Below are 68,559 nucleotides of genomic sequence, written 5' to 3' on the forward strand. Positions count from 1 at the left end.
GATGATACTTTGGTACCACCGGATCATTTATACAGCAGGCAAAATAAAGTGTTGATTTCATTATATAGTTTAATAACCAGCCACACACAGTTAAACAAACTGCAAACCCTAAACAGTAAGAAAAAAATTAAATGGCTATCATATACTGTAAACAAAACCATTTTTAGACATATTTATATAGGCATCCCTATATAGTAAATAGTGATAGTAAATCATGGTGCACTTAAAATAAAACTGGAAGCAGTGTTTAATCTCTGTGGGTTACCAACCTTTAATCCAAGGTGGATTATTAGATTTGTATTTCAACACTGCAAAAGCTTAACTATCAATTTAAAACGTGTATGTGCATTGATTACTCGTTTGCCTCCTGCCTGTATAACACACATGATCACAATATTCCTATATATACCTAGTTCTGTAAATATTTGCGTACAGGAGTAATTTTACTCATTCGAGTAGTCCCACTGAAGTCAATATAACTACTCATGTGTTTTCAGGATTGAGCACAATTTGATCACCAGAGACAGTACAAATCTGTGACAGAATCCCTGACCCACTCTAATTTTGTGGAACTACTGTATAAATTCTCCAGAGATTTTGTTTTTATTTCTATTCTGTTTGGCCCTAGTCAAATATTTTAATGAGATACAATTCTGAGTCACAAAAGGTGACTAATTCATATAGCTTTATCAGGGCATCAAAATGAACTATTTCTGCTAGGACAATTTTTATAATATGTCTGGAAGTGTCCATTAGCAGCAGTTTATTTTATCTTCATCTCTGAGGCAACTCCGACACTATGGGTGTTACAGTGGCACAACTGTGGTACAATAGCTATGCTGCTGTAATGCCGTGGTGTAGATGCTTCCTATTGGGAGGGAAGTGTTTTTTTCTTAGCTGGAGGAATGCCATCTCTCTGAGTGACAGTAGCTAAGTTGATGGAAGCATTCTTCCATTGACCTAGCTCAGCTGTTATCAAACTATGGGTCAGGACCCCAAAGTGGGTTGTGACCCCATTTTAATGGGGTCGCCAGAGCCTGCGTTAGACTTGCTGGGGCCTTGGGTTGAAGCCGAAGCCTGAGGGCTTCAGCCTAGGGCAGCAGGGCTAGGGCTCTGACCCCTCTTCTCCCTCCCTGCTGGGGTCATATAGTAATTTTTGTTGTCAGAAGGGGGTCGCGGTGCAATGAAGTTTGAGAAATGCTGACCTAGCTGCAGAAGTTAGGTTGGAATAGCTACAACACTCAAGGGTGTGAATTTTTCATAGCTCTGAGCACTGTTACTATGTTGACCTAACTTTTATATGTAGACTAGGTTTAAGGCCTGGTCTACCTTATAATAGCTATACTGGTAAACCTTTTCTCTGAAGTGACTGACTTTTATTCCAGAATAGCATGTCTATACATGGAGCTATTCTGGACTAGCTATTGCAGAATAGTTTATTTTGCAATAGCTGTTCTGGTCAATTTTCTCATGTAGGCAAGCCTTAAAATTGATTGAATATGCAAAGGAATATCAAATAGAATAGTCTACCCTTTGCATATTTAAAGGTTGTTCCTACACAATGCTCTGCCAAATGAAAAGACTGTCAGGACATTGGAAAAGCAAGTTAACTTATTAGTGTAAGCAGTGTCAGGATGAGCTCCACCCTGACATCTGGTGGTGAGGTGTGGCAAGTTGTGGAAAAGAACTTCAGGGGCCGATCTCATTTGCATAGGCACACCCACCACGCCTAGAATGAGACCATAGCTGCCCAAATGGTCACTTTGGCTGCTGTGGGATCCCCAGTGTCTCTGTTATTGGGGCAGGAAGAATAAATTGTTATTACCCTGATTATGGGAACTGTGCTTGGAACTGTACTTGGCCTTTTTTTATGATGGAGGGATTCACCATCAACTAAGTAGCACTCGCTAGGCAAGGGTCATGGGTTCCGAAACTGTGTGAATGGAGAGAGGCTGGGGACAAGTATTAATACTTGGTGGCATGGGCCCCTTGGTGAGGGCCTTATATGCTAATTGCACTTCCTCCTCTCTCCACTGTGGAATATCAGAGCTAATTTTGATTTCATTAGAAGTCTAGTTATAGGCTGCTGAGCTCACTTTCAGTTGACAGTGCACCAGCACTGGGGCTCCCCTGCTACAAGCTGAATTCACCTAAGAGCTGAAATCACTGAGTGTTGTGTTAAGTAGTGGGGGAGCCTGAAGATATATTGTGGAGCAGTTTGCGGGACGGCTGGTGAAGCAGTTCGGTACGGAGCAGTGTGTGGATGGCAGGAGCTGCTTGTGGGCCGTGGAGCTGAGCGAAGGAGTTTGTGGGGCGGCTGGCGGAGCGGAGCGCAGCTGAGCGAAGGAGTTTGTGGGGCGGCTGGTGTAGCGGAGCGCAGCTGAGCGAAGGAGTTTGTGGGGCGGCTGGCGGAGCGGAGCGCTGCTATGGAGCGGTCAGCTTCAGATCATGTAAGGTGCCTCTTACCCCCGTCCCATTTCCACCCAGGTTGGGAGGTAAAGCTCCGCAGATAAACTTTCGAACTCTGGGGCTGCCCTGACCAGGGACAGAGACTTTGGGGGCATTGGACTTTTGGGACTTTGGGTGATTTGGGGTTGCTGGACTCAAGAACCAAAGGGAAAAGGGCATGCCCCAATTTGCCTGGGGTGGGTTTTTTTTTGCTCATGGGTTGTGTTATGAATCCTGTTGGTGGTGTTTCCCCAACATAATGCCACATTGTTTCTCTCTGTTATTAAAAGGCTTTTGCTACACTCAGACTATGTGCTTGCGAGAGGGGAAGTATTGCCTCTTGGAGGCGCCCAGCGGGGGTGGTATATATTTGTCCCAGGTCACTGGGTGGGGGCTCGAGCCGGTTTGCATTGTGTTATTGGAATGGAACCCCTAGATATTGAACCCGGCCCTTGTTGCTGCCAACTCTGACGGGCAGAAGGGTTACATTAGTTTTTAACAAGTGGATTCATCCTGAAATGGTTTATAATTTTAACCTTTAAATAGAAGTGGTAAAAATTAGCTTCTAAAAACCCAATTGAGATGAATGAGGAAGTCCACACTTCACTTATCCTGCGCTATTCAAGTCAGTCTGAGTTTTTTCATTGATTTTAATGGAAACAAGATTGAGCCCTTGAAGCCTGTCCCAAATCCCATTGGAATCCTTTCATTGATTTCAATAGGCATTGGATCAGACCCTCAAACTGAAATCCTGTACCATTACAGTCAATGTGTCTTACAGATTGACTTCAGTGGAACCAGGAATTATCTCTTTGTACTATTGTTTCAGTCTGTCTGCAGAATCAAAAGAACATTGCTGCATAAAATTATATTCTGGAAAAATATCTTGCAAAAACAGATGGTCTAGCTTTTTAAAAAAAATATGAAAACCTAACTTCTGGGGAAAACGGTAAAATCCATGGGAAGAGCTTACATCTATGGCTTTTCTTGTACGCAGATTTGTTATGTTCCAGATGATCACTGTAGTGGGGTGGACACCTGCTCAGGCCCAGAGGGGTTTAAGATAGCCCTGGGAGAGGGCTGAGGCAGGGGAAGGGCTGGGCTGATCGGCAGAGCAGCCACAGCTGCAGACCACACCCCAAACAGACCCAGCGGGCCTTACAAAAGCCAGGAGCAGAAGAGCACTCTCTAGCTCTGAGAGGGAGGGATCTGGCTGCTGAGACCTGAATAGAGGATCCAGTTGGGAGCAGGGCTAGGGAAAGGCCAAGAGAGCCCTGGCCTAGGAAAGCCCCAGGCTGTGGGCCTGGTGAGGTCTACTAGATATGGGGGTTGCAGGGGCAGCCATGGGTAGGTAGAGGCAGCAGGTCCAAACCCAACCTTGCTGGTGATGAGTGGCTCATACTGCAGTTTGCTTCAGGGCATGGGGGCTAGCTGGTGACTGGCAGGAGCCGGTGACTGGCAGGAGCCTATGACTGAGGTGAGGTAGGGATAGTGGGTGTGGGGGGGTTCCCCTGGGAGGGAAAGACCCACAACTGTGGGGTATTGCCAGGGGGCAGTACCCTGTGAAAGGGGCACTGGGGACATGGGAGCCAGCAGCAAGGCAAGACACTGGCCTGAAGAGGGTGCTCTGTAGGCTGGAACATTAAATCCCAAGGACAACCAGCAGGAGGCACTGCTGGTGAGTCTGTGCTCTGTGACAATCACCAATATAGTGAATGCAGCAATATATTGATATCTAAGAACATGTTAATAAAAGGCCTAAGAAAGAACAAAAAAACCCTCTTCCACATGCTATGAGAATGATTTTCAATAATTGTATGCATGTTATATAAAAAGTGAGTGTGACTTTTTTAAACTATTTACCCTAAAGTACCTACCCTCAAAAGTGAAAAGAATTTTCACTGCCCTAATCCAGAGTTAGGGGCATCTCTGACCCTTTTGGTGGTCTCTCTTTAACTGCATGCCCTTCCAGGCTTCAAGATTTTTTCTCCTTGGTGTGGAAACATTTGCAGACTGCGTGCTAGTATGCAGCCCCCTGTGTAACAACTGTGATTGCTCAGCACACCTGGCTGGGTTTGAGCTCTGCAAATCTTCCCTTTGGAAACTGACCAGTGTGTGAATACAGGGACTTAAAAGAATCTTTTATTATTTAATCTAACAGTAGGAAGAAAGCATAAGAATGAAGGGTTTAACACAAGTTGACACATGTATCTTATCTGACTTCCTAAAGCTGTCCTAGATAACCCCACCTCTGGGACTAGGGCACAGTCTGCACCCCTGCAGTCTCTGCCTCTCTCCCTGACATGCTTTAAGGGTTCGCTCTTTATCTATCTCTAAATTATTTGTCTTTCCCTGTGTCTCTTAAACTTGGTGACACCACATTATATGCCCCCACCAGGGGGTGAAGGATAGATTTAAAAGCAGTTGGTTTTTTGCTTTGCCCTTTAATTATCAGTAAGTGAGAAGTGTGTTCACTTTCCTTTCCACATGCAGTCTAACCTATGTCTGATCCAATCCCTTGTGTTCATGGAGCAAACAATAGAATAACAATCAAACAGATGATCATGTAATATTCATCAAATATTACAGACCTCTTCCAGTCCTTTAAAGTCCCATTCCATTATGGTTGCTTAATTGACAAACCAAAGCTGATTATTTTGACTATCCGTCTATCTTTCTGTATCTATCAATTTGTATTCTTATATGGCCTGCTTCACTGTAGTATCTGAGTGCCTCCCACATATTAAAAAGCCACACATTCAATAACAGTATATCTTGTCTGTTCCTTCCTTCCAAGTCTGTACAAGTAATAGTTTGATTAGTTTATAGGATTTGTTTTCTTTTGTTTGTCAAAGTTGGATTATGTTGTATGTGTCTGGTGTGAGTGTAAAGAAGTTACTGAAGGAAAACTATGCTGAAGGAATGACCTTTGCCTTTAGTTATGACTCCCTTGTAAAAGTAAGTTCCATTGTCTAAGTCCAGCTCCTGTGAAAGTTCTACCTGCCTCAGTCATGAGCTTCCTCTGTGGGCTGACCGTTTCGTTGTTTTGGTAGAACAGAGGTGTTATAGGAGATCATAGAAGGAGAGGCAATCATTCAGATAGTTAGGCTCTGATTATTAGTACAGGAAACTTCATTCTATATTCAGTGGGGCACCAATGCAGAGAGTGGAGGACTGGTGAAGTGCTCATAACAGCCTATGTTGCGAAGCAGATGAGCTATTGCATTTTGTTCCAGTTGAAGTGTTCTCAAGGGTTTAGTTTCCAGACATAGTGAATTACAATAATCATGTGTCTTAAAGAATGGGCATAGTCATCTGGATAGTTGCAGGTTGAAGAGGAGGTTTTTGCTGCTATGGCTACTTGGAATAGAGTTCAAAAGGACCCCAAGGCTGAGGAACCTCAGTAGTAGCCCTTGACAGTGAGGGATGTTAGTGAGGGGGCAAGTTCATTCAAGTGTTTCCCTCTGCCTATTACTATCACCCCTGTTTTGTCTAGGTCCAGCTTTTGCCAGCTGGGCTGCTTTTATCCAAGTGCTGATCATGATAGGCATAGAGAAATCTGGGAGATAATGGTGTTCATGTTTAATATGAAGGAGAGGGAATGGTGTTCTCAGCATATTGCTGACACTTCAGCCCATGTTGTCTCACCAACTCTCCCAGTGACTTCATGTAGATATCTAAGAATATTGGGGAAAGGATTGAGTCTTGTGGGACTCACTGAGACATTTGAAGGTAGAGGAACACTTACCCATAACTCCTCTCTGGGCTCAGCCTGAGGCGAAGGATCTGAGACATTTCTTTGTGGGGTGAGAAAGGAAGAATGAGTCCTTGTGGCACCTTAGAGACTAACTCATTTATTTGGGCATAAGCTTTCTTGGGCTAAAACCCACTTCATCAGATGCATGGAGTGGAAAACATAGTGGGGCGGTATAAATACACAGCATATGAAAAGATGAGTTCCCTTACTAAGTGGGTGGTCACTGCTAATGAGCCAATTCAATTAAGGTGCAAGTGGGCTAGTCTCAACAGTTGACAAGAAGGGGGAGAGAAGTATTCAGAAATCAATATGCTCAAGTGCTGCTGAAAGTTCTAGCAGTATAAGTATGGATATATATTTAACTTGTCACAGGATGGGAGGAAGTTATCCAGCAGGGCTGTTTCTGTACCATACCCTCACCAGAAGCCTGACTGAGAGGGAACTGGAATTCTGACACCTTACAGGTGGCACTGTAGTGTTTTTTCTAGCTTCTAGTTAACTTGCTTAAAAAAGATTATCTAATCCCCATGAAATAAGTGCCATTGATGCTCTTCTGTGTCTTATCCTTCGTTGCATTTGCACAATGAGAATGGTGGGGGAACCTCAAGCTTATTTAGCTCTTGATCCTTCCATTTTGGGTTACGACTAAACACAGAGGCCATTTGTGAATGCCTAAAGTAAAGCAGCAATCAGCCATGTGGTTATGGAGAAATTAAGGGCTTGGTCTGAGAGCCCAGTGGAAAGCAAAGCTTCTCCCACCTCTCAAGATCACTGTTATGCTCTGGTTGGGGAGGGGGAGAAATATCTTCTCATCCCAAGTTTGACAACCAGTTTACCCCTGAGCACGTGACCAAACTTTGTCATGGTTAAACCTCTAATCCCACTTATGCTCTGAGATACTATTGGTAACTAAGTAATTGTTCATTTCCATGCCCTGCCCTAAACTCCTAGAAGGTAGATTTTTGACAGTATATCTGGAGACAGAGGATTCCAAATGTTTGGACTTTGAGAATAAAAACTCTTTACTTATGGTACTTATTTATTGAAATTGATTGGTTCCACATATCAGATCTCTCAGAGCTGGAACCCAAACTATTTCAAGTGAGCTGGGTTCTAATTTGGATTGCAAATCATCAACAGAATCGTTAAGTAGGTGACGTTAGATTACAGAGCCAAATTCTATCCTCTGTTACACCTGACAAAAGGAAAAAGCAATGAGGTTTCAATAATGTAACTAATGGCACAATTTGGCCTGTAGACTATTAATTACAAGTGGTGATGCATGAGCCCAAAAGAACCCAGCTTGACCTTCAGATCCTAGATTGAGTTTGCAGAATTGGCAGCTAGAAACACATCCATTTACTTGTGAACTGAGCTTTATGTCTCACTGAGACAACAAACATGGCATTTCCATGATGCCTATGTTAGAGTCCTTTTTCCATAGCAGACTGGTTCTTTAAGCACTTGAGCCTATTGTCATAAAGGCCCCAACTCAGGAAAGCATCTGATATGCTCTCCTCAGGGCACCCAGAAGCATAAGCCCCTGTGCGCTCTCTCTCTGCCTCAGCAAGAATGAGCTTTGCTGGGGCTTAAACTGTGTGTCAGCTCTCTGCCACACCAGTCTGCCTCCCTCAACAGCTAATTCCTTGAGACACCACTCATCTAAACCTGGCCTTATAGGTAACAATCAGTGAACCCTTCTGCCTGAGTTCCCCAGAGACATCTCTCTGTATTGTCCAGTCCCTCTCACCGGACACTCACAAAATTATGTTCACTGACTCCAAAGAGACAATATTCGCACCATCCTGTTGGTCTAGCTGAGGACTCACCCTTTACTTCAAAGTTACAGCACTGAGATACTCTTCATAGTAAAACTAAGTTTATTAATAAAGAGCATAGATTTAAGTGACACTAAGCAAAGGAAAAGACAGGATTACAAACCATGTTTTCTAGTGTCTAAGACTCACTTTATCAAACTACAATCTTTGCCTAAACAGCTTTCTCATTTATGTCAAGTTACCAGCATTTCTAGCCCTTCTGTCAGGAGGATCCAGTGCTCTGAGAACTAGAGGGTGCTGTCTTCTTTATCCCCTGAGATATGGATAACTTAACTTTTTGCTCCGCTTATATTTGCTAGAGTCCATTGCCTTTGCTTAAAGAGCTAGGAAAACCTCCTGAGGGTTCAGACTCTGGTATGTCTCTCAGTGTGCTCACTGAGTTGTTACCTCTGCTGCTTGTTAACTTGTTGCTTTGCTTGCCTTATACATAAATGTACTTTCATTGTCTGACTTATAAACCTTGACCCAGACAGGTTAATCCACATTCCTTTGCCCAAGACAGGCTTATTTATCAACTCTCTCCACAACGTATTTTAGGAACATATTTCCAGCACACATACATAAATAACTCTTTATACACAACCCATAAACACACCAAGCAAGGATATTCTTGACTAGCGTGTCACCAGTTCTTATACCCTATAAGACACTGTTTGACTAAATATTCTGACAGTGTGTTGAGCGTGCCCTTTGCCAGCTGGCATAAAGGGACTTTTAGGGTTACAGCATCCCAGGTCAGGACATAAGTATGTGCTTAAGGCCTAATAGGGCTTAAGCACATGTTTAAAGATTTCCCAGAATGGAACCCAGAGTAGGCAAAGGCCATTTGCTAAGTTTAGTGGCTCCTTTCTATGCTTTCCTAGAATTTGTAAATTAATATGAATGTAAGGTATTTATGCTCAGTGTAGTATTACTAGAGGGGATTCACCATGACCTTGTACAACTGTATAATTTGTCTTGTTTATAATTTAATGCAGGCCCCTATCATACCATTATTGGCCTTTGCTGCAATTGAACAGTGTTCCCACCTTCCATGTTACTGCTAACCAGAATCCCTAAATCCATTTCATAGTTAGTAATTTCCAATATTTTATCCAGCAGTGTAGAGGTTGCCTTTTTATTTGTAGATGCAGAATAAATACAATTGTTAATGTTAAAATTAACCATCCATTTCATAGATCCTAAAGCTGTCAATTAAGGTATAACTATTTCCAAAATTTATGCCATGAACAGCTTTCTCCATACTGTGGCTACACCATAATTAATGGAGAAGGAGAATGGAAAGAGCATGGAGAAGGGTGCCAGAAATGCAGTGAGTGAACTAAGCCAATGGTAGTTATACTTAATTTCTCCTGCTGAGATATTCCCTGTTCACATGGATTATTCTGAAGGGTAGCAGTGAATCTTTTAGTCTGAAACAGCATAAAATGGTTTTATAATCCCATTTTGTGTATTTCCTCCTCACAAGGCCAGCCTTTCTCAATGGACCTGGATCCACAAGATCTTTTCCCCTTCAACTATTAAGACTCAAGCTGTTTCCTTCCCAAATCTGTGTGATCACTAACTTGTCTTCTAGGAATGAAGAATGTCGTACAAACTCCCTAGTTTGTTTTGGTTTTTAGGAGGTACAGTAGGTGTAAACTCAAACATTTAAAGACAATACACATTTAAAAACACATATCAGCCGTCTAATGTGTGTCTGGCTTAATTGAGGTAAGCCAGTTCTGCACAGAATATAGGTATTTAATTTTATTATTGCCTCTAGTAGTGGTTACTAATTCACTTTCTCCATGAGGGAGAATGCATAGATTTTTTTTCTTGCCCTTACCTGTGTGGATTTTTTAAAATTGTAATTGTTCCAACAGAGGGAGGTTCCAGAGTCAACGTCTTCTATGACAATTATTCAGAACGAAGTTTTTGTGCTTAAATACAGCAGCCATTCTATTGTATAGAGGTTTTTATACTATGCTTGTCACCATTGCAACTGAGTGCCTTCTAGTAGGCCATTAAGCAATGTGAATAACTGTCACATATTGGTGGTTCTCTCCTTCTCTTCCTTGGGGAAAGAGAACATGCAGTGGAGTGTTATTTTAGTAAGGTGGCTTTTTTTTTTTTTTTAATGTTGCTGTCTATTTGTTATAGAAGGCAAGGTCAAAGAAATGTACTTTGCACTTGGAGTGGAAAGTGATGAGGTTTGTGATGGTCATTAGTTCCTCCGGGAGATCATTCACCATATTCTTGGATTGGCCCCCGCAAAAGTTTCATCTCCTGCACAGATGAGTTTTAGCCTTGTTATGGAGCACTCCATTGTGCCAGAGGAGCAAAACTGTGGACCATGATCTTCATCTTGGACCTTTTAGACAGTAGTTTAGGCCATGGAGCACTTTGAAAAGTGGCTGAGACCTTGAACATGATAGTCTACTGGAAGCCAGTGTAGAGACCAGAAGACAGGTTTGATGTGCTTGTGGTAGCCATTATTAAGAACCTCTGCAGCATTCTGTACTATTTGGAATATCCTAAGTGCTGAGGGCTTATATATTAGTGCGCCAGAAAGGTGACAAAGGCATGAATAACTGAGGGCAGATCATCATCCACTAGGATGAGACAGACTTAGCCAAAAGTTATCTAAAATGCTACTCACGGAGGTTGCCATATGGGGGTGTAGCATCAGTGAGGAATCTACAAGGCCACAGAAGGTATGTCTACTCTGCAATAAAAGACCTGTGGCACAGCTGTGGCTGGCCTGGACTGCAGGACTATAAAATTGCAGTGTAGATGTTTGGGCTTGGGGTGGAGCCCAGCCTCTGGGACCCTTTCCCCTTGCAGAACTCAGCTCCAGCTCCTAGCACAAACATCTTCACTGCAATTTTATAGCCCCACAGCTGGAGCTCCATGAGCTCATGTCAGGTGACCTGAGCCAGCCACAGTCTTATATGGCAGTGCAGACATACCCAGAGAGTCTGTACTTCAGACTACTAAATACCGCTAGGAACATATCTACTTAACATTTTGTTCAGCATTCAAAATATAGTACTAGAGTCTGTACGGAAAGTACCACCCAGGGTATGTATAATAGGGGACCCTGGAATGTGGGAGCCTCTGAGGGTTGTTTGTGATGCAATCTCTGGGCACAAATGCATAGAGTTAAGAGTAACACCAATAACTTTAGTGGATTCAGTTCTTATATCAACAATGTTAGCTTCTTCCATTGCTGTCCCTTCCATTATTTCCCTACATTTGACACCATTTTTTCCTTTTAAAAAAGCTTAAGGGTACATTCTTTTCAGAACTCTTCAAAATCTTGTGTGTAGCAGCTGACATTCCAAGCTGTTCAATTAGTTGCTCCAGGTTTCCTTTAGCATTTGTCTGTGCCAAAACATGATTAGTAATTTCAACCCACTCATACTCTTGAGTGAGATGTTTGTGCATTAAGTTTAAAAGGGACAGTGTCATAGTTTAGGTCGAACTCTTGATCACTATAATCGTTACAATTTTTCTACATGTCATTTTTCAAGGCGTATTGCCAGGAAACTAAAAAAAAAAAAAAAAAAAAAAAAAATCAAATCCCTGTTTTAAGAGACATCCAGCACTGTGTTCTGCTCTTGTAGTTAGCCAAGAGATTGAAGCCTTGAACATTCAGGAGAAAAACAGGTGCTGAATGTTCAAGGCTTCAATCTCTTGGCTAACTACAAGAGCAGAACACCAACTCCTTCCTGGAGCCCAAACCCCCTGCCACAGCCCTAAGCCTGCTCCTGCACTTCAAACCCCATGGCCCCAGGCCAGAGCCTACTCCCCAACCTCCTCATTTCTGGCTCCACCCTAGAGCCTAGGGGAAGCCCTGAGCCTCCATGTCACACCCATGGGACTGTATGTGACCCCCCCCCCCCACAACTGATTCTGTTTACAAGTCAATGGCCCTGATAGGGAAAAAAGGCTCTCCAACCCTGTGCTAGGTCAATGTGATAAGCACTCTGGAGCTTCTGAATTCAGGACAGTATCTGTAAGTCTTTTATTGAATTAGGCAACCAGAGGAGAAAATGCCAGGGAAAGAGGAGTAACAGAAAAAGTGAAATTGCAGAGCTGGGTATAGGGAAAGAAGGCAATGGAAAAGTCCCTATGTTAGTTTTGAAATGATTTCTCACCATTTCTTAGTTTCAAGCATAACTGCTTGCAATGGGGTGCACTCACCTCTCAAGCTGCACCTGGTCAAGTGTGTGCAGGCCTGCACTTTCTCTCTCTGTACCCTCCTTGGGCTTAGGTCCTTAATTAGTCCCATAGCCTATCACTGGTCTCAGCACCATACTTCCTGGCCCTCTCTGTGTGTTTCAGGCCCCAGCTCTCCTGCTGGGACACTAAAAAGTTCAGTTCCCCTTCTGGGGTGCATCAAAATCCAGGCTACTTCCCCCAGTGAGTAATGGGGTGAGGGGGACCCAGGCCCACCCTCTACTTCAGGTCCCAGGCCAGGGACCCTGTAGATAGCAGCCATCTACCATGTCCCTTCATCTAAGTCACACCACTACTCTAATTCCCTGAACCACTTCCCCATGGCCCACCATCTTCACCCTTACCTCAGGGCCTTGTCCTTATGGAGTCCAAGCAACCAGCCCAGAACTTTTTTTTTTTTTTTTTTTTTTTTTTCTCTCTCTCTCTCTCTCTCTCTTGCCCGCCCTGTCCAAGGTCCTGCAATTTTCACTCACTCAATGCTCTTCCAGCTCCAGCAAGGAACTGATCTCATACTGGCCCTACAGCTACTCTTATACTAGCCTGCTCAGCTGTGATTGGCTGTGTCCCACACAGCTGCTCTAGGCAGTTTGGAGGACTTCTCTTCTGCCCTTTTCTGGGGTGGGGTGTGACAGGGCTGTGAGCCCTCCAGCAGGGGGCCTCCAAACCTAGTCTACCCCATCATGCAGCTCCACTGCAGAAACCCTCCTAGTCATTTTCCCAGTGTGAATTGAGAGCTCTATTTTGGTGGGGAGGTGGGACCACTAATAGTTAAGGCAGAGGTAAACTTTGACTGATTTCAGAGTGCTATGTTTGGGATTCTTCCTCCTTCTCCTGTCCAAAGAGTCCCTTTTTTCCTCTGTCCTGCCACCCTCCTCAAAGCACCTCCCCCAGAGCTTTCATCAACTTCAGCTGGAATGGGCTCACACTCCTAATGAGGTCAATTTATTTTTTAGTAATATTTAATTCCGTGCACTGGTAGCATAGATCAGACAGACCACAACATCTCCTGCTGCATTACGGAGGCTGTGGATGAACTCCTAGGGAAACAGATCCTAAAGACAAAACCTTGGATCTCTTGACGCTGGCAGACCAAGTGCCAGCTCATGCCAAGACCCCAGGCCTCATTGAACACTGACCAATGCATAGCTGGAAACCAGTCTGGCTTACCAGAGTGTTTTTAGTATAGCTAAAATAGGTATTCTACTTTATGAAATGCTTATAAATTGCTGCAAGCATTAATCTCACTTATGGTATCTGTAACCCATATTATAAGGCAATACTTAAGTGTCTATTTTGTAACTGTAAAAAAATGTTTGCTCTGGAACTGTAAATCCAGTCAGGAAAGAAACATCACCAAGTGTGAAATACTGGTTTGCACCCATGAAGATGGGTTATCTCCAGCCCATCTGGAAGGCCTATTGAATCCAAATGGGCCATTGTAAGCTATCAAAGAACAAGGACCTTGTTTATTACTCCCAGCACACCCATGAAGGGGGATGTCCAGAAGCACTCATCCCATGAGCTTGGACTCTAGGGAGATGGGGATAAAAATCTCTGACCAGAAGGAATTTAAGTCTTTTTATGCTGTTTGGATTCCAAGGGGCAAAGATTCCTAAACATAAACAAGAGATCCCCAGGATTAACCTGGATTAGCCCGAAAGGATTTATAGAGCTGGCTTACTTCAGCAGCTCTATTGCCATCTGAAACCTAAGACTGCAGCTCATTTGTGTGTGTGTGTGTGTTTGCCTGTTTTAACCTTGTAGTCAATCCTATAGTAAACCAAGTATTAACTAAGAAAAATAAATGAGTGTTTGTTTTTGATGTGAGATCTAAGGTACAAATTGACCTGGGGCATGTGACTGGTCCTTTGGGGACTGGGAGTAACCTGAATATTTTGTGATCTTTGGTGTAGAGTGACCATCTATCACAGTTAAGCTTGCCTGGGTGGCAAGATAGATCAGAATGCCCAAGGGTACTGTCTGTGAATCCATGTTAAGGCTTTTGTGATGCCATATAAAAAGGGAGATGACTGTCTGCACTAATATAATACCACTGTTACAAAATTGCAATAAATCTTATACAAAGTGTGCCTTGTAAGGTATCACTGGAAAAGTTGTGATCTGTTGAACAATACTGTCTTGTTGAAATGCATGTATTATCACTGGGTATGAAGTCATGAAACTTTGCTATGTGTTTGTCTCAAATATGTTGTGTTCCTGGATAACACCCACAAAACAGATTTACATTGAGACTAGCCAGCCATGTGGTGATGGGTCATTAAGAAGAATCAACTCTTCCAGTGGTCCCCTCCTGAAGACGCCTCAAAGAGCACAGACAATGGATGCCTCCTGACTCAGCAAGGCACTAGAACACGTGATTCACGACTCCATGTTTGAGACAGTATTTTTCCAGGTACATGGAGGTATAAATTGGAGACTCTGACATCACCTCTTTGCCTCATTCCTGCCTCTCATCTCTGGCCTGTGATTTCTAACAAAGGCAGCCTGACAATTGTATTGTGCCTAAGGAGTTTACACTTGTTTGGTGAAATCTACATACAGAACTCACAATAAGTCTGGGGTTTGTGCCCTTCTTAACAGTCTGCCCTGTTGGTATTCTTGCTTGTGAGCCACTCCAGACAAAGACACACATGGAGAATATTATCAAATTGTCTGATCAATGAAGGAAGCTAAGAGAACAAAAGAAGATGGATGAAACTGCAAGGGAGCAATATTCTCATATGACATGAGAAATAGATGCACTGATTAAAGTGCCAAAAGAAGATTGACTTGGACAACAGTGGATTGATATACAGAATCCTTTGCAGCAAATGCCATTAGGAAAATCTTCCAAACCCTCAAAACTCTTTTGAAAGGTTTCCCTAGCAGGGAAAATACCATTTCACTCAACATTTGGGGTAAGTATTGCTGATAACTGTATAATATGATCAAAATGAACTTTAAGTTGGAAGTGAGAGGCAGAGGGGATCTACTTGAGAAGCTTGACTTATCCTGACTCCTCCTCCAATCTACAAAGTTGAAGATGTGATGTGGACACTGAAAAGCAATAAGGCCCCTGGAGTGGATAACATACAAGCAGAACTAATTCAAAGTGGTGGAAAGGCATTCATCTTGGTATATCATAAGCTTGTCAATGTGATTTGGGAGTCTGAAAAATGGTCCAAGACTTGGACACAATCCCTGATGGTCCCTAGTCCTACAAAGGGGGACAAAGCTATCTCATTATTGACATATCCGAGCAAAATATTATTGCACATCATCCTGAAGAGAATTGTGCCCAAGATAAAGAACTTTCTGGCTAAAGAACAAGCTGGGTTTGGACCTAAGAGGTACAATGGAGCAAATATTCAATCGGTATGTGCTGTGTGGAAAAAGTGATGGAGATGGGCAGGTGGCCCATGCCTCTGGATTTTGCTAAGGCATTTGACAGCATATGGCACAAATCTCTTCAGGCTATCCTGGGGCTGAGTAGAGTTGGTGAAAATGTAATAAGGCTGATACAATATTTCTATGGAAATGCAATGGCTTCAGTATTTATGGGGTGTGAGCAAAGTAGTTGGTTTGACTTGAGGATAGGTGTCAGACAGGGCTGTGTGCTATCACTGACCCTCTTCAACTGTTATCTTGAAGAAATTTTAAGAAGATGCCCTGATGGAAACCTACAGAATGGTGTATCTGTTGGTGGATTGAAAAATTAGTCATCTGTGCTTCACTGACATTCACAGGATGGGATCATGGCAAGAAGAGGTGCCAGAACTGCTAGAGAGTAGTGGTGGAAAGAGAAATTAGGTCTTAAAATATCACACACAAAGACAATGGTGGCAGTTAAGTCTGCTGAAAAGGCAAAAATATTCCTACCCAAATCTGAGGAGGCCTTGAAGTGCATTGAGCACTTCACAAAGGTAGTGTGACAACGAGGGATGGTAAACATCACTTAGAGATCTGACACAGAACTGGAATCACAACTGTTGCTCTAGCAACACAGCCACATTTGGAGAAGCAAAGGAATTACCATGAAGTGTAAAATGAAATTTGCTGCCATCTCATCTGTAGCAAGATGCTGAATGCTTGTGAGATATGGATGCTTAGGCTATGTTTACACTACCACTTCTGTAGGTATAACTATGTTGATCAGGGTTGTGGGGGAAAAAACCACACAGGAGCAACATAAGTTACACCAATAGAAGCACTAGTACAGACACTGCTATGACGGCAGGAGAGCGTCTCCTGCCAACATAGCTACTGCCGCTCATTGGGGGCGGTTGGTTTATGTTGTTGGAAGAGCTCTCTCTCCCATTGGAATAGAGCGGCTACATGAAAGATCTCAGTGGTGCAGCTGTATTGGTACACCTGTGCCGCTGTTAGCTCTGGTGTAGACATGACCTTAGGAAACAGGACCCTGAAGGCAGAAAGTCTCTTAAATTGAAATTCTACAGACAATTGCTGTACATTAGCTATACCATGTACCCCTGACTAATGAGGAGGTAATTGCCCAAATTTACAGCATACCTGAAGCGATACCTGATATCATCAAGATGATCAAAGAAAATTTGAGTTTGCAGGACATGTGGGTGGGATGAGCAGAGGAAGATTGCTGAAACAAGTTTGCAGGGACTGATGCCCGGTGCCAGTGGCAGGAGAGTGCTCATGGCAAACATGGTTCGATGTGGCTAACTGGATGGGATGCATCATGGCATTTTTCTCAAGGCTGTGTGAAGACCAGGAACTGTGGAGGAAGATTGCTGGCCAAAGACTTCCATCTGTTGTGTTTACTTTTAATTGTGATGTGACTCTGTGGTGCTTTGCACTAAGAGAGACTGTATGCATGTATGTAATATTTAGAGTAATTTGCCCTAATGTTTCCAATCCATTCATAACCATTCAAAAGCATCTATTTTATTCAGAGAACATAAAAATGTTGTCCCAGTAGGCTAATTATATGTTGTCTTAGGACTCTTATCATGCCCATTTCTTAAATTTTACATTATGCTTGAGTAAAAGGAAAGACAAAAATAACTGATGCAAGGGGTACATGGTGTGGTCATTTCAGCAAATAACATGTTACAGTATTAGAAAAACATTTCTTTTATCAAGCAAAGAGGTCTGGCTTCTGTTCAATTTTATAGCTGAACTGGCTGTTCAAGTTTCAATTATTTTGCATGAACTCTGAACACACAATAGCTGTATGTTTAGGAAAAAATCACCTATCTCTGCTTTTGCTGTACTTCTACATTAGAAAAAGAAGCAGTGAGGGCAAGGACCAGGGTCTAGTTCTGGGGCTTTTATAATGAATGTGCTTGCTGTGAAATCCTACATGAATACTATAGATGCATCTCAGTGCATCCTTAACTTAAGATTATTTAGGGATATTAATGTTTTTTTCCTCACTTTAAAAAAAATAATACTCCAAAATAACAAGACACACCACTCTCAGTGCAGCTTAATTAACCAGGCCCATGGCCTTTTCTTCTGATCATCAGTGGTGCAGATTCTGCTTTTAAATCAGCATAATTTGTAAAGAATGTATGAGGGTTAACATATATTTACCAGTATACCAATAGCAACACTAAACATAAATAAACAAAATTCCACAAATAAAATTCAGTATTTGGGTGTAGCCAGCAGTTTGAAACTTTTACACAAAAGATAGTGTTCTGCCTTCTCTATTGGCCTATACTCTCCTGAAGAAGATAAAACACAGTGGTCAGATTCTAAGGAATCCCCATTTTAAAATATTTTATTTGTTTTTATATTGTTTGATTGTAGTTGCAGTGTTTGTGAAGAGTCATAAGCATTGGGGCTAGGGAGAAACGCAGGGAAGCAAGTTTATTTATTATTGTTCAAATTAATGGGAGCTGTGGTTTTCAGTGGTTACTAAATTAGACCTAAAAGGAGATTCCTCCAGGGCTGCTGCATAGACATGAAACCATTTGCACTGCAACATAAACAACAGTGACCTATTTTGGCTTTGCAGTGTATGTGGACCTTTAACTGCACCCCAAAACTGTGCTGAAAGTTTGTATGATGGGTTAAGGCAGTGGCTCTCAACCTTTCCAGACAACTGTACCCCTTTCAGGAGTCTGATTTGTCTTGCGTACCCCCAAGTTTCACCTCACTCAATAACTATTTGCTTATAAAATGAGACATAAAAATTCAGAAGTGTCACAGCACACTAGTACTGAAAACTTGCTTACTTTCTCATTTTTACCCTATATTTATAAATCAATTGGAAACATAAATACTGGCCTTACATTTCAGTGTATAGTATATAGAGCAGTATAAACAAATCATTGTCTGGGTGAAAATTTAGTTTGTACTGGCTTCACTAGGCCGTTTGCTGTAGCCAGGCGTAAAACTCGATAAATATCTAGATGAGTTAATGTACCCCCAGAAGACCTCTGGGTACCCCCAGGGCTACATGGACCCCTGCTTGAGAACCACTGGATGGACAGTCAGGTGCCCTGGGGGTCCCTGCAGCTCTGTGACCTCGAACAAGTCACTTCCCCGCCCTTGGCCTGGTCCCCGCGCCGCTCTGCAAAGGCAGGGGCTGCGCTCAGCGAGCGGACCCGGAGATGGCTGCAGCCGGCCCCAGCGCGGGGCAGCGGCGCCCCGGGGGCCAGGGTCTTGTCAGCAGCGGGCCCACGACGGTGCCTCCGCGTCCGCCCCTCAGGCCCAGAGCTGACGGGAGGAGGGGGCGCTGCCAGGCGCCGGGCCGGGGTCGCTGCGCAGGCACCGGGCCGAGGTTTGGCGGGAGCTGGGAGCGCGCGGGCGCGGCCGGGTTGGCAGGAGCCGCCGGCGCCCCGCGTTGCCATGGTTACGGCTGGGGGCCGACATGGCGGAGGAGAAGGAGGGAGCCGCCGCGGGTAAGAAACCGCAGGAGCAGAGAGCGGCCCCGGCAGCCGCTCAGCCCTCCCCCCGCCCCATGCACGAGAAACACCCCCGGTCCCCGGGCTCCTCGAAAGCCCAGAGACCCCGCCTGAGCCGGGCCGGGGGCCTGGTGACAGGGTGGGGCGGGGGCGGGATAAAGATACTGCCGGGGGGGGGGGGGGGGGAGCACGCTGGGAGATGGGGCAGGGCAGGGAGATGGTGCACAGGGACGCTGGGAGAAGATGCACAGGGACGCTGGGAGATGGTGTAAGGCAGGAAGACCAAACCTGCCCAGACCAACACGTGGAAGGAGCATCCTGGTAGGTTTGTTTCTTCACAGTCTTTGCTGGGGTCAAGAGGGTCCCGTCCCCCCCATGTTATCCGGCCACTGTGCTTTTGTTTCCAGTCACGACGCATCACCTTACAGTTATCATTACTAACTTCAGGGAGTTCACAGTCCAGAATTAAAAGCCAATATCAGCTCACATGTGAACCAAGGATGAAATTTGCCTTTATAGTTTTAATTTTTGGATTTATGGTCTTGCTCAGTTTGTCATTGTGAAACTCCTGGTTTGCTAAATAAAAACAACCTTGCCCTTTGCAGGGCTTTGTTACCATAATAAATATTATATATATCACCTTAATTCATAAAATGATTTAACAAACTATATACAGTACCATACATGATGAAAATAATTCATCTACCACTGAAGTGTTTTTGTCTGAGATGAAGGGGATTGCATTTGGACAAGTACTCTAGGGCAAACCTTACAAAAAGTGTCATGGGATTGTTAATGACCGTGGAGAGTAGACAGTGGTTTTGTTTTACCACAGTAGAAAGGCACTCATAGTAAACTGTATGCAACTCAATTTATCTGTGTTGGATGAACAAACAACCAATCTCCTCTTGGGATCTGACTTTGTGTTTCCAGAGGATTTAAGTAGTTAGAATCAGATGTTTCAACCAGTCAGCTGTTCCCTCTGCCTGAACAATTTGTTATATTTCATTTTCAAATATAGCTAGTAACCACTGCCAAGAAAAAGTCACCAGTGTGATATCCTTAAATGAAGTGATAATGCTCATGGTATTTCAGTATAGGAGGCATTAACAGAGGCTATGTTTAATGGACCATAAGTATGATTTATAACCAGAATATTCAAACATCATGAATGCTAACCTCATTATATCCCAAGATAAAAGAACAATAACATTTGATTTCCCATAATTCTCAATATTTTTATTTATTTTAACCCTTATTTTTCCTTTCACGCCCTACTAATATTAGTTGTTATTCATAATTTGCAAACTTTAAACATTGTATTTGAAATAATCAAATTTCAGTAGTAAAAATGTAATGTTTGTTGTTAATTATGAAAAACAGTATGATCAATAGAGCAGTTCTACAGAAATATTTGTTGTTAATAGTTGTGATGAGACGTTGGAAATTATTGTTATATGTATTTCTAAAGAACCCATCACTGTCGTATGTAGGCACCATACATAAATTAAGAAAAAACATCAACCTTCCTTCAGAATAAAGAACTGATTTTTTTTCTCCCTCCATTCAGTGTTATGGGGCTAATAAATGAGTAGTTAAATCTATATAGTTCACTTGGTCCTGTAGTCAGGGCCACTTTATGCATAAATCTTAGGGGAATGCCTACCAAAAGGGAGAAGTCTTGCATCATGACCTGAAAGTAGTAAGACTTGGTCTTATCCTGATTTCTGCTCATAACAGATTCCACAGCTAAGAGCCTTCTACTTACTGAGCATTCACCAGCAAATTAGACTCTGGGTTGTATCAACCAGTGTTCATGTTGAAGCAGCTACAATGGTGAGTTGAAGAGGGTCTTTGAAGTAGCTTGACCCTCATTTAGACACATAGGACTTTAAAGATAAGGACCAGGACTTTTAATAATAACTGGAATTTGCCAGTGTAGCACGCAGAGTATTGTGATGTACTTTCATTGGTCTGCCCAGCGGACTAGCTACTGCATCTTGAAGCATGTGTAGTTTGTGGGTAGACCTCTGGCTCCTGCAATTTGGTAGATTGAGTTGCATTAATTCAGTCTCAAAATAATTACAGTGGCTAGTTCCACATCTTCTCATATAACAATACTTAGTTCTTATGTAGTGGTTTTTATCCATACTTAGCCTTTTCTGTAAAAGCACTTTGAGTTGTATGATTATTATTCCTGTTTTACAGGTAAGGAAATTGAGGCACAGAACAGCTAAGCAGCTTTGCCCAAAGTGACACAGCATATCATTGGCAGAACTGGGAACAGAACTTAGGGTACACGACTAAAAATCAGGAAGTCTAGCTACTGACCCATAATACCACTTAGAAAAAGTTGAGTGGAAAAGTTCTAGCTAGTGTTCTGGCCAACTAAAAGTAACAGGACATTTTTGGCTCCATATCTTTCTGGCCATCATTATTAGGATATTGGGTTTTTGCACCATTTTGGCAATATAAGACCAGACAGAGGAGATGGTCAGAGTTCCTGGTGGATTGTGTAGCTAATGTTATTAATGCTCATTCTGCACAGTTTTCACAATGAGAATATTTTTTCTGAAGACAAATCAATATGATATTGAAGAAATCCAGAACCTTTTGTTCAGTTTTGTTTTCTCAAGTTTTGAACATTGTCCAGAACATTATTTCTAATAGGCCTAGTTAAGAATAATAATATCTCCTTTGAGAAAGATAGTCCAATGGTTAAGGGCACTAGCTTGGGACTTGGAAGATGTAGGTGCAGTTCCCTGCATTTCTAAACTTCATTTGAGATCTTGGGCAAGCCACTTAGTCACTCTGTGCCTCAGTTCCCCATCTGTGAAATGGAGATAATACTTTCCTACTTCAGAGGGTTGTGAGAATCAATACACTGAAGATTTTGAGGTGCCCAGATAATACAGTAATGGGGCCCATCTAAGTAGAGAGATTTTCAGCCATTCAGGGGGATTTTCTAATGTATCTAAGTGAGTCAGGTGCCTAACTCTCATTGAAAATCAATAGGAGATAGGCACCTAACTTGCTTTTTTAGCATTTGTGAAAATCTTGCTGTGATGGAGCTTAACCCCCATCACCTCCAAGACAAGGGAAAGAACTTAGTCCTGCTCTGCGCCTGGGGGGTAATTAAATAATTGCCTCCTGGCCAGAGGAGGTGGAGCTAGGCCTTATAAGTAGACTGAGGGAGCACAGTTGTGTAGAAGAAAGCAGTCTCTGGTATGGAGAATTTTTGGAGTGGGGCATAACAGGAAATGATAGTACATACACACTACAGAAGCAAGATAGCTCTTGCAAGTGAAGCCTTGAGATAGGGCTAACAAGGGAACTACCATGAGGCCTCAGGGGGTAGAAGGGCTGTTATTTTGATTTGTTTGGACTTATTTGTGCTACCCTTGAAGGGGTATAGACTTTTATGTGACTTGGCTGGAGGGCCAAACCACAGAACACCTAGCAGCGGAGACAGGAGAAGATACAGGCTCAAAGGCTATTGCAGACCCAAGGGAGAGCCCCAGTAGGTGGTACTAGAGCTAAAAACTCCATGCAATGCTGTGATCTGAGATGAGGGGAGGCCCATGAAGTGAGGATGTGCTGCTGTGCATTTGCTGTTCCTCATAATGCTCTTGTGAGGTAGTATTATTTCCTTTTTACCAATGATGAGCTGAAACAGTATGGTGAAGTGACTTGCCTCATTAGTCTTCAGAATTAATCCTATGCTGAGATGAATGGGAATGGTTTGCTTCTCTTTCAGGTGAAATGTTTCTGCAGACTCTAGGTAGGAATCAATTAGGGCTCTCAGAATTGAGGCATCTAAAATCACTAGTTGCTAGAGCTGGATAGAAATCTTACAATGAAGCTACATTTTGTCAGAAAATGCTGACTTGCTGAAGTGAAGGCTTGCCAAATCTGTTACAGATTTGACAACACGTTTGCTGAAACACTAGGAAGCCCACATGGCAGGGCTGCCACAGACCCTGGGAGTGAGTCATAGGACTCCCAGGTCCATGACAGGGACCATAGCAAAGCTGAAAGTCTTGGCTCCCTGCCAAGAAGCAGCTGAATGAAATTGACATTTTTGTCAGTTTCACAACTGCTATTCATTCAATAACAGCAATAAAACTGACAAGAATATTGATGTCCTATTTTGTTTTAGAAATGCCATATTTTGGTGTCTTCAGAACAAAACTTCCAGATTGGTACAAAAGCAAATTTGTTAAGCAAAACTCCTGAGTTTTGGCCAGTTATACTAGTCACTTTTGAAAATCTTGTCCCTAGTTTTTCACCAATTAAGCAGTGCTCTGCACTATAAAATAGAAATTACAGTGTGTATATTGTGGTTCAAAGAGCACAGTAACATTAATTGCATTGCCAAATTAGCCTTTGGGGTATTCCCAGAAATTCTTAGTTGTAGGCTTCTACTAGTTTTCATGGTTAGTGCTTCCCTTGGGGCCTATTATTTTTAACTTTTTTCCTTCATCTGAGTTTAAGTTCCTGATTCTGTGTTTTATGGATGTACACAGCAAGAGACAGTATAGGACCAAATTCTGCCAATTCTTGTGCACATGCTGAACTTTATTTGCACAAGTCATCCTGTTAACTTAAATAATTATTCACAAGAATAGTCTCACTGAAGTTAATGGGACTACTTGTGTGAGCAAAGTTATGCATGTGCCTAAATGTTTGCGGGATCAGGACCATAGTGTCCATGCCTATTCTCATTATCTTTTGTTTCTTTATTGTACAGCTACTTTTTTCCTAATGGTATTCTGAAAATGTATTTTATACTCAACTGATTCTACTATTGCACTTTTTTGCTCTCTACTGTTTCTGTTATATGTATTTTCCCTTCTTTCGTTCTGTTTTCTTTCCCTTTTCATAATGCTTAATTCAATGTTTTCTTTTTTGTGTGCTGATGGCTTCCTTACACTTTGACATAACATGTCAATACTCCCAAGCTTTAACATCTCATTACTGCTATTGCAAGAACCTGAAAGCAAGATGTCAGATGGTGCCCTACTAGAGCCTAATGTAGAATTAGTGAAAATAGGTCTCTTTTCTTCCAGTAATCATATAAAAGGCAAGGGTTGAACATCCTTATATCTTCATAGGAATGTCATGTAATTGATCAGTCTTTCTGATATAATAAAGATGGTCTTGGGTGTGGGGGAGAGGGAAGTGAAGTTAAGATTCATAGATATTAAGGCCAGAAAGGACCAATAGATAGATCATCTAATCTGATCATTTGCGTAACAGAAGCCATAGATTTTCACCAAGTAACAACTTGTATTGAGCCCAGTAACTTTGGGTTTGACTAAAGCATATCTTCCAGAAAGGCATTCAGTCTTGATTTGAAGATTTCAGGAAATAGAGAATCTACCACTTCCCTTAGTAGCTTGTTCCAGTGGTTATCAATTGCTTTTGTTGGTAGTTTGATTACTGTTTGAAATATGTAATCACCCTTGATAACTTCATTCCCCTACCTGTATTTTGCAATTTAACATTTCATATATAGGATTACATTACATTTAAAATCAAATACAGAATATTGCCAACACAGACATTCAGAAACCATGAGTGAGACCCCATCCCAAAATCATGAGATTTTTTTTTTTAAATCACAATTTTTAAGCCAAAAATAACCCAGGGTGGTGGTTCTTTGCTTCTGGATTTTGACCCTGTAGGTTACTCTTACATCCATTTCCCAGCTTTTCTTTGTAACATTAAAGGCTAGAAATGTACTACTTTTTTCAATCAGCGATACAAGGTAAGTGAGGTAATATCTTTTATTTGACCAACCTCTGTTAGTGGAAGTGACGCTCTTTCAAGCTTTACAGAGCTCTTCAGGTCTGGGGTAGGTTACCAGAGTGTCTAAGATGAAATCTGAATTTCTGTTTTAATGCCATGATTCCAGAAAATCGGGCTTTAAGAAAAGCACTAAATATTGCAAAACTCACAATAAAATCACAAAAGCTGGCAATACTGATTACAGGTAGCCTGAATTAGTGTGATACATACCTTCTTCTGACTCCTTCCACATGTGTGTTACCTATGACTACACTAGAGACCTTACAGCAGCACATCTGTACTGATGCAGTTGCGCTGCTATAAGATCTCTTGTGTAGCCATGGGAGAGACAGCAGAGAGCTCTCTTGTCAACATAATTAAACCATCCCCAACAAACAGTGGTAGCTATGTTGGCAGGAGAAGCATTCCAACCAACATATGCCAGCTAAACTTATGTTGCTCGGGTGTGTTGTTTTTTCCCTCATAAAATCCACACCCCCGAGTGACAAAGTTATACCAATATAAGTTTGTAGTGTAGACCAGAACTCAGTTAGCAATACACAGGTTCCTGGCTGCTATTGAAATTTTAAGCACTGTGGCCCAGAACTTCAGAGGTATTTAGGTTCCCAAATTTTATTGAAATCAATGGGAATTAAGTCCCTAAATATCTGAGGATCTAATTCTGTGTCCTTTAGGTCTTCTCAGGGCATGTAGAATCAATACACTGCTTAGGCCCTGATGCAGCAAACCACTTAAGCACATGTGTAACTTCAAGTAATACCACTGAATGGGAGTACTAATGCACTTTAAGTTACACATGTACTTAAGTGCTATCCTGCATCACAGCTTTAAAATAGATTATGCAGTTTTCTGCATGTTTTCTAATTTTGATAATTTTTGCACATTACAGCCACTCAATTTCCCCCGCTCTCACAAGCCTTGGGAGGCAGGCCAATACTCGCTTACAGACAGCCCCTGCCAACCTGAAGCAAATACTCACCAGCCACTACACACCACACCACAGAAACACTAACCCAGGAACCAATCCCTGTAACAAACCTCGCTGCCTTCTGTGTCCCCATATCTACACTAGCAACACCATCATAGGACCCAGCCATGCCATCAGGGGCTCATTCACATGCACATCTACTAATGTGATATTTGCTATCATGTGCCAGCAATGCCCCCTACCCTGTACATTGGCCAAACTGGACAGTCTCTATGTAAAAGGATAAATGGACACAAATCAGACATCAGGAATGGTAACATACAAAAGTCAGTAGGAGAACACTTCAATCTCCCTGGACAGTCAATAACAGATTTAAAAGTAGCCATCCTTCAACAAAAAACAGACTTCAAAGAGAAAACTGCAGAGCTACAATTCATTTGCAAACTGAACACCATCAATTTGGGCTTGAATAGGGACTGGGAGTGGCTGGCTCACTACAAAAGCAATTTTCCCTCTCTTGGTATTGACACTTCCTCATCAATTATTGGGAGAGGACCACATCCACCCTGACTGAATTAGCCTTCAACATTGGTTCTCCACTAGTAAGGTAACTCCCTTCTCTTCATGTGCTAATATATATTTATTCCTGTGTCTGTAATTTTCACTCCATGCATCTGAAGAAGTGGATTTTTTTACCCAGGAAAGCTTATGCCCAAATAAGTCTGTTAGACTTTAAGGTGCCACCGGACTTCTCATTGTTTTTTTGGATACAGACTATCATGGCTACCCCTCTGATACTTGATTATGGACTGTATACATGCAAACTTTCAAGCATAAAGGTTCAGCTTAAATTTGAGACTGAAGTAGACAACAAAATGCAGTCATTTTTATAGACAAAGCCATGGCTGACTTTTAAGGCAATTGTGGATTTTTTTGCAGAGAGAGATTTTCCTATTTCCATAGTGCATACAAGTGTAGAAATTTTGCAGATTAACTCTACCTCTAGCTCACTAATTCAACAAGAAATTAGCAGGTTTGTAGAAAGCTGTCAATAATATTTTGTCTTCTGAACAATGCCAAGTATCAGATTCACAATGCTAAAGGGGATTTGCAGTGCTCATACAAATGATCTTTTCTCCAACTGTAGTTAATATGCTGTTCAGAAGAATTTGGGTTTTCATTCCATATCTGTGTGCTAATTTTTTCACATCCTAGATTTTCTCCAGTTTAGAAGTACTTTTATGTTGTGGGAACAAATATATAATCAATGACATTTGCAATAAAATTTGGCAAAATGGAGTGCAGGTGATGAGCTTGATCTACTGGTTAGCATAGCACTACAATGGACCTGCTGTGTGAAAAGTTCATTATTTAAAAGTGGCTTCTAATTCTGGATGCCCAGCCTTAGAAATCTAGGGTTGGATTTTTTTTCCCCCCCCAGAAACTGTGAACACCCACAATTCAAAATGAAGTAAGTGGTAATGGTGGGTGCTCAGAACCTCTGAAATAATAAGGCCACTTACTTAGGGACTCTAGTATAGATTTAGATGCTGTAGTGGGGTGGTAACCCTGCTCTTGCCGGAAGGGGATAAAGCAGCCCCGGAGAAGGCTGCAGTGAGGAAAGCTGCGCTAATTGGGAAAGCAGTCACAGCTGTAGCCAGTGCAATCATGGCCCAGCTGACCCTTATAAGAGGGTGGTGGGCCAGAAGGATTCAGACTCTCTATCTGTAGAGAGAGAGAGAGAGAAGGACTTGGCTGTCTGGGAGCTGAGCAGGGGAGCTGAGTGGAGCAGAGCTGAGGAAAGCTAGAGGAGCTGGGGAGCTCCAGCCTAGCAAAACCCCAGGCTGTAGGCCTAGTTAAAGGCCTATGAAAAGGTACTGGGCCTGCAAAGGGGCAGCCCAGAGATAGGCAGAGGCAGCTGGTCCAGCCCCCCTTGCTGTTGATGAGTGGTTCATAGACTGCAGTCTGCTCCAGGGAGCGGGGGCTAGATGATGACTGGCAGTAGTCACTGAGGTAAGGGAGGGATAGGGGGTTGGGGGTTCCCCTGGGAAGGGAGACCCAGACTGAGGGGGTACAGCCAGGGGGCCGAACCCTAATCTAGAAGGGCACTGGGGTCTGGGAGGGACATGGGTGCCAGTGGCAGGCAAGACACCGGCCTGCAGAGGGCGTTCCTGGCTGGAAGAGCTAATTTGCAGGACGACCGACAGGAAGCACTGCACTGGTGAGTCGTTGCCCCGTGACAGATGCCTAACTTCTAGCACTCGTATGAAATTTTGACTTAGGTAGCTAAAGTACAGCACCCAAAGTTAGAGGCTACTTTTGAAATTATTCCTTGTAGTGTCTGTCCCTCTGCTTCCGTATCTGTAAAACAACCAATTCATTTGGCTTTTATGAGGATTAATTAACTGATAAATGTACTGCATTGAATATGTCAGTTGAGGGATGTTGTACAAGTGCAGAGTAATGTTCCATTATAGGCATATAGAAAACTCAGGTGCCATGTAGCACATGGGCTTCTAGTAGCCAGTCTTAATAAATGATGATACATAAGCAATAACACATGATGAGCTTTGTGTGTTAGCCAATAAATGGACACTCTATCTGTGGTGTGATGCTCGCATGCTGTAGTAGTATAGACCATAGATGGCCCTAGATAAAAGCTGAACATACCAAAAGTTGACATTCATTGCCTGACACAGGCATGTGCAGAAGATGTGCTATTGTATATACAAATTATTTTAAGACCAATTTTTAAAATTCTTAAATCCTTTTGCTGTTTTTTTCCGCTTTACATTGATTTCCTCAAAGGGGCCAAAACCAGTACTTCAGAGAGGTCAATCTGAGATTGTACACTAGGCAGACCATGTGTGTTTTACCATAGACCAACTCTTGTCAGCAGAACTCTAGTAGTTAAGATACATATGTATACAAAAGTCATACTTCTAAAAACTTTGTTTCTTATAAAGTAATTGCATGAAATCCAATGTAGTCTTCTGGCTTCTAATCCAATGTAGTCTTCTGGATTTTAAGGATTTAAAGAATATTTTTTTGCAATCTATTGTGTCCTTCATCCCAAATGACTTTACAAAGTGCAGTATTCTAGCACAATGGGATCTCTTTATAGTTAAGGTTGAGAGTTGCTTATTGTTTAAAGGATGACTATTCTAAAAGCGCCAAAACATGCTATGCCTCATGGGCCTGTGGGGTAGGGTTATGGGTGTGGGGATTAGAGTTGTGCGGGTTTTACACAGGGCTCTGCTCCTGGCCCCACGCCCGGGGTCCCAGCTGCCAGCCCCATTGTAAGGGGGGGCACAAGGTAAAAAAACTTTGGGATCCCTGCTTTACAGTTTCACTGGCTTTCAGTACCCCCACTATAAAAAGTGTTCCAGCGCCACTGGGTAGGGCTTGTGCTCCAAATTTGGGATCATTTGAGCAAGGGATTCTTGTGATACACTCTCCCTAAAATCAGCTGTTTTCAAAATCGCTTGGTTCTTCTAACTTCTTTTATGCTCACCTGGGGCTCAGACTATGCTTTAAATCCTCCCCAAACTGATCTCAGCTTCTTAAGCTTTATCTCAGCCAGGGTGGGGCAGTTGCCCAGGGTGCAAAGCCACAGGGGTAGCTTGGGCTGGTGATGCCAGGCAGGCCAGCCCTATGCGGGGGAGGGCATGGGGAGGACCCCCCCAACTCACCTCAGCGTGCCACCCAGCCTGTCTGGGTTGATGGAGTACAACCAAAAAATCTAGGGGGGCACATGACTCCCGTGCATCGCCTCTGGTATGAGGTGCAGATATGCTTGCTTGCCCTGGATGCTAAAGTGCCTAGTTACAGCTTTGATGTATATCTGTGGAACACAACACAAACAATGCACTTTCTCTTAGTCTTTTCTTATGTCTACTTATTATGCCACCCACTTACTGAACCATTCCCAATAGCTATTGTTGGCTCCAGGGGGAGGAGTTAAGGGTGAACTGTGGGGATGGTCTGTACCTTAACTCTGTATTGACTGGGTTTCAGAAGTTTGTTTGTATTGCCTTAACTCTTCAATTCCTGATTTTCTAAGATTTCAGTGTTGATGAACTCACCATGCTGGAAGGGTAAGGCTCCACTGGGTAACTTTAATTCTGTATTAACAAAATGGGGGTTAAAAGACCTCTAGGTACCAGTGGCAACCACAGCTTCTCTCACATTGCTTTCACATACTCTGAATGTTTCATAAACCAAATTGCCAGGATACAGAAATATGTTTGTCTCTAATAATCTCTAATAAACAGACTGTAAATAGAAAATACAAATTATGTCAAGAACTGGAAAAATATAATACTTTGGGTATAACTATGAGGAGGAGATGGAGTAACTCTTTACATATGGACAAAGTGACAATGAACTATTGATTAGATCTTCTAAATTGCTATTCATGTTGTTGCTCTCTAGAGGCATGAGGCCCTTTTAATTCTCTGCAGGTTACTCAAAGTGGAATTAGTAGGTGAGATATAGGGAAATTGCTTTACAATTATGAATTTACATTATACTTGTGACTTTATTAGGTTAATTGTTAATATAGATACACATCTGAATAATTTATATCCTATTTTCCCAATTCATGTATGTGAATAACCAGCGTAAGAAGTTAATATATTGCATTTTAAGCAAATAAAGAAATTAATTCTGTGAGTTTCAAGGGTGCTGAGCAACCTGCATCACCCAGTACACTGCGGACACTCAGTGATTCTGAAAATCCGGCCATAATTTAACATTTTGTATGTGGGGCAAGAACACTTCAGAAGGTAACATTGTATAACAAATTCATCAGGCTGTTTGAGACTGGACCTTTTCTTGTGAGCGTCTACCGCTACCTAGCATTTTAGGGGGCTGTTTCATCTTGGTCCAACCTGCCTGCCTGTCGTCCTGATGCCGTTTCTTCAAACTGTGACTTTTCAGTTCTGCAAAAGGAATGACAGGCTTTGAAACTGCCATGGCTCCATTGCATAGACTGTCAGAGCAACTGACCTTGAAAAAAGGAAGGAAGAAAAAGCTTATGTCTAATGATAAAATATAGTGATTTTTTTTTAAGAGCCACTTTTTAAAGTTCTCATTATTCTGATGGTGGCAGAGCCACATCTGTTTGTTTTTTCTTCTCTTCCCTGCCCTGACTGCAGCAATAATTCTTTGAAGAAATAATGTCACGAACAGGACAGATATGCTGCTAAGGGGTGGGCTTAAACAGCTTCGTCATTGTAGAGAACAGCATGGATCCTCTAAAGAGGAAAAATCCAGATTGAGAGCAGCCAGGAAAATTAATTTGGGAATCTCTTCCCACCATTCTCAAAAAGTGGGAGTGTCTGGAGCTTTGTGTAGCTCTCATAGGAATAAGTTTAAAAATCCTAAAATATTGGGAAATCTGGCAAAGATAATAAATGAGGGGAAATTGGTCTGCAAATAGCTTTTATATTTAACATTTGATGAATGAATTTTAAGGCATCTTCTTTCCCAGTTGCTCAAGTGTTTTTAAAACTAATTGAACCTGAGAAAATGGAAAAAATTGAGAAGTATGTGAAGCATTTTAGTGATATAACAGATAATGTCTCTTTTTTTCTATGTGTGACTTTGCTGGGAATTAGTTGCATGCAATGGAATTTTCATATACCCTATAGATCCTAGGTTTCATTCAAGCCATAAAAAAAACTATTTTGTGCCATTACTACCCAGTGCTTTTACACATTGTGCCTTTTCCAGTTTATATATTCACATTATAATTCTGAATACATATTCCTCAAAATAAAGTCCTTGGTGTTCTACTTGGGCACCTGTTATGTATATCATTTTTTAAAAAAATATTTAAATACAGAGGACTAGCTCATAGCTCTTCTAATCTGCACCTAGTAAGGCTCCTCCATATACACACAAATTTGCATACATTAGAGGAGTAGTATAGCGTTTAAAGGCCTGACCCTGAGAAGAGCTGAACACCTAGTGAGGTTATTTCTACACTTAAACCACTATGGCGGCACAGCTGCAGCCATTTAGTGTAGCCACTCTCTCTACTGATGGGACGAGTTCTCCTGTTGCTGTAGTTAATCCACCTCCTTGAGAGCCAGTAGCTAGGTCGACAGAAGAAGTCTTCGATTGACCTAGTGCTGTCTACACCCAGTGTTAGGTAGGCTTAACTATGTTGCTCAGTGACATAGGCACTGACTCCATGGATGCTCTGGAGCACCCACAGGAAAAAAAAATAGTGGGTACTCGGGAACCAACCAGTGGCCTGGCTGATCAGCTTCTGTCCCTTCCCCAGCACCTCCCACCCACCACTGGGCCCTGCTGATCAGCTCCTCCATCACCCTCCCAGCTCCTCATGCTAGCAGAGGATCAGCTGTTCAGTGGCGTCCAGGAGGTTCTGTGAGGAGGGCCAGGAAGAGGCAGAGTAAGGGCAGGATGTGCTCAGGGGAGGGGGTGGGAAGGGGTGGGGTGGGGGTGGAGCGGGCACAGGAAGAGGTGGGGTGGGGACTTGGGGGAAGAAGTGGAGTGAGGGCTGGGCCTGGGGTGGCATGGGGGGGTCGAGCGCCCCTGGGAAAATTAGAAAGTTGGTGCCTCTACTCAGGGGTGTGAAAAAATCCATACCCCTGAGTGATGTAACTGCGTTGATATAACTTGTTAGTGTAGACCTGGCCTTAGTTCGGTGGGAATTACAGGTGCTCAGTAGGGGCCTGATCCAGGAGCCATTGAAGTCGGTGGAAAGACTTCCATTAACTTCAGTAGGCTGAGGATCAGACTTTAAGTGCTTGGCACCACTTAGGATTAGGTCCACCTAGGTTTTAACCACAGCTGAAAGCAATGATGAAAACACTTTAGTTTTAAGTGGATACAAGTACAAACCACATTCATGGTTTTAGCTAGTTTTTGAAAAGGTGCTGCTACGTGGTCTAGTTTTGTAGGGTAGAGAAGGTGTAAGACACCAAATGCAAAGTAATGCATTTGGAGCCAGATACAAACCTATTTCTCTGAATGGGAGTCTTTCCATTGTGTTTAGTGTACTCTTGATCAGACCTGTAGGCTCTAACTGAAGACTAGACTATACACTGATGAAGAATTGTAATGTAGTGACAATGGAAGAAGCCAAATTGGTAATAAGTTACAGTAAAGACAAATAAGATGTTGGTGCCTGATCCTCTCCTGCCTTTTATAGCCATTTACACTTGTGTAGAACAGTGGCTCTCAACCTTTACAGACTACTAGACCCCTTCAGGAGTCTGATTTGCCTTGCCTGCCCCCAAGTTTCATGTCCCTTAACTATTTGCTTACAAAATCAGATATAAAAATATAAATTTCACAGCACACTATTGCTGAAAAATTGCTTGCTTCATTCTATGGTAAAAATAAAATCAATTGGAATATAACTTTTCATTATGTAAATTTCAGAGCAGTATAAACAAGTTACTGTCTTGAAATTTTTGTTTATACTGACTTCACAAGTGCTTTTTATGTAGCCTGTTGTAAAACTAGGCAAATACCTCGATGAGTTTTTGTACCCTCTGGAAGACCTCTGCATATCCCGAGGGGTACGTGTACCTTGGATGAGAACCAAGTAAAATATATATAAATTCTACCGAATCACAAGTCTCTACTCTCAGACACTTGTGATAGCATTTTATACCTATTTTCACAGATATAAATTAATGCACAAGGAGCAAGACAGAGGAGAATTAGGCCAGTAAGTTGTATCAAAAAACATTTAATATACACAAAGAAATAAAGTATTTTACCTATGTACAATACCATCATGAAGACCCAGTAGAGTTATTGCATCCATTTTGGGGAATTGTGCATCTGTGTGAACAGACACATTCTGGAGAGGGTCCAGAGAGAAGTTACCAAATTGATCAAAGTGGGGGAACAAAAAAATCAAAACAAAAAACGCCTCATAAGTAGATTCAGGAACAAAAAAAATTATGAAAGAGAGAGACAAATTAAAAGGGAAGGAGACAGAGATATGGAAGAGAAATAAATTGCAGGAGGGAGGAGGAAAAAGATGGACAACAGGAGGAACAGCTACTCTGCTGAGAGCAATGCAAAGAGGGCACTAAAGGGATAGATGCATTACCCTCAACAGATGGAGGGATTGTTGCTATGATGTGGGCCCTTTGAACAGAGGAAGAAAGTAGAAGGAGAAAGAGGAGTCCTTTCATCTCTCCCTTCCCAAAAAAGAAAGGGATCCTCAAACAAAGAGGGATAAGATTAAAGAGGCAAAGAGTAAGATGCTTAAAGAAATAAAGGAGTGGAAAGAGACAGACATAAGACCTGGTGGTAGAATGGAATGTGTGAAACCTAAAGCTAGGGTGAATAGGGGGAAATTCAGAGAAGTGAATCGTTCCATTTTAGGGTAGAGACTGTATTTGAGTCTTTCTTCAGATGATACTTAAATTAGAGATAAAATTCATTGGAATAGCTTGGTGAAACTTTTTTTTGGTTTTGTGTCTTGCAGAAGCTGTAATAGCAGACATTCAGAAAAAGATTACAGATGCTTTTGAAGTATTTGACCATGAATGCAATAAAACTGTGGATGTCAGGTTTGAAAATCTTTTCTCAGAGAAATATTATGACTTTTTTTGCAGAGCAAAACACTGCCCTAAATCCTAAACCACTTTAACAAGAAACAAAATTGAAATAATGCACCATGACCTTGATTCTGTAAACATTTATGCACATGCTTAACTGGACTAGTGTGCGTAGTCCCACTGATTTAAGACTGATACTGGATTAGGAGGCAGTGGGCTGGCAGGGCAAAGAGGAGCTGGAGTTGGGGAGAAACTGGGATTGATTGGGCAAGGAGATTGGGATGAGGAGCCCAGGGAGGGGAATACTGAGATTAGATGACAAGCTGGGTGGAGAGAGGGAGGGCCAGACTGGAACAATGTCAGGCTTGGGTGGAAGAGGGGCAGAAGGGTTTATAGCCACCGAAGCACACACCCCTCCAGAACCTGAAATGGAACCCAAGAATGACGTTCTGCGGTGCAGTCCAGACCAGTGAGGGGCTGTGTCACCCCAGGTTGCAGGGCAAGGGTATCTCACAATGCTTTGCTACTGTAGCTCCTACCTGAGCTGCACACAAACCGCCTGCCAGCATGCAGGTCACACCCTGAGTGTCTGTATAGCCAGAGCCCTGGTCTGCCAGTTCTGACCCCAGCAGCCTGTCAGCAAACACCAGATACACTCTAGCTTCTAGTAGCCTTAGTTACTATTTACAGGGTTACCCCAACACACTCCCAGTCTTAAAGTTTCCTTCAAATACATGTGTTCTGCACTGTCCAGCCCTCTCCTGCATAGTTCAGATATATTAGGTCCATTGCCCCTCTAAGGGGATCAATATATGATCGTTTACTCTCCCAAATGGCATTACTCACACAGTTCACAACACTGGATTAGTTTTGATTACATAAAAAAACAAGCTTGTTTAACTAAAAAGAGATGGGTGTTATGTGAGTGCAACTACAAGGCATTAAAACCAGAAATGGTTACGAGAGAAATAAAGATAAAATGATTTACAGTCCTAAAACTTAAACTAATATTAGTTCAAGATAAAATTCTTACCACATGCTCCCAGCAACAAGGCTGACCAAATGACCAGGATCTCTCCCAAAGTCAAATGGGCTGGTTTCTTTTGTCATTTTAGGGGAAACAGCAAGAGATGGATGGGGGAGGGAGCTTGGGGTGTTTTTGCCCCTCACTTTTATAGTTCAGTCACACTCTGAAATGCATTTTCATGAGGGTTACCCCTAGATAAAATTCATACTTACTGTGAGAATGGAGACAAGGACAAAAATGATTAGGGGTCTGGAACACATGAGTTATGAGGAGAGGCTGAGGGAACTGGGATTGTTTAGTCTGCGGAAGAGAAGAATGAGGGGGGATTTGATAGCTGCTTTCAACTACCTGAGAGGTAGTTCCAGAGAGGATGGTTCTAGACTATTCTCAGTGGTGGAAGAGGACAGGACAAGGAGTAATGGTCTCAAGTTGCAATGGGGGAGGTTTAGGTTGGATATTAGGAAAAACTTTTTCATTAGGAGGGTGGTGAAACACTGGAATGCGTTGCCTAGGGAGGTGGTGGAATCTCCTTCCTTAGACGTTTTTAAGGTCAGGCTTGACAAAGCCCTGGCTGGGATGATTTAATTGGAGATGGGTCCTGCTTTTGAGCAGGGGGTTGGACTAGATGACCTCCTGAGGTCCCTTCCAACCCTGATAGTCTATGACTCTGGTGGTGAAAGAGGTTCCATGCTGCTGTTTGCTAAAATGCAGCTAGATCTCTTCATACATCCCTTGTTGCCAAAGAATGGCTACTTGATAGGTGATTAACTATCACCTTTGATGATGCCTGACTAGAGGGGTCAGTTTATCCCTTGTCTTTGAGAAACAGATTTATCCACTCCCCAGACTTGTCTGGTGAACACCCTTCAGTCATGATGTCAGGTTATATTCATAACTTTACATATAATGACAGGTTTCAGAGTAACAGCTGTGTTAGAGTCTGTATTCGCAAAAAGAAAAGGAGTACTTGTAGCACCTTAGAGACTAACCAATTTATTTGAGCATGAGCTTTCGTGAGCTACAGCTCACTTCATCAGACGAAAGCTCATGCTCAAATAAATTGGTTAGTCTCTAAGGTGCTACAAGTACTCCTTTTCTTTTTACATATAATGTTACTACATAAATCTCACCATGATATTATTGACCAGCAAGTTATTAGTTTTCCAATGATATCTTACAAGGGATATTTGGTACAAAGATTGTTACAATGGTGTGTAGGGTGTGAATACAAGGGTGTCTTTGGTCACACCGGGGTTGCCAAGTCTCAGTATTCCTGCTGTCAGTAAATATCTATAAAATCCACTTGCATGGTATGGTTCCTCCTCCTCTAATGCTGGTCCATGTAGAGGGTGACAACTTACTCTTGTAATTAGTTTCTCCAGTAGCTCAAGTGGCAGAGGTCTGCACTGTGGATCTAAAGGTCCAACCTTGATGATGATCCATTTAGATGTCAACATGAAGCCACAGATGGAACGTCAATTTTTTAATTTGCTTTTTTAAAAACCTAGGAAGTTACACACACGCACAAGTGTTAAAAGAACACTAAGATTGTAAATGAAGCAGTTAAAAGTTAGGAAATACCAGAATTAAGGTTGCCTGTGCAACCCAAACTTGGTTCCCTTGTGTGTATGCATTATGCTATAGTCTTGTATTATATGTTCACACACTATTTTTCCCACAGGACCTGTGCTTCATTCACTGTACAGGATGGACCTGGTTTGGGGATGTATGACGTCCTGAGGCACAATTTGGACTGTGGAATTACTGCGTCTCCTTAATTCTCTCACTAACGGTGCCTTTTACTCGGCTCTGCTAGCAGCCCCTTTAGGCTTTGCTCTCTGGAGGCATGCCCAAAGTTATATGAATGCACTCTCAAGCCACTCATGAGGTGAATACAGGGAGACCACAGAAAATTGCCCCAGCCTTGCACCCAGAAATGTGTTCGTGCTGTCAAAGGGTAGTCAACATGCACCAGCCTCTAAGCTGAGCAGATCCCCCAAGCACTTGAGACAAACTTATTGGTTTCGATTAAACATCAAAATAAGTTTAACAACTAGAGAGATTTTTTTTTTAAGTGATAGGCATAAAGATCGGAGTTGGTTACATAACCAATAAAAGTAAACACGCATACTAAACCCTAAACTTTATCAGGCTAAGCAAGATTTGAATCTGTTTTTCTCACCCTGCTGGACATTGCAGCCCGTTTTCAGTTCACACTAACTAGAAAGCCTTCTACTTAGGACCATCCCTTCCCTCCAATTCAAGGAGACTTCTTTGTCTTCCAAATGAACTTACTTCCAGATGTTGAGATGGGGGAGGAGAGAGGTGAACTGATGATGTCACTGTCCCTTATTTTATATTCGCCTCCAGGTGTTGGAAAAATCCATGCTGTCATGGGGGTTAGGCTACCTCCATTGTGTACATGAGCTGCTGACCATCCTTCATGCTCGTGAATGGCCAGTGATGGTTACTTAACACCTGGCTGGGTGTTGGTCACTCTTTTGTTGCTACTGAAGAGCTAGTCAGTGGGAGTTTCCCAGACTCTTAACATGTTTCAGTAACAAGCATATAACAAAGTCTTTTAACTTCATATATAATGATATACACATTTAAACAGGATAATGAGGTTCATTAAATTAAGACTTTTCAAATGATACTTCACAAGGTATACTTTGTACAAAACATATTATAATCATATGATAATAGTGGATATGTGGGTACAGAAGGTATCATGGGGTACAGTAAAAGAAAAGGAGTACTTGTGGCACCTTAGAGACTAACCAATTTATTTGAGCATACGCTTTCGTGAGCTACAGCTCTCACAAAAGCTTATGCTCAAATAAATTTGTTAGTCTCTAAGGTGCCACAAGTACTCCTTTTCTTTTTGCAAATACAGACTAACACAGTTGCTACTCTGAAACCTATTAATATATGTGAACCACTCAGATATTACAGTGATAAGCACCATTGAAAAGTCCATGAGGAAATAAATCCTTCTGTCTTCAGAGCTTTGCAACCTTTCATTCTTTTAACGTATATATTTTTATATAATAAACAGAGGATCGAGTTTCAGAGAAGAGACTTCAGAGATAGGCCATTATCATTAACATTTACTTTCAGTCGTGTTTTCATTATTCTTTTTATATTTTCACTAGTGTGGATGCACTGAACAATTTTTTTTTTCTTCACTAGTGGAATGTCATCAATTCAATTACCAGGAGTTCAGTTCTCCAGTGTAAATATAGCTTAGGGTGACTGGAGAGCTAAAGAAATTGATATCAGAAGAGACTGGAGGCTGAAAGACTGAAATTGATAGTGGAAGAGATTTTTATTGCAGACTTTTTAAAACCCTTTTTTCCCACCCCTATTTAATGTCAATGTCCAATAAACACTAGAGAGAGAGGATTTTTTTTTTTTTTTTTAAGATTCAGCACCCCAGCCTCTCCAGTTGAGGGATGAGGGCTCACAGTACACATTTCTGAAGAATCACCCCTCAAGAAGCCTTATAGCAAAACTAGGAGGGAGAAGACTTGACATTCCTGATATTTGTAAAGTAAAACCAGAGAAAAATCCTTTTAAAAAATGTTCCAGCCTTCTTTTATACAACCTAAAGAAAGGAAAAAAAATGGGGGGACATGAACCCAATTAAAAAAAAAAATCTGTGAAGAGTACTTGAAAATAATCTCTCCTGAATCCAAGGGTGTCTATTTTAATACTTTATTTTGAAAGAAACATGCCCTTATGCTGAAACACTTTCATACATGCTTATCTTTAAGTGAGTATTTTCCATTACTTTCACATACCACCTACTTTAAGCATGTTTGTAGGGTCAGGGGCAATAACGAGAAATTGGATTTTTTTTCCACGCGTTTACCCAATATTTATTGGATATAACCATCTAAAAATGATTTAGTTAGTATTACTCATTGATCTAGAGCCAGGGAAAAAGTTATGTAATTAAGTCATCTATTTATATTGTCTGCACAGTCTTTGTTAAATTTCTTAATATTCTGGTGACCTAAATCAGTAATTTTTCAGCAATTTTTCAGCAATACACATTTACTGTAAATTCTGTAGAGTAGCCATAGCCTTTGTAGCTACTCCTGCTTCTGTAGAAGTATTTGAGAAAAGTGTGCTCTTTCATTTTGAATACCAATGAGGAAATCAGCTTACACCTTGCTGTCTTTCCTGGCCTGGGTAGGAAAGAGCTTTTACATTAGTCGTCCTTTTCCTTTTGATATTTCTATCTACTAGGTGCTCATTTTAACTGTTATTTGGTTCTGTATATTCTGCTATATTGTTTGTATTACTTTAGTGCCCAGGAGCCCTGACCCCATTGTGACAGGCATTGCACATGTGCATGCACACACAAAAAATTACCCGTCCCTCTCCAAAGTTGCTTAAAGCTAAGTATAAGACGAGACAACAGATTAGATACGGACAGGCAGGGGAGTACAAGGAAACAATGAGACAATGTTAGTCAGTATGACCAATGGACAGTGGTCAAAGCATGCTGCCAGCCATGAAGTTTGCTAAAATCTTCATTTTTTTTAATTGTATGTTGGATGTGTATTTTGAGGGAAACGCTGGGACAATGAAATGATATGAATAAACTTTTCCTTGACAGTTTCTTTCTTGAGATGATAAACCGTAAAATACAAAAGGGGAGGTCAGAAAGTCTATTAAATGTAACAAACTCACTACTTCATGTCAAAATTATTACCCTATAAAAATCATTAACAGTATTTCTTCACGCATCCTTCCTGATTCATAAATGCAATTTGTTTTATCTCCCTGTTTTATCACATTCAGAATAGTAGGTGATTATGTTGTGTCAGAGGGTGGCAGTACTGCACAATTCTTAACCATGGTCATAAAAGTATTATGAATATTCTCTCTTGGAACATCAGGTACGCTTGAAGAGAAGGTGAGATTTTAACCTATTTGCAGAAAGCCAATACCAATATACTGCCTGACCTTTTAAGCATGCACGTACGAGACTAAAAAGAAACAAGCTTTGCATTGGAAGATGTTCTGCTCTTCTTCTCACAATATAAATTACAAAGAGGTTTTTTTTGTGATTACTGCAAAGTTTGTCCTGCAAAATATTACTTTTTATTTGATAAATATGATATTTAGGATTATATTTCATCTGCAGTATAAACTCAGATTAAGTAGATGAGCATTAAACTGTGATTCACTAACTCCGATGCATCAAGTAGGTGAGCATTTTGCTTAGATTCACCATCACTTCTGTGTGCTAGAAACTATGCTAGCAGAAGCCAAAGATGGTGCACCAAGTGGAGGGGGGAGGCTGGCAGGGAAAGATAGTGATTCAGCTGGGGTCTCTAAAGCTTCTTTACTCTATGCCACCACTAGAACCTGGTATTTAGCTTCCTTTAATCCTGGACACCAAAAACAACCGACATGGCCTTATTTTTACAACCCTGGTCCACCCATTCTACTATTCCCATCTGCTGCTGTTACTTTTCATCGTGTGTGCAATTTGAATGTAAGCTCTTCAAATCAGGGACTGTCTTCCTCTACATCCTTATGGTGCCTAACACATTTTGGGTGTTACTGTAATAATGTGATTGTTTTGTAAGTGTTTGATTTTTATCTATACAACTTCCACTAGAAAACTCTAATTGTCTGTTAGATGCACTGGCAGTGATGGATGAAACTCAAAAGTTTAAGAATCCTATAGCATGGATGTTTATGCAAGGTTAACTGAACTTCTTTGCTCTGGAATTGGACTAGAAAAATTTCAAGAAACACACACGAGTTCCTGTGTTTCTTGATTTACATCACACCAGAAATATGAAAAAACCGCACCCCTTAGTTGACATAGATTTGCAAGCCAAACCCCAAATACAGACGCAGTTATGCTAACAAAGGCACTCTTCTATCGCTATAGCTAACGTTGTTCATGGAGGAAGTGTTAATATGCTGACAGAAAAACGCTCTGTGTTAGCACTTACACTGTGGGGATTTGTGTCAGTATAGCAATGCCAGTATCGCTATACTGGCAAAAAGAAAAGGAGGACTTGTGGCACCTTAGAGACTAACCCATTTATTTCAGCACAAGCTTTCGTGAGCTACAGCTCAATGCATTGGATGCATTGAGCTGTAGCTCACGAAAGCTTATGCTCAAATAAATGGGTTAGTCTCTAAGGTGCCACAAGTCCTCCTTTTCTTTTTGCGAATACAGACTAACACGGCTGTTACTCTGAAACCTGTCATTATACTGGCAAAGCATTTATAATATAGACAAGGCCTAAGATGCAACTGGGAAGTGCAAAGATGGATGGATTCATTTTTTTTAAATTCACAATTTCAAAATGGGAAAAATTAAGTTTGAGGTGGTTCAGGTCTGTCTTTTTTTTTTTTTTTTTTTTAATCAGTTGAAACCAGTTTGCTCATCTTTGACCTCTAGAAACCTCAGGTGAATTCATATGTACACTGTGACACCCTTCTAAATTTCTCAGATAGCATCTCTTGATATTTAATTTTTTGTTTCTATTTGAGGCATCACTAGTTTGGTCCTAAATTTTATTTGGAACTTCATAACAAGTGCGCTAGATTTGTTAGTAAGGTCTTCCACTCATGAGCCACTAATGTGTGCATGCAACATAGAGCCAGGCTGGTAATCTTGACCATGTAGTGGTGTTTTCAACTTTGAAGCTCACTCAACAATGCTGCACCCGCCTTCGATCTCTAGTAACGTTAATATATTATGGATAACTTTAATGTCATTTTACCTTCATATAGGACTTTTCATCTCAATGGATTCCAAAGAGCTTTATTAAGTATGGTATACAGTATAAATATAGACCCTGCTGAAATCCAGCCATACTGAGAAAGAGAACTGCAGTCAGGAAGCAACCTACATACAACACACTGCACTGCAACAGGGGGAGAGCAGATTTTGGGTTAAGGCCACAGGGCAAACCCATGCTCTTTCAAAAAGTGCCATGAGATTTTTTTTTTAATGTCCACACAAAACAAAGAGGATCTTAGTTTTAAGGCCTCACTATAAACCACCACCCTCCTCTTCCCTCCTTCTCTCCCCCCCCTCCCCCCCCCCCCACACACACTTGCTCTGGGTTGATAGCTGGTTCTGCCATAGGTTTTCTTGTACTCTAGATTTACTGACCAAAATGTTTTTTTCTTTTTCAGAGAGATTGGTACAATCATCAGGTCATTAGGATGCTGCCCAAGTGAGGGCGAATTACATGATCTGCTCGCAGAGGTAAGCGGTTTGTCTCTTGTAATTTTTCTTCAATCTTACAATTTGCAAAAGTTTTAATCTCTGCATTGCTGTGTGGGAGACCTTAGCTTGTTTCCCAGAGGCTGGAAATGTTATGGAGACAGGTCACTCGGCAAGGGGGTCCCTCAGATTGCCCTGAGCAACCCCTAAGGCTGATACGGGAGCAACACTGATAGAATACAAAAAAGAATCTTTCCAGGTCCGGCTACACATCGGCTGACAGACTTGGGCTAGCAGGGCTTTAAAAATAGCTGTATAGACAGTGCGTTGAAGTTACAGCTTAAGCTGGAACTTGGGGTCTGAAGCCCACCCACCTCCATAGATTTCAGATCCAAGCGCCAACCCAAGCCGCAACTTCAAAGCGCTGCCTATGCAGATATTTTTAAAGTGCAAGCCCCACAGCCTCAAGTCTGTCAACCTGGTCTGGGAGGCAAAATGCTTTTGTCTCCTACCAAGGAGGGTTACGGTGACCCAGTGCCAAGAGGGTGGGGGAGTTCTTTGTCAAGAACCAAGGAAAAATATACCTTTGCAGATGGAAAAATAAAAAAGTGAGTTCCAAACTCATCAGGTTACACAAGCTCCAACTGAATTAACTTCTTGACACAATCACGCCAAACAGAATGAACAAGTAATACCAATTAACTCATGAAATAGCATTGAAGTTGTGACTTTAACCTCAAAGAGCTTCTGAGGGAAGACCTGCCATGTATTCTTCATTTATCCCCTATGATTCCTACATATTGCACACGTCTGATGCATTATTTAGTCTATTTCAGTGCGACGTTCTTTGTTTCAGCAGTTCAACATAATGGGGGGAGCTAAGGATATGGTTGTACCCATAATGGCGATTTTTCCCCTTTTTGTGGGTTTGTAATAACGTTAATGTTTTGTTTTGTTTTAAACTGGCTTTTAAACATTGTATTGCCTTTTCTGTAATGCTAGGTCACAATTATTTGAACAGTATAAAAGTGAGATACAATAGGATTATTAAACCAGTTTCCTTGATTATGGTGGTGCTAAAAATGGATTGGTGCATTGAACTTCTGTACCTTTACCAATATTGTATGGCTCAACCTCCTCATTCCAACCCTTTTTTCCTGATTCTCTTTTTGAGTCTTCATCCTTTCTCCCAGGATTGTCTTCTCCTAAAGTTGCTATGCAATCTTTATTCTTTAAAATAACATTTAAAAGGGTTTGGTTTCTTTCTAAATTAATGGAGTTGTACTAGTGTAACTAGTAAGCAGAATTTGGACTAAATACATTTTGAAACTAAAAATTGCATCTCACAAGTCTAAATTCAGGTTTAAAGGGAGTAATACCCTACAGTTTAGCTATTTACAAAACAAGAGGTTTTGAGTACTCATGCAATGGTCTGAACAAGCAACTTAGTTCCTGTGCGTTCTGCTGCAGACAACGAAAAATTGAGATAGCTGGAAGCTGCAGCTCTGTATATAACCTGGTGCTGAATGTTCAGTGCCATGAGGTGATGCTTTTGTAGCCCCAACAGACATGGCTTTCTAGAAGGTTCCAGAAATGCCAGTCCTATGAGTGTGAATGTCCAAAACTTTCTCTTGAAGATGCACAGTAACTAGTCAGTAATCTTTTCTTGCTCATTTCCTTCATCCTATAAGTCCGAGTTCCCACTCCCCGAATTGTGTGCAGGGAACTTCTACTGGTAAACACCAGTCCAATGGTTTTTTATTTTTTTTTATTGAATACTTTGATTTTAGATTGTAATTTGTCCGCTCAGTCCCTGCTCTATTTCTACTTCCTAGTAGGAAACTGGGGTCACCACAGTGACGATGCATAGGGTGGAGCCAGAGTGCGGGACACAGCAGCAGAAATATTTTCCACGACTGCCTCCTCTTCTCTTTGCAGGTGATATCAGGTTGAAATGCTACCTTGTGGGAAGGAAAGATCCCTTGGAAGTAGCCTGAAGAGAGGGGTGTGTGTGTGTGTGTGTGTGTGTGTCCTTATATATACACACACCCCCATATGTCATGATGCTGGAGTTTGGCTCCCACCCAGAAAATTTTGCTATCCCTACCTCTTATCCGTATGCCAACTCCATCCGCCCTAGAGTCTCACATAGCAGTGGTTCCACTCCCTGGCTCAGCTGACTCTCTGCTCTTTAGATGAAGAGAAAGTGCAAAGAACCAGCAGAATAGAAAGTTGTCTTGCCTGCTACAGCCTGCCTGCTGTGGTTTTGCTCCCCTTATTAGCAGAGTTCCCCAACTCCTATCTTCAACCAAGAAGTAGAAGACAGTCTGAGGAAAGAGAAATTTATGCTCCAAAGTATAAATAATACAAAAAAAAACAAACCCACATGGATTGTCGTTTACTGATAAATGAAAATCTCTGCACCCTGGCCCAAGATTTACAAAAGAGAAATGGAAGGAGATGGAGGAAAGATGGTCAAGAATTAGGACACTGACCTGGGACTCTGGAGACCTTGGGTCCAAACCTTTTCCACCATAGACTTTGTGTGACTTTGAGCAAATCACTTAGTTTTCCTTCTGTACAATGGGGAAAATAGTACTGCCCTATGTCACAGTGGGGGTTAGTGTAATAATACTCACAAGACACTAGTGTTCAGATACTATGGTAATAGAGGTCCTAGAAGTACCTTGAATAGATAGATGAGTATAATGCTTTAAATATTTCACCCTGCAGTAGCTATTACTGTCATAGCCCCCATAAATAGAGCAAAAAATACAGGCAAGAAGATGAAATTTTAGTGAAAAAGCAATTTTAAGATAGGAGTGACCATGATGGTGGATAAGATGAAGATAAACATCTGCAAAACTTGAAGGACTTAAAGCAAAGCATTTATTTGGCCTCTCATTACCACCTGTCCAGTGTTAAGGAAAGAACCTATTTTCAGTCTTTCTGCATTTTAGAGTAGAGAAAATCCCAAGACACCTCTGGGCCTACAGTACAAATGAATTGGTGGGTGCTTCCCTCACTTTGACGTCAGTAGGAGTTGAGGTTGCTCATCACCTCACAGTAGCGGGTCCATTATCGGTGATGAAACACTTCTTTTACCAGGAAATGCTTTATTGGGATAAAATGCAAACGGTAAACCAACAAAGAGACAAATCTAATACTTTATTTTGTAAGTCACAAATACATGTTTTTGTTACGTCGTGGATTCTGGAGCGGCTATTTGCTACTAATGTGTTTTTTCTTCCCAGTCTGAAAATTAGGACCACATTTAGCCCTGTGGTGAGCAGCTGCAAATCCCATTGATGGAAATGGCGATTGAGAGTGCTTAGCACCTGCTGGATCAGGCCTAATGGTTCTGGCTTTTAAACATGATTTATTTGCAGTATGATCTTTATGTGCCCTTTGGGACCTTAGTTAATGTATAATATAAGATGTCTCTGTATAGTATCTATAAATACTTACCACATTACTACTTCTGTCTTTTTGGTTTCCTAACCTACAGCCCGTTGGAACATAGGTGCTTCATAAAACATCCTTACTACAGACATTGTCTCAATATTTGTGAAGCATGAAATAGTTCAGTTTATTGACTGACTATTATGTCATGAGAGGGAAATTAATTTTTGCCATCCATTTTATTGCATCTTTGCAGTGTATTCAGCATTAAAATAAACAACCCTGTAATGATTACAGAGTTATTCATGTATAGAACAGCTTCATTTTCTAACAAAAGATTCTCTGTTATAAGGCACAGCAGACAGAGGACAACACTGTAGCTTCAAGACATTGTCTGAACTGAAGGGGTGGGGAATGAAGATGGACTGTTCATTGGTGGCTGCTGCTAGAAGCGTTGCCCCTGAGGCAACCAAAATGCCTTTCAGAACACAGAGTGAACGCAGCAGCTCCTGCTACATGCTTTAACTGGGTGCTGCATGTGGTGATCCCTCCTCTGGCTCATCTCCACTGATCATGCAGAAAAGGACAGCAGGAGCCTTTTTGCCCCATTCTTTCCTGAGGAATTTAGAACCACTGCCTGTGCTAGACTTCTTCCATTCTTGCCTGCTAAGAGTGCAAGGATTGAGTGTGTCTCGTCCCCATATGGGGTTGGTTTTAACTCAGTTGCTCTGTGCCCACCTTTGTATGGGCACAATGTAGCCCAGAGTGTTCCTTTCAGGAGTGAAACTTGAAGTTTTCAACACAGGCATGTTCCTGAACAATTAGGAACTCTTTTTGTTCATGCTGCTTGACCCCTATGGAAGCGTAGGAATGCAGTGAGGTCCCGGTAGTCTTTCCTATAGTGTGTAGAAAATCTTTCATTAATATACTTGGTTGGCAAGAAAAGTCTTTTCTTTGTATATATGGTATTTGTCATTTTCCCCACCCTTTTGTCTGACTGCCTTGAACCGAGAGCTGCTGCCACTTTGGCCTCTCCCTTGACAGCACTGTCTGGCTGTAAAATATCTGGAAACAACCATTCAGTCCTTGAGAGAGAGTACAGTATGCTGTATCGTTTATAAACACTTTGTGTGATAACGTAGCATCAGTTACTGAGTATTTTGCACAAATTTCTAACCACTAGAGGACAATATTGAGTCGTTCAAAGCTCCCACTATAATTGTCCTATAGCTTGTCTGGGGATATAGTCTCTTCCTTTCGATTTTTTTTTTTTATTTGATCACAAGTATTTCACTCAGATGCAGTGATGAGTGAGTTATAAAAAAAAACAAACCATAAATTGCTTAGAAAATTAAAGTGAAAAATCTATTATTGCACACTCTTTGGCACACTCTCTTGAGCTACATCTACATTATGAGCTAGGGGGTACGATTCTCCTGCTCATATATACATACCTGGGCTAGCACTCATCAAGCTATCAGGATTATAAATAGTAGTGTAGCTGCAGTAGCATGGGCAGCAGCAGTGGAGGGCATGGCTTAGCCATGCTGAATACAAACCTGCCTGAAACCGGTGGGTATGTATTTAGCTAAGACGGGCTTCCACTGCCACTGCTCCATGGTACTGCAGCTACACTGCTATTTATACTCACACTCACTCCATGAGAGTGAGCAAAAATTTGTGTACATGAGCAGCGGAATCATACCCCCTAGTTCATAGTGTAAACATGGCCTTGGTTAGATGCTAAATTTTCTGCCTGACACTCTTGAGAACAAAACCCAGTAATATTCACTTAGCTTAATCAATTAAGTACTTCATACAATGTATCATTACTATTTATTTATTATAGGCTAGATTGAGCTTTTATGATCAGCCCTGCGTATGGGCTGGCGTGTAGCCATGCCACCTGACAAGGAAAAAAAAATGGCCACTCAGGGATGAGTGAGGCCTTATAGATCCAACCACTTCTTTCCTGTCTGGCAACTTTAAGACTAGTCAAAATCTAACCCTTCTATTTTAATGCAGAGCCAACTGGTTCTCTTTTTAGTTTTCTAATGTGTCATCTAAGATTTAAATTTACTATCCTTCTGTTTTAATATCAGGTAGAAGAAGAAGAACCTACTGGGTATATTCGTTTGGAAAAATTTCTTCCAATGATGACAAAAGTATTAATGGAAAGAAGGTAATGGAAAAATAGATTTATTTTTTTTTCTGTGTTGTAGCTTGGTTCAGATCCATGGGTGGCTGATTTTGACCAAAGATATTTTTATGTAACTGGAAAAAGTAAATATTTTGTTGTTTTTTTTTAACTCTACCCAAGTTTGATAGTGATGAGTATTTTAGTTCAAACTGATTTAATCTAAAAATGTTTTACAGTCACTAAAACCACACAAATAATATCACATAGTTTATAGTCACTGTGAATTATGATGTGTCGCTTCTCTTGTCTTGTATAGTGTGAATCAAAATAAACTTCCCATTCATCTGATTTTGTGTGTCTCTAAAGAGATTTTATCAAAATAAAGGTCTTTAATCATCAGGTTTTTGCAAACCTGAGTTTAATTTATGGGAAGACATAGCATGTTTCTAATAACACATAAATCAGCTTCATATTAATGTGTTAACAAAATAACTACCATGCACAGTAAATATGATTAGCAGTCTAAAAGGTTAACTGGTCTGGAAGTAGAAGGCTATACATACAGTATTCAGAGGCATGCAGTGGTCTTTGCATTTACAGGTGGCCTTGATGTGTTTTCATTTGTCCTTCATTGTAACAGTATTACCTGTAATGAACTTACCTTTATTCTTAAAAAAAAAAAAAAAAAAAAGGTGGCAGTGTCTTAAAAGTTTTTTGTGAACCCCACAGTTTTATATCCAATGCTGCAAAGTTCTTTTGCATACAAAACTCCAACTGACTTCAGTGGAATGTAGTTCTGCATGATTAGGTTAAATTGTTTCCTTGCATATGTATTCTTGCAGCACACACAACTTGCAAGCTGCAAGTGTGTTTGAGTAAATTTTCATTTCAGTGTTTTTCCTTTTTCTTTAGTGTTTAGGATTTATTGTGTATTGTTTTGTTACTGTTGTGAGGTCCTGCTTCCAAAACTGCATAGCCCTTCAAGTCATGGCACTAATTGTCCTAATTCAATGATTTCAGATACCGGCCTATTCCAGAAGATGTACTTTTACGTGCATTTGAGGTCTGTAACCACAATTTTAAAGCATCTAGTTAAGGGGAAAATAATTATTGAATCTTGACTCCATAAGGTTAAAAACCAAAAGGTTTTATTTATTTCTTTTCTTTAGGTTTTAGATGCGAATAAATGCGGACATCTTACTAAAGAGGAGTTAGTCAAATATATGACTGAAGAAGGTAAAGATTTTTGCTAATTAACATATAAAACATATATTTAATAAAAGAATACACTTGAGTAAACATTGCAGAACAAAACATTTCAGTTGCAACTTCTCCAGGGAAAGGATGTTATCTCTTTAACTGTTTGTACCATATCCTAGACCCCTCTGGTACTTGAAAAATAATTCAAATTAATAATTAAATTAATAATAATCATGAACAGTTCTTTGAGATGGTATCTGCATATTTCCACTTGTGACAGGCACCCTGATACCACTGAGCTTCCAGAACTTTCTAGAAAATCAGTGCTCAGATGAGCACCATCTTGTGGCATCAAATAGTCAGTCAAATTTATAAGAGGTTGTACAGTTTCCAACCCCTTCATTTCTTTCCTTTCCATGGCTACCTGTAGATATAGGGTCCTGCTATGTTCTGTGTATGAGGAGCTACTTTTTTTTAACCAAAGATCTCCTGTTAATATGTTTAGAACTGTAGTTGTTTAGGTAGTTTCTGTGCCAATGCACATCTTTTTTGCAGGACCATCTCTTTTCTGGTTCAAGAGCATTATGTCCAACCCGAAAGAATCGGAGAAAAAGACCAGATTTAAGCAGTGTATTTTTATGCACTTCCATCTTTCCAAAGTTGTTTGCACATATCTGTTGCCTGAAGTGTTTGTATTTATTGTATGGGTTGTTTGGCATACCAGCTCTTTATGCCTTGACTTCAAAAAGACAAACATACTTCACTCCTGACTCTCCCAGGCCTTTCCTTGGTTCAGGGCCCTATTCTCATGCAGGGACACAGCAGCCCTTCATCAGCTCTTAAGCCACCTGCAGCAGGAAAACAGAAGACTTTGGTGCCGGGGTTTGCCCTTTTTCTGGCACCAGCTCAGTGGAACGCTATGCTCCATCATCTAAGTCTCTCAGTGCCAAGACATCCTTACTGCTGTGGACTTGGACAGTGCCTCCTCCCAGAGAAGAACCAGATGGTACAGCCAGGGCAATTTCCTCCGTTCTGGAGTCTCTCTCTTAGCACTGAAGGAGCCTCTAATGTACTGACCTCTCCTTGGATCAGGGTTTTCAGTTGGGCTTGATATTTGTGGAGGTCTAGATTCTGTTCTTCTTTGCCCTCAAGTGTGGGGCCCAGAGAGGTTCTCCAAACAGAAAGAGTCAGTGCCACCACAGAGAAGGAAGAGGAAATACCACGATGGATCTAGGAATTGTCTGGGTGGCATAGATGCCGACTCTGTGGGTGCTCTGGGGCTGGAGCACCCACAGGGAAAATTAATGGGTGCTCTGCACCCACCGGTAGCCAACCTCCCTGCCCTGCTCCCCCGCCTCACCACCTCCTCTACCTGCTCCCAGCACGCTGTGTCTCTGCTCCTCCCTCCCTCCCTCTCAGCACTTGCTGCCCCCAAACCGCTTTAGCAAGTGCTGGGAGGGACAGGAAGGAGTGGGAACATGAAATGCTCAGGGGAGAAGGTGAGGAAGAGGCGGGGCTGGGGCGGAGATTTGGGGAAGGAGTCGAATAGGGGCAGAGAGGAGGCAGAGTTGGGGTGGGGACTTTGGGGAAGGGGTTGGAATGGGGGTAGGAGGGGGCTGGGAAGGGGTGGAGTCAGGGCGGGGCTGGAGGCAGAGGGGGTTCGAGCACCAACCAGCGCCAGAAGAAGTTGGCACTTATGCTGGGTGGATTCAAAATGTTGGTCCCTCTTTTAGGCTCTCCCTCTCTTGGAGACAGTGATGGTCCTTCTGTGCCAATGTGCCTCTATTTTTCACTGTATCCTTTCTTCCTGGAAGAGAACCAATAGATTGAGATCTTCAGATCTGGAGGATGTAACTGTCTTTTTTCAGTGCCCCAGTTAGCCTTGATGCTCTCCATGATGGATTTGAGGCACACCTGAACATTTCTTGGGATGAGGGAGCAGTATCTTCTGATAATTCACTTTTCCCTTCAGGCTCCACTAGGAGCTTCTCTCCCACAAGTCTGAATATGCAGACAACACTGTTGAAGAATTACAGTACTAACAACTCTTTCTGGTAGCATGTGGAGTGACTGCAAGCTCAAGCTCTTACAGCATGTCTGAAAACAGAAGATAGAGTCCCTAACAGGACAGTAGTAGAGAAAATACTGCTCCATCTACAACCTAATTCACCTTTGGTGTTAAGGTCAATCTGTGACTGAATATGTGGGGAAAACAAACTATGGTATAAGCTTTCGTGAGCTACAGCTCACTTGCATCCGATGAAGTGAGCTGTAGCTCACGAAAGCTTATACTCAAATTGGTTAGTCTCTAAGGTGCCACTAGAACTCCTTTTCTTTTTGCGAATACAGGCTAACACGGCTGCTACTCTGAAACTATGGTAGTTTTAGATGGGAGAGTTTTAAACATCTCTAGTGCAACTGCTGTTGGAGGAAGGAGTTTAACACATACACTGCACTGCTCACCATAGGCATGCTAGTCCTGTGCAGGGATAAGAAGTAAAATCATTTCTCCAAAATACCTGTAACTAGTTGGAAAATGTGTTACGCTAATGTAGGAAAGATCTACTGTTTCTTGGACAATCAGAAGCTAATGTTTGTTAGGAAATCTCCCGCCATTTCACTAATTTCAGTGCCGCTCTTCCACCAGTGGTGGCAAAAGTGAGAGAACAAGTGTAGACAGGGTACAGCCATGGTGAAAATGGCTGTGCCCTGTCTACATTAACAGTCCCACTATTATGATCCCAGTTTAACTGCACTGGTGCTAGTGAAATGGTGGAAGGTTTCCTGGAAGGATGGTGTCCCTAGCCTCCATTTGCCAGAAGCTGGGAACGGACAACAGGGAATGATTACCTGTTCTGTTCATTTCCTCTGGGGCACCTGGCATTGGCCACTGTTGGAAGACAGGGTGCTGGCTAGATGGACCTTTGGTCTGACCCAGTATGGCCATTCCTGAGTTCCTGAAAAAAGATGCTGCCTATAAGAATTCATCCTGATTGACTAGAGCTTTTGTTCTGAAATCACTCCCCATTTCCGGGAAGTTCTAGAAAAATGAAAAGACAAAACCACCTTATTTTATGTTTATATCATTTTTTTTAATCACCCATGGGCGAACACTTTTCACAAAGTGACCTTTTCCAGACCTCAAGAAGAGCACTGTGCAAATTGAAAGCTTGTCTCTTCCACTAAACAACATTGGTCCAATAAAAGATATTATCTGACCCGTCTTGTGTCTCCTATCCTGGAACCAACACAGCTACAACAACACTGCAAGTAACTGGTGTAAGTGAAAGAATTGGGTCCTGGGTCTGCCTGTCTTCTGCCTGAGTACCAAAAGGATTTCAAAGGAGAGCCCAAACACTAAGTCTATTGGATAAGGTTGAGTAATATATAGTATCAGGACAAACTGACACTTCTGTCCTCTTGCAGGTGAACCTTTTACACAGGAAGAAATGGAGGAGATGCTGTCTGCTGCTGTAGATCCTGAAACAAATACTGTTCGTTACAGAGATTATATTACAATGATGGTAGTAGATGAAAATTAGAGTCATCCTGTAGAACTAATGGGCCACTTAGTTACACCAGTGTAAATTTGGAGTTAGTCTGGATATACAGTGGCATCATAAAAATCAGAAACTGACAGTGTTTGTAATTCCAATACAATCTTTATGAAAGCGTTTCCTTGGATTTTGTATCTTTGAACACAAGAAACATTTAAGGTGTCTGAAAAGGGGTTATTGAAAGAAATATTGTATAGGAGATGGGAAAGAGGAGAGATGAAAAGCATGGAATTCAGATGTATAAGTGACACACAAACAGGACAAATAAGGAACAAGAAACTATTTTAGAATCACATTTGAAAAAGTGAGGGGGGGGGGGGGGAAATGGGACTGTTGCAGATCAGTGAGGCTCTTAAGATGGCTGAAATTTTAAAGGGATACTACCAAGATAAAATTTTTATAATTTAAAATAAAATTTATATTTTAAAATAACACTTAGAGTTGTAAAATACTTTCAATTTTATTTTCAGCATTTATTTTTTGTTTACTTTCTTTATTTTACTCACATTAAGCAATGAAACCAGTCAGTTTCATTTCAGGTTCTCATTCACCAGTACATAGTATTTTTGCTTCAGTTTTAAAAAGAGCAGGGAAATCCAAAAATGCTGCTAATTTAAATGTAAAATAAAAGAAATCATTAAATTTCTGTTTAATATGGGAATTGACAGAAAAAATGCACTCCCTTTTTACCATAACCTAAATGTGAGGTCTCAATTATCTAAGTGTGTCTTTTAAATAACAATTCTGCTCAGTTTTGAATGGAAAGATAATGGTGAGGAAATCAGAAATCTTTGTGTAACAGGGAAATTATGGAAGAACACTTGAGGCCATTGTGAATAAAAGTTATGCTCTTACAATTTTTTTTTACTTTTATCTCAGTTATTTGTTAAGCATCAACAGTAAGCTTGGTTCTGTATCTCATACATATAGAAAGAAATGGTCCTTGTTCTGGGTAGTTACAGAATAAGTATTTTTCACTCATTTCACCTTTCATCTAAATAGCTCAAAGCACTTAGCATACGTTAATTGAACAAAACTCAGAACATTCCTATATTACGCCTATAAAACCTTTTTACAGATGGGAAAACTGAGGCAGTGAGACATGAAATGACTCTCCCATCTCTCACAGTGTCAGTGTCAGAGTTGAGAACAGAACATAAGCCTCTTCTTTGAGTGCTTGTTCATGTCAATTCCAATCAGGTGTGCGTACGCCACATGCACGGTAGCTGGCAGATTTTTCCTCAGCAGCATCCATAGGGTTGTGTGGATGTCCTGGAGTCAACCTGCCAACCCACTTCCCCCTCAGTTCCTTCTCTACTGCCTGTGACACCTAGATAGAACTCCCTGTTGCTCTTGCCTCGGCAAGCGCATGTTCTTCGCAGCGTCCTTTTTAGTGTAGCTTCATAATAGCTTCATAAGTTTCCTTTGGGGGGGGTTCCTCTTCCTCCACCCAACGTTCCCCCAGTACCGGGGCATGCCTCTGTCCCCGGGCTTTAAGGCATGTACAGACTGTGGCAGGACTATACCTAGAAGCGACCCGCACACTTCATGCTTGAAATATCTCCGTGAGGGTCACCTTAGAGAACGTTGTAAGATCTGCAAAGGGTTCCGCCCTAGGACCCTAAAGGACAGAGATCAGTGCCTCCGTATTTTGCTCATGGAGGCAGCGCTTCGGCCTCAGTCAGAACCCAGTGCAGGGAGCCAAACCCAGTGCGGGGAGCCAATCCCCAGCACTGTTTCCTTTAGTGCACGGTGCGCTGACGCATGAGCCAGTGCCGAGAAAGGGCTCCTCCAGAGATCCTTGGCACCACCACGGCTCTGCACACAGAACCCTGACCTCTGTGAGGCACCAGTCTCAAATCCTGGTGCCTCACAAAAAGAAGAGGTCATTCAGAGGCCGTTCCCTGACCAGGTCTAAGGATCAGGCAGTCGGTAACCCTCCATCCGGTGCCGTGCCCAATCGCCACAGGTCATGTCGACTCCTGCCCCAGCGGGGGTTCAGTCAAGTCCAGACCCTCCTCACTTGCCAGGCCGCCAACAAGAAGACCTGCAGTTCCCCTCCATGCTGGCTGCGTTTGAGGCTGCATTGGACCTTCTGGCACTTATGGCACCAGCCTCCCCTCCAAGGCAGGAGAGGTAGCTGGCAGTGGTTCAGGCCCCGGTGCAATCCATGGACAAGCTGGCAATGACAACTATGTGTGCACCATCCCTGGCGCATCCCCCCCCTACCCCCCCCAGCACTGGCCATTCCGGTCCCCCAGTTTGCGGCACCCATCACTGGCACTGAGGGGCTCCGCTCCTTCCTGGTTGTCTCAGTCAGAGACCTCAGAGTCGGAAGCAGAGTCTTCATGCTCTATTATAAGCAGGCGGTCCTGCTCCTGCCAAGACCGCCATCCCTACCTGGCACCATGGCCAATCTAGTGGCAAGCTCCTCAGTGGCCATTCTGGACGCCCTGGGCCTATCATGAAAGCCAGGGGCAGAGCCACAGTTCCAAATCGGCACTGGTGGTCTCGGTGTCCTTTGGGCAGCCTCTCACACTTTCAGCACTCGGGATTTCAACAGTGACCCAGCTGACTTGCATACCAGTGTCAACAGTTCCAGCACTGACTGTGGCACCGACTGCGGCACTGGAGGTCCTTGCTCCTTGGGACCCCAGAGGAGCCGAGGGCAGAGAGCAGGCTCCTGTACCGGTCAGCCTTTCGTCCTCCCTGGATGAGGCGTGGCCGGCACATCAGCTGCCTAGCCCTGGAGGACAGCAGGGTCTTACAGGAGTTCTGAGCCATCTGTCTCAGCAGCCTCAATATTGAAACAGAGAAGGTGGTGGAGGAGACTGACCGATGGTCAATATCCTTTCCCATCCTGGGCCATCCTGTATCACGCTACTCCTGATCAAAACCATCAGCGAAGCCACTAAGATACCGTGGCAGACCTCGTCCTTGTTGCCACCCACTGCAAAAAGGTATGAACGGAGACACTTTTTGTCCCCTCCAATGGGGTATGAACATCTGTATACACCTGTCCTCCCTCCGCTGGACACTCTGGTAGTGAACAAGGCCAATCAGTATGAGCGCCAGGGCTACCAGGGGCTCTCCCCGAAAAGTCAAGAGGCCAAAAAGTTGGACCTTTTTGGGGGAAAGGTTTACTCAACAGAGTGGTTGCAGCCTTGCATCGCTAACCATCAGGCAGTGGTCAGCAGATATAACTTTAATACATGTGGGGCCTTGACAAAGTTTACTGAACTCCTGTGTCTAGACTCTCGTGCTGAGTTTTCCGCGCTAGTAGAGGAGGGTAAACTAATTTCCTGCGTGTCTCTGCATGCAGCTTTGGATGCAACAGACATGGCTTTATGCACCATGGCGACTGGGGAGGCCATGAGGAGGAGTTCCTGGCTGCAGGTCTCTGGCCTCCTGTATGAGGTCCAGCAGACCATCCAGGACCTCCCCTTTTAAGGTCAGACTTTATTTTTGGAAAAGACTGACTCCCACCTGCACAGCCTCAAGGACTCTAGGGCCACCCTAAAGTCCCTTGGCTGTCACGCCCCTGCATTGGGGTGGAGGCATTTTAGAGCACAGCACCCGCTGAGGAGTTACTATCCTGAGAATAGGCAGGAGGGTCCCCATCACCACAGCAAGGAATTGCCAAAGCCCTGGCTGGGATGATTTAATTGGAGATTGGTCCTGCTTTGAACAGGGGGTTGGACTAGATGACCTCCTGAGGTCCCTTCCAACCGTGAAATTCTATGATTCTTGGGACACATGGCCATGTGTACCTATGTCGTGCAACAGGCCAGGCTCAGACACCAGCCACTTCAATCTTGGCAAGCCTCAGTGTACCAGCCAGTTCAGGACAGTGTGAACAAGGTTGTGACTCGGCCTCCCCCGGTCCTTGACTCCCTCCCGTGGTGGCTCAACCTGCAGGTAGTGTGTGGGGAAGTCCCCTTTACCAGTCCTCTGCCATTCCTCTCACTGATGACACACATGTCAGACTTGGGCTGGGTTGCGCACCTGGAAGACCTCAGGACACAAGGCCTCTGGTCGCAGGTGGAGCTCGCTCTCCACATCAACGTCAGAGAGCTGAGAGCAGTGCATTTAGCATATCAGACTTTCTGAGCCAACTTGGCAGGGAGATGTGTATCAGTTATGCCAGACAACAGCACGGCGATGTTTTAGATCAACAAACGGGGGGTGCACTCCTCTCCCCTGTGCCAAGAAGCCCTCATGCTGTGGGACTTGTGTAGCTCATTTGATACACCTGCAAGCATCGTACCTCCTGGGAGTACAGAATGAGTTGGCGGACCATCTCAACAGGTCATTCCACGGCCATGAGTGGTCCCTACACCGGCATGTCGCAAACTCCATCTTTCAATGGTGGGGCTTTCCCCAAATAGATCTGTTCACCAAGAGGCCATCTCCTATATGGGTTTCCGCCTATCCCTCTTGTTCACAAGGTGTTCCTCAAGATATGGAGGAAAGAAACTGCAGTGATATTGATAGCTCCAGCCTGGCCTTGCCAACACTGGTACACATCTGTACTCAAAATGTCCATGGAAGCCCCAGTCACCCTGCCACTCTTCCCAGACTTAATAACTCAGGATCATGGCCATCTCCAGCACCCGAATCTTGAGTTGCTGCACCTCACGGCGTGGAAGCTCCGTGGCTGAACCTAATGGAGCTCTTCTGCTCGGATCTAGTCAGACAAGTCCTCCTTGGCAGTAGGAAACTCTCCACCAGGGCTACCTACCTGGCCAAATGGAAGAGATTTTCAATCTGGTCGGCACAGCACTGTCCATCCCTGATGCTCACCTCAATACCACTTATACTGGACTACCTTCTCCATCTTAAGCAGCAGGAGCTGTCCATATCGTCAATAAGGGTTCACTTGGCCACCATTTCTGCCTTTCGTCCAGGTGCAGAGAGCCGCTCTATCTTTACCAACCCTATGGTCAGCCGTTTTCTGAAAGGTCTCGATAGACTATATCCACAAAGCTGGCAACCGATCCTGGCCTGGGACCTTAATCTGGACCTCCCCAAACTGATGGGGTCACCCTTCAAACCGCTGGCAACGTGCTCCCTGCTCTACCTCTCATACAAGTTGGTGTTTCTAGGAGGGTGTCTGAGCTCAAGGCCCTAATATCAGAGCCTTCTCACACAGTGTTCTATGAGGACAAGGTTCAGCTCAGGCCCCACCCAGCTTTCCTCCTGAAGGTTGTCTCCAAGTTTCACATCAACCAGGACATCTTCCTTCCAGTGTTCTATCCTAAGCCCCACATAAGTGACAGAGAGCAGAGGCTTCACTTGTTGGACATCCGGAGAGCTCTAGCTTTTTACATAGAAAGAACGAAGCTGTTGCAAAAGTCAATTCAACTGTGGCTGTGGTAGACAGGATGAAAGTCTCCTCTCAGCGAATTTCATCGTGGATCACGTCCTGCATCTGAGAGTGGCAGAGATGCCTGCTCCTCTGCTCACAGCACACTCCCACCAGGGTTCCCACCCAGGAAATATGCAGACCAGCGACGTGATCCTCAATACATACCTTTACATCGCATTACTCTATCATCCAGCAGGCCAGAGACAACGCGACCTTTGGTAGAGCAGTGCTCCAGTCAGTGGACATCTGAACTCCAACCCCGCCTCCGGAATTTAGGCTTGGGAGTCACCTGATTGGAATTGACATAAACAAGCAGGCAAAGAAAATAAGGTTTCTCACCTTCTTGTAATTGTTGTTCGAGATGTGTTGTTCGTGTCCATTCCAATACCCACCCTCCTACCCCTCTGTCGGAGTAGCCAGCAAGAAGGAACAGAGGGGGTGGCGGGTCGGCAGGGCGTATAGTAAATGCCATGAAGGCACAACTCTAAGGAGAGCCCAAGCCGATCCTATGGATACTGCTAGAGGAAAATCTTCCAGCTGTTGTGCACACACACCTGATTTGGAATGGACATGAACAACACATCTCGAAGAAAACAGTTACAAGAAAGTGAGTAACTGTTTCTTTTCCTGACTCATAGGCCCTTGGATAACCACTTTGATATTATACATATAATAGTCATCATTTAATCTCCATCTGCTATTTAATACACTATAGAGTGATGCCTGCTGTCTGTCATAGACAAGTGTTTAGCATGATTTGCACTTACTGGTATAAATTGTATGATCCAGTTATCCAAATCTATTTCTCAGATTGAAAGGTCTCTACGGCAGGGATCATCTTTTTGTTGTCTGTACAGCGTCTAGCACAATGGGGTTTTGGTCTAGGACTAGGGCCCCTTGGCTCTACAGTAATACAAATAATAAATATCTCTTAACAACTTTACCATGTTTTCTCCCGGCATGGAATTTTACTCTTGATGACATTGTCCTAAGGGTCCTATGGTTTTTGCATTGGGAAACCTGCAGGAAGGAACCAACTTAAAATGCAGAGTAACTTCATGGAGGTAGGTAAAGCCAAAGGCTGTAAGGAGAAGAGCATGTACACCAGGATGGGCTTTTCCAACCCAGTAAAGGGCTGTAGGGAAATGAAATTCTTATTCTCTTTGAATGGTGAGGGAAGAAAGGGAGGAAGTGAAGGAAGGTCATCACCCAGATGTACAAAAAATCTAAAACAAATTCTGAATAATAATCACAATTTGGGTGCCTTCTACATTATAAATACAACTGAGTCAGGAAACTTCACAACATGATTGCAAGTTTAGGGTGGAAAGGACCTCAACCATGTTCTATAAATCATGTAATGCCTTAGATGTGTTTAACTGAGTTATGTAACAGGGTCCTCTGAGTTTCATTTGTAGTGTGGACAAACTCTTCCAGCTGCTAAACCCCAGCCCCACTGTCCCCAATGGCAAGTTCTTGATTCTAACCACCTGCCAGCTGGCAAAAATGCTCCCACTGCCTATTCCCCAATGAATGCCTGCTCCTGACTTTACTCCCACTTTCCACTGCTCCCCACAAACACTTGTTCATGGCTTCCTGCCAACCAGCTGCAGAACATTAGGATCCACTCCCCTTCCCAAAGACACGCATCCTAGTTTTCCCTTCTTTTCCGGTAACTTTCATCTCAAGACAAGTGTCCTGCTGAGACCTCCCACAATCCTCCCCAACAAACAATCCCAGTGCTACTCTCTGCCTGTGAAATCCATGCCCCAGCATTCCAAGTATGGAGGCCTTACTCTAGAGGTATAGTCTAGAAAGCCACCTTTACCCCATTCAATGTACATATACTGGCTACAGACCCCAGAGTACCCCAGGCGCCCCTGGTAGAGAGCGACTGGAGCAGATGGGTTTTTCCTCAAGAAAGCAAGCAGATGTCAATTTTTGCCCTCTCTTTCCTCTTGCTTCATTCACCAATTTGCCTGGCTACCTGAGAGAGTTGAAACAGCCACTGCTGCGCCTCTTCCTCTGCACGTTCAGTTTTAGTTCTGCACCTCGTTGATGTCTACCTGTCTGCTGCTGCTGCAATTGCCTGTGCACCATCTGCTGTCCAACTTGGGGGCTCTCAGCATTTATACCCTGAGGCCCAAATCCTGAAGTTCTGACTTGGACAAAACTCCTATTGACTTCAAAGGGAGTTCGATCTGCACATGGACTTCACGAATTGACCCTAAGTGATGTACAGGATAATAAGGCACTGAAAAAAACCTTTCAGCCTCTTCAGATGTATTCTAGCTAAGGTTACATTTTAGTCACAGGTATTTTTAGTAAAAGTCATGGACAGGTCACGGGCAGGAAACAAAAATTCAGGGCCTGTGACCTGTCCACGACTTTTACTATATACCCCTAACTAAAACTTGGGGGGGGGAGGAGGGGACCCTCGGGAGGGTGACCCCGGGGGTGCCGCAGGTGCAGTGCGGGATGGCCTGGGAAGTGCGAGGGAGGGAGGCACATCCTGGGGGAGGAAACAAAGTTTGTAATGTGAAACTTTAATGTAGGAAAATATTTAAATGTTTCTTGTGGAGATATTAACCCCTTTCCTACCGTGGGGCGTAGCAACTGCCTGTGCAGTATGGGTCCTAGGTTCTGCTTTAGTGCATCTGTTCACTTCTCCCTCCAGGGGCTTGCCTAAATTATTATATCCGCCTATTGCTTTCCCAGAGAGAGGTTCTCCGTCAGCTCAAGTTGCAGGGGGGGCTGTGTTTTTGGAGCTGGTGTACAAATGTTCAATTCCAGGTCATGCCTGAGAGGTCTGTACATATGCTGCCATGGTTTGTTACACTCCTGTAGGAATAATAGGATGTTATTTTCAGTAATTAAAATATAGGATGGGCTTAGGAATGATTTGTAATTGTCACCTTTTTCCTCTACACAGGTTATTTTGTCTGCATCAAAGTTTTGAGAGAGACACTGACCTGGTTTATCTTTTATAAATGTAGTAGAAGATTAAACAAGCCGTTATCGAACAGATATAAGTGAAATACATATCAGCTAATTTACAAGGGTACAAGGCAATAGTACACTTAAGGTTATAATTAAAATATAATCAATCAGTCCAATTAATCTGGCTCGCCACTTACTACAATTAATAATTAAACCAAATTATAATGAACATGTTAAGGAAAACCATTCTCTTAAGGTTATACAGCAAGATTGAGCAGAGAAGCTGTTCCATCTGTTTTAAGACAGTCTGTTAAAGGCAGAGGCTGTTACTGGCCTTGGTTTTAAGGAAGCTGAAAATTTAGTGTGGAAATATTAAGCAAGTATATTAAGTAAAACAATCAAGGTGAAAACTACAGCAAAAGCTGACATTTAGTTTCAAAATAACTTTCAGTACCAGAGCTGTGAAAAACTTCACAGTTTCAATTACAGCTCAAGAGAACCTCTTTTAAAGTTTCAGTTTGCATGGGGGAGTTTCGCTGTGAGGTTTGAACAAAAAAGCATAAGAGAAATCTCAACACAAGAGTCCAACTTTCACCTGGTTTCAGATGGGTTACCAGAAACTACCCAATCCTTCATAGTTTCCCCCTAGACCCAGGTTCACGGGAGAACTCAGCCCAGGTCTGTCAAATCGTTTGTGAACCTGTCTCAAGTTTTGGAATGGTAACAAAACTTGAAACCGATGAGTTTCTTCAGGCTTCCTTATGAAAGTTTTATGAAGTTCAGTTGAGTAGTTAATAATAAACTATTTCTGTTTATTAACAATTGAGATCAGCAGGGGAGCTCTTGCTGAAACAATTAGTACCTCTCCGAGCTGGAAGCAGAGTATTCTAAGTGGAGAGGGCCCTTGACTCTGGAACTCTTTTCCCCCATTGGTCCAACAGAACCAGAGTTTGTTGATCTGCAGGACGTGTCGCAAGGCCTATATCCTCAGGCTGTCTGTTTACTCCCCCTAGGGGAGTTGGCTTGAGTCTCAAGGTTTTCTTCTGTGAATTAAGTTTTGTTTTCATTGGCAGTTTCTTCTTAAATCTCCTAATTTATTGTTGTTCTTTAATATTTATATTACAGTAGCCCATTGAGATCAGGGTCTTATCGGAATAAGTGCTCTACAAACATATGAAGACATAGTCCCTGATGCAAAGCATTTACAATCTAAGAAGAAAAGAGAAACATGAGGTGTGAGTGAGACAATCAAATTTTTTATATAAATATATACATTTGTATTTTGTAATTTATATAAACAAGTATTGATTTCTCCCTCTTTCTCCTCAGCCAAGATTGATTTCTTGCAGATGTCATCTAACCATACAGATATTTTAATGCGTGTGACTTTAAAAATTGTGTTTTAAACATGCTTTGAAGTGGTGACCGATACATAAAACAACTGTTGGATTCAGAATATGTAGCCATCTCTTTTGCACAAACATGAAGAATATGGTCTGCCTCTTCATTTTATACTTGTGACATGCTGCCAGTATTTCAAGAGGCTACCACAAAAGTTTCCCTTCTGGCCTCTGACAAAACCTTGGACTCAGGAGTTTTGTCAAAGAAGAGGAGTGAGGGACTGGGGAAGCATTTTTTTGTTTTTGCTCAGGTAAAAAAATTGCTTTTTCAGAGCCATAACTAAAAAGGCAGGCCACATTTTAGCAAACCAATTTATGTGAAATGTGTTTGCTGGGAAGGTCTATATTTTATTCTTGGAGGGAAAAAAAGCTCTCTAGATTCTCTAGTATAGCACAGTGGAAGGTGAGTGGAAGTGGAGACTGCAGGGAGTATATGGGCGATAATCTTCTCCAGGAACTATTAAAAAATTGATGCAATATGGTACATTTCAGAAGCAAAAGCCTTGCTCTTCGTAAGGACATTTCTGAGCCCCTGGGATAAGTTCTCTCTAGCAGGGATGATTTAGCAGTATTCAGACAGATGGTGAAATCCACCAGATGTAGGGAAATCACTATAAATCTTTTTTTAGCTTAATAGCAAAATTTTAACAAGGGGCTCCCACAAGCCTCCTTAAGCTCCTTCTATCACATCACTGTCTTAGGGTCTGATCATTTAGGAAAGCAATGGTTGTGTAAATACATGGGGACAATGCCCACTAACAAAGCGAAAGCATGGCAGTTTTGTAAACCATGCCACTGAGCCCATGATAGCTAGAAACCATTGCTCCCTAAGGAGGCAATGTCAGCTGAAAGAAAAAAGCCATAAACTACAGTGTGAATACATTTGTGTTATCTCCCGATAACACACAAGTTGAGTGCCAATGTTCACTCTATGCTTATTCTCTAGGGAGAAGAGCAGACTTTACAATGATATGATCACAAAAGAAAATCACGAACAATAAACTCTTGACACTTGCAACAAACCTTGAAATCATATGAAATGTTCTACAGATGAAGATTTTCATTCTGCATTCCCTGCACACTCAAAACTCCCACAGGGAGAGTCTTTGGGGCATAGGGAAAGTAGGACCAGTCCCAAAACTAGTAGGCACAAAGAATGAATTCAGGAAAACTGTTTTCACTCTCAGAGCAGTAAATATATAGAATAGAGTATTACTGGGAATGAGACACTGTACACAAATCCAATCTGTTTGATAGGTACCTTACAAATCTCCAAGCAAATGTAGGCCACGTCTACACTGACACATAGTTAGTTACTGGACCTTGGATATGCTCATGCATGCTCCCCATATGAGCACCAAGTGTCCACATATGCATAACACTGTCTACCTGCCTCCACTCCGCTGCTGTTACGTGACGTTATTGCTACCATTTCAGGAGCAGTATCCCAGGGTTCTGGGCGACAGGGAGACACTCTAGGAACCCCTTTGGTGTGTCGTGTTGGTACTGTGCCCTGCCTTCACACATTTGCCTATGGCAGTTCCTGGTCATGTCTCCATCCTGCCATATTGGAAGGAAGACATGGAGCAATGGGATGATGATTTGGTTCCGCTCCTGCTTCTTATTGCAGGACAGCAGGTTATGCAGTTGAGTAGGTGGTCAGTGAGCTGCTGAATAGAATTTGGACAGAATTTCTGACACATCGAAGATGGCTGCCATTGAGGGTCAATGACAATTAGTTCAGTTCCCATGGTACAGATATGGTGAATGCTGGCATTGACAAGGTGTGCCCTTGGGTGGACTGTCACTTCTGGTGCAGGAGAACCAGCATAGTGCAGTGGTCTCACATTGTTTTGGAAACCTAGGATGACCAGTAGTGGCTTCAGAATTCTGTAATGAGGAAATAGACCTTCAGGGAGCAGGTGTATGAGGTGCTTGCACCAAACCTCCAGCTCCAGAACCTGCGATTCAGGGAAGCCATGCCAGCGTAGAAGTGAGTGGCTATTGCCCCGTGGAAGCTGGCAACACCAGACAGCTATTGAGCGTTTGCAAACCAGTTCGATGTGGGAAAGTCCACTGTCAGGGTTGTGACTGTGCAGAACTGTAGGCAATTAACACTGTGATCTACTCATGGGAGCTTGCTATAAGACTAATTCCAGAAATAACAGCTGGATTTGAGAGGCTGCTGTATCCAAACCATGTAAGAGCCATTGATGGCACCCATATCCCAGTGCTTTGCCCATCACAAGGGGCAAGTATGTGAACTGAGAAGGTTACTGATTCACTCATTCTGTAAGGCTTAGTGGACCACAGAGGCAAATTCATGAACACAAATGTGGGAAGCACTAGAAAGGTTCATGCTCACAGGGTGCTGAGGAGATCAGGATTGTACTTGAAGGAGGAAGAAGGAGCTTTATTCCCCAGAAATGATACTGAGCTGTGCCAGCTCTTATTCTGGGGGACCCTGCACACCTGCTCCTAACTTGGTTCATGAGACTGTATCCCAACATCAAGACTCTGGGGGAAAGAGTTGAGTTACGAGCTCATTAGCTGCAGAACGGTGGTGGAGTCTGCATTTGGCAGGCTGAAATCTCATGGTCGCTCCTTACACGCTCGTCTGGATGCCAGTGTGACATTGTTCATAATCATTGTCTGCTGCTCACGCCATAACATTTGTGAGGGTCCAGGGGAGTACTCCTGTCCTAAGTAGGCTCAGGACAAGACTGGTTTACAAACTGTGTACTGGCAACTGGATCCCACCCCTGTGCACATTGGTCTTGGTTCCCAGTGGGTGAGGGATATCAGGGATGCCATATGCGCACACATCTTGGCACAGCAGGGAGGCAGAGGATGTCATCTGCCTGTGGCGAGGGACAACTTCACACCCTGTACAGCTGCTGGAGAAGTGTGTGAGGGAACATTGGCACATACGGGTGGGGCCACATAGCTTTGTGAGGGGTTTGTTCCCTTGTAGTGAACAGGGGTTAGCTGTTCATTTTTGTTAGGATTCACACATAAACAGGGCACCCCCACTGGGTTAACACCTTAGGGCTGGGTTTGTGCTGGGGAGCCTAGCGGCTGAGTTGTAATGCGATCATTTTTCAATGCTTTTTGTCTTCACTGTTCACACTTGTTTACAAACCTCTGTTATTGAGAGCACTCGGTCCCTCTTAACGGCCATCTCAACATTTGCTCGTGGGGGGGGGGGAGGGCACCTACTCTTTTTTTTTTATTATTTTTAACCATTTGTTTTGTCAGCCAACCGCACTTAGCACCTGTTACGGAGCACCAATCCCTGCTAAGTTTGAAACCAGTCGAGGCTTTGAGGGGCAGCCAGGCCCCGGGAGGGAGCCACTTCCCATGCCGGCTGAAGGTGGCTGCTCTGGTTGCTGGCTCTGTGCAGCACGGTGGCTGCCTGAGAGAGATCCACTCTCTCCTCTCCCGGCTGCCAGGGACAGGGGCCGAGCGAGCCGGAATCGTGCCGGCGGGAAGGGGGACCGTGGCTTGCTTGGCTCTGTCCCTGGCAGCTGGGCCCTGGTGGTGAGCAAAGGGGGTGGGATTCCTCCACCTCCCCAGCCAGGTTCTTGCAGGCAGCCGCCATGCTGCACAGAGCAGTGACCCACAGTGGCCACCCTCGGTTGGCATGAGAAGTGGCTGGTCTTGTTCCTTTCACTCTCCGTCGGGGCCAGAGACAGGGGCCGAACATGCCAGGGCAGGCGCAGCGGGAAAAGTACAGAGCCCCTTCCTTTCCCCCCCCCCACGTAATCTAGGGGGCACTTGACCTCCCCACGTGTCTCCTCCCTACCCCCAGCCCAGGACCCTCCTGCTCTCCCCACCCCCTCTCCACCCCACGTTATGTGGGGAGGGCTCTGTCTTCTTGCTGCCCCTTCTCCCCCGGCACCCTGGCATATTCGGCTGCTCTTCCTGGCAGCCAGAGCCGGGCAGGGAGTGGGACAGAGCCCCTCCCGGACGCTGCCTGGTGCAACGCAGCAGATGCCTGGGAGCATGCCTGGCTGCGGCACCCGCGGGCTGCCTCCGGCCTGGGCTTAGCTTCTGGGACAGTGGCTGAGCAAGTTGGAGCCCCCCTACCACGGCATGCTCAGAGTCGGCTCCTGTCCCCAGAAGCTGAGCCAGGGCAGAGGGCAGCCCGCTGCTGCGGCAGCCAGGCACTCTCCCAGTCAGCTGCGCTGCACTTCCCCTTCCTCTCCGCACCCAGGCTGGCTGCCTGGGGAGGGGCACTTGACCCTTTGTGACCCTCCCATGGGTCGCCTCTGTAAACAGGCCATAGAATGTCACCAAGTGGTTCCTCCATCAAACCCATCCATGTGGCTGAGCCAGAGCACGTCTTTTGGAAAGGCATCCACAGGCATTAGAGCCAAATGCTATCAGAAAATCTTGTGTCCTCTTGAGACAGGAGGACATCACGGCCAAGGTGATATGCCAGCTCCAAAGCATCTGATCCTTTCACTGGGTGCCGGAGGCTCTGCAGGGGCTGCACCTTTTAGCACGCCTCTGATGGGGTGTATAACCCCACACCAGGCCAGGAGGTGTTAGAGAGCAGTCCTGGGCCACGGTGATCCTGCCCCACCACACCTGCAGAACCTGATCAAGCTGAGGAGGAGTTTCAAAGGGGGCCTGTCGTGGGTTGTATGTACTCCCACACTAGCCCAGCAACCAAAGGGTTAATACAGGCACTGCCAGCTGCTGCTGATTGGCAGGCTAACAGCAGCTGGGAGGATAAAAGGGCTGGGAAGCAGACCTGTGGGGTGGCTAAAGAGGAGTGAGCAGGCAGGAGACAGAAAATGCCAGTCAGCAGCCTGCTAGAGAGCTACCTGGGAACAACACCCCAGAAAGAGGTAAACAGGCCAACAGACTGAAGAGCCTACAGAGGCCTGAGGGAAGGTAGGAAGGAGCTCAGGGCACTGTCAGTATCAGTGTCAGCAAACTCTCTGACTCTCCTTGTCTAGTTTGAGGGCCCTGAGCTGGAACCATGGAGGGGCAGGCCTGGGTTCCCCTATCAAACACCCTCCCCCCCCCCCCCCCCCGACAGACCAGAGAACAGAGAGGATGTCCAGATTACTAGATACCAGGAGTGGACTGAAGCCCCCCGAGCTGAATGAGCCAGAGTCACATCCTCCCCCTGTTTTGCTAGGGGAGGTACCTTTGTACTGACGCAGCACCTCACAGAACCAGACAGCTCGGAAGGGGAAGAGACGGCAGAGAACAAGAGACTTACCTGGGGAGATCCTGACTAAAGGTGCAGCAGGAGTCCAGGCTGCAGGAGAGATTCTGCTAGCAGCTGCTACCCCAGGCCTGAGAGGAGGGGTTAGCCTTTCCCTAAGACTACAGAACCCTTTGATCTAACTTCTAGAGGATCATGGGTGAGGCATTTGACCATAAACCCGGTAGAGAGGGCGGGCCTGGGCTCCCTTACTAACCACCCATTTCATGGAGGGGACATAGACCCCCCCTTTTCCTCCATTGGAGAGGAGGAGGGAATAAAGACATTATAAACCCTGAGCCAGAGGTGTGCCACTCACAGGCAATGAAAGGTGAGTTGAAGACCCTTTCTTTTGTGGGGACGTTGGACTGTATACTTTTTGTTGGACTATGTTAATCCGAACTCAATTGGTGAACTGGCTGGAGGGCCAAGGCCTCAGATCCCCATCACTGAGCCTGGTTGATCCCATGCCTCCTATTATTCCCAGTTGAGCTACTACATGGGAGGCAGCCCCACAGGATCCTAGCTCTCCTCCACAAGACATGGGAGGAGCCAGACCCAGGAACAACCAACATGGTACAATACGTGTTCTGTTTGAAGGAAAACTTGGAGACTCTGGGACACACACACGCTCTCGCTCGAGAGAGAG

General features: G+C 43.2%; 1 protein-coding gene across 1 annotated transcript; it reads left to right on the forward strand.

The window, feature by feature from the left end:
- Positions 1-19,031: 19,031 nt before the first annotated feature.
- DRC8 (dynein regulatory complex subunit 8) lies at positions 19,032-53,838 on the forward strand. The gene is made up of 7 exons (XM_075126973.1): positions 19,032-19,151; positions 34,373-34,457; positions 42,652-42,724; positions 48,187-48,266; positions 49,245-49,287; positions 49,394-49,460; positions 52,851-53,838. The coding sequence occupies exons 1-7, from the start codon at positions 19,121-19,123 to the stop codon at positions 52,964-52,966; spliced, it is 495 nt and encodes a 164-aa protein (XP_074983074.1). The 5' UTR covers positions 19,032-19,120; the 3' UTR covers positions 52,967-53,838.
- The last annotated feature ends 14,721 nt before the right edge of the window (positions 53,839-68,559 follow it).

Source organism: Caretta caretta, chromosome 3, assembly GCF_965140235.1.
Source record: "Caretta caretta isolate rCarCar2 chromosome 3, rCarCar1.hap1, whole genome shotgun sequence".
NCBI classification, from domain to species: Eukaryota; Metazoa; Chordata; order Testudines; family Cheloniidae; genus Caretta; species Caretta caretta.

Coding starts and splice junctions, on each gene's coding strand:
- DRC8 (XM_075126973.1), top strand. CDS start 19,121: ATGGCGGAGGAGAAGGAGGGAGCCGCCGCGG. Junction 19,152..34,372: donor GAAGGAGGGAGCCGCCGCGG/GTAAGAAACCGC, acceptor TGTGTCTTGCAG/AAGCTGTAATAGCAGACATT. Junction 34,458..42,651: donor AATAAAACTGTGGATGTCAG/GTTTGAAAATCT, acceptor TTTCTTTTTCAG/AGAGATTGGTACAATCATCA.